Source organism: Electrona antarctica (genome assembly GCF_951216825.1).
Source record: "Electrona antarctica genome assembly, chromosome: 6".
NCBI classification, from domain to species: Eukaryota; Metazoa; Chordata; class Actinopteri; order Myctophiformes; family Myctophidae; genus Electrona; species Electrona antarctica.
Genome location: NC_136811.1, coordinates 53,808,488 through 53,880,576, shown reverse-complemented (window position 1 = coordinate 53,880,576; position 72,089 = coordinate 53,808,488). Strand labels below are relative to the sequence as shown.

General features: G+C 44.0%; 3 protein-coding genes across 4 annotated transcripts; all 3 read right to left on the bottom strand.

Moving 5' to 3' along the window:
* Positions 1-7,218: 7,218 nt before the first annotated feature.
* On the bottom strand, positions 7,219-11,792 carry LOC306925155 (E3 ubiquitin-protein ligase pellino homolog 1-like; the record flags this gene model as incomplete). Its single annotated transcript, XM_079503843.1, has 6 exons — positions 11,702-11,792; positions 10,726-10,828; positions 10,533-10,631; positions 9,485-9,670; positions 8,509-8,664; positions 7,219-7,353 (listed from the first exon to the last, which is right to left on the bottom strand). The coding sequence occupies exons 1-6, from the start codon at positions 11,743-11,745 to the stop codon at positions 7,219-7,221; spliced, it is 723 nt and encodes a 240-aa protein (XP_079359969.1). The 5' UTR covers positions 11,746-11,792.
* A 5,766-nt stretch (positions 11,793-17,558) lies between these two features.
* On the bottom strand, positions 17,559-20,785 carry riiad1 (regulatory subunit of type II PKA R-subunit domain containing 1). The gene is made up of 4 exons (XM_079503132.1): positions 20,505-20,785; positions 19,375-19,451; positions 18,075-18,124; positions 17,559-17,988 (listed from the first exon to the last, which is right to left on the bottom strand). Exons 1-4 carry the CDS (start codon positions 20,574-20,576, stop codon positions 17,918-17,920), a joined length of 270 nt encoding a protein of 89 aa, XP_079359258.1. The 5' UTR covers positions 20,577-20,785; the 3' UTR covers positions 17,559-17,917.
* A 3,869-nt stretch (positions 20,786-24,654) lies between these two features.
* Positions 24,655-63,292, bottom strand: il6r (interleukin 6 receptor). Of its 2 annotated transcripts, none has more exons than XM_079503451.1 (12): positions 63,067-63,292; positions 52,356-52,766; positions 50,021-50,151; positions 48,808-49,054; positions 47,983-48,106; positions 40,745-40,926; positions 38,900-39,075; positions 34,309-34,474; positions 31,696-31,733; positions 27,463-27,517; positions 25,721-25,814; positions 24,655-24,935 (listed from the first exon to the last, which is right to left on the bottom strand). In XM_079503451.1, the coding sequence occupies exons 1-12, from the start codon at positions 63,146-63,148 to the stop codon at positions 24,692-24,694; spliced, it is 1,950 nt and encodes a 649-aa protein (XP_079359577.1). In that variant the 5' UTR covers positions 63,149-63,292; the 3' UTR covers positions 24,655-24,691. The 2 variants fall into 2 exon arrangements, with proteins under 2 accessions (XP_079359577.1, XP_079359578.1); XM_079503452.1 differs by having other exon boundaries at positions 50,021-50,148.
* Positions 63,293-72,089: the final 8,797 nt, after the last annotated feature.

Here is a 72,089-nt window from a genome sequence, read left to right as displayed (position 1 = left end):
AGGCAACACTGCAGTGCAGCACTATCTCTCTCTCTCTCTCTCTGTTTCTGGCACAACAGCGCCCCTACTGGTACTCATGAGTCACACATAAGTCCCACAATTTACAATTTACAATGTAGGCATTTAGCAGACGCTCTTAATCCAGAGCGAGTTACATTAGGCAAGAACAAAAGCATGGGAATACATCACATATATAAAATGCATTTATCATGAAACATGCGTAAGCTAAGAACGTAACTACAACATATCTATATAATGACACTATACATATAAACTATACATATATACTATACTATGCTATACATATGTACTATGATGTGCTATGACTACATACAATGCAATTATTGTGCTGTCTACATGACATGCTATAAGTCTGTTTCAAATGCTATCTAAGTCTAAAAGTGCTATCTAAGGGGGTAACATAGTCACAAACATAGTCACAAACATAGGTTAACACGGAGTCACAAACAAAGGTTAACACGGAGTCACAAACATAGGTTAACACGGAGTCACAAACATAGGTTAACACGGAGTCACAAACATAGGTTAACACGGAGTCACAAACATAGGTTAACATCCTTGGAGTGGTTGCACCACTCAAAAAAACAAAGATCAATCAATCAAAAAGAGTGCATAGACTCTGTTGAGTGTTGACGATCACCAATCAGTGAGTCATTGTCCACAGCTGAGAAGAAACCACATCCTCTCTACAGCCAGTGTTGTTTTTGGCAGCACATTTCTATTTTCGTTTTAGTCATAGTCTCTTGAATAGTTTTCACTTAGTTTTAGTCACATTTTAGTCACCTGGAATGTGTTAGTGTTAGTTTTAGTCGACTAAATCTACAGGTGATTTAGTCGACTAAAATGTGTTTGGCGGGCTGATTTTACACTTGTAGTTGTTGAGCTTGTAGATCTGCTATTTTCAGCATGCAGACAAGTGTAAAATGACGTATACTGGTTCTCTTGTCCACTAGCCCCTTCCTAACATTTTAGTCTAGTTTTTATTTGTTGACGAAATTGTCAATAATATTTAGTCTTAGTTTTTCTCATCACACGCTTAGTTTTCATTTAGTTTTTGTCAGTGAAAAAAGGTAGTTGACGAACATTTTTCCTCTTAGTTTTAGTCGACGAAATCAACACTGCAGCCAATCATCAACAGGTCATCAGATTTTACTCTTATGAAAACCATGTGATGTCATGGTGGGCCGCATTGGACCGCGGGCCACGAGTTTGACACCCCGGATAGAGTGTATATTCAGACTTGTTATCCTCAACTGAAAACTTATTTTTATGTTTTATGATTAGCTGTCTTATACAGGGGCGGCTGTGGCTCAGGAGGTAGAGCACGCAGGTCGTCCAATGATCCCTGGGTCGGCGGTTCGAGTCCCGGCTACTCCTCCTGTCCACATGTCGAAGTGTCCTTGAGCAAGAGACTGAACCCTACGTACGTTGCCTCCAATGAGTCGGTCGGTGTGAGGTTGCCACCATTGGTGTGTGAATGTGGACAAGTGAGGACGCTGGCGTCGACTGTTCGCCGCTTCAAATAATCTAGTCCCTGATTATAATACGACCCCGTTTTTTAGGATATTCCCATTGAAAAAAAAAATACCTAGGGCTCCATTTTTGAATAGTTAAAATGGCCAGTCTACAAGCTCACAACGTGTCAATGTAGATTGGTAGTTGAACTATTCAAAAAGAAGTTTAGGGATAAGGGCTTTAGCGGTGACGAAAATGGAGCCCATAGTCTTATATTCAGGCCAATATAGGTACTTATTTCCATGCGGATTACAATCACACCCAAGGAGAGTTTGAAAACAATCATGATTAGATTACTGACCAAAAACGTCCATATCCGCCGGGTGACGTAGAACAATGTGCGAACAAAGCAGCAAGATGTGTGAGCTGTTGTGCAATGTCTACTGCAGTGGTTCCCAAACCTTTTCACGTCAAGGACCCCCAAATTGATACCAATTAACCCACGGACCCCCATTTGAAAAGACATACCATGCAGGGACCCCCTAAAAGAGAAGAGTTTTACGGCTCTAGCAGTGATTCTCAACCAGTTTAATTTCAAGGACCCCCAGTTTGACATGCATTAGTCTACGGACCCCCATTTAATGGCATTTCTGTCTCTGGGACCCCAATTTATATTGTATAATCAATGTTAATTTAACTCTGAGTGTTACAGACCCATAAGGGTCCATTTGGTTCCAAACTATGATTTAGCTGGGGACCCCCTGGAACTCCCTCAATGACCCCTGGGGTCCCCGGACCCCACTTTGGGAACCACTGGAATACATGAGATTTATTTAGCACAATATAATAACAATACAAAATAATACTCAAAATATAAAAGGGAAAGTGCCAAGAGGAGGCAAGAAGCCCATAAAGGGCTTATAATGTAAGCCCTCATATATGTATTTGTACAACACCATACAAACGTTATTTTAGAACACGATTTGCAAACAACAAGATACGTACATAGACTTTACTTTACAAACAACATGATTGCAGTATGAAAAAAAAATATATATACAAACATGACTGAAATAAGAATCAAGAATCAAGGCATCCATGATGAGGGTGAATCATGACCATAAAACCTTTGATTCTGTGAAGAAAAGAAAAGTTTGAATAATGAATTATACTATAATTGTTTAGTGGTTTTCATTTTTCTTTCTTCACAGAATCAAAGGTGCTATATATGGTCATGACTCACCAGCATCCTGGATGGATGTATTCTAGGCTTACACTAGCCTCGATACCCAGGCTTTCATTTCGTCTGCGCGAAAAATGAAAGCCTGGATTTACGCATGGGCTGCACTGGCCTAAACGTGGGAGTCAACCCTTCCGCGTAGGCGTCGCTTCAAATGATGTTACGTCAGGGCTCTGAGCGGTGTGCACCCCTCAAAATAACACCGTGAGGAAATCATTACCAGTGGAACTTCAAACGAGGCTATGCGAGGAAAATGAGGAAAATGGCTGAAGAACCCACCACACCGTCTAAGAAAAAAGACCAACGTGTGCCGACTCTGTGGAAATAACTGAATGTAATGTACTGGTGAATGTAATGCACAATCTATGTAAAGGTGTGTGAATGGGTGAATGTAATGTACAATCTATGTAAAGGTGTGTGAATGGGTGAATGTAATGTACAATCTATTTAAAGGTGTGTGAATGGGTGAATGTAATGCACAATCTATGTAAAGGTGTGTGAATGGGTGAATGTAATGTACAATCTATGTAAAGGTGTGTGAATGGGTGTAAAGCGCCTTGGATAAAGGCCCTATATAAATGCACCATTAAGGGGGCACGGTGGCACAGTTGGTAGTGCTGTCGCCTCACAGCTAGAAGGTCCTGGGTTCGATTCCCGCTCGGGACGCTGTGGGCGCTGGCGGTGTGTTTCCTCCTCCGCGTCATCAGTGCCCATACCCGAGGCGGGGTTGGCCTTTATGTGTGGAGTTTGCATGTTCTCCCCGTGTCGGTAGGTACCCTCACAAAAAACATGCAGTAATCCTGGTCTCTAAACTGCCTCCCCCTGCCCAGCCGGGGCGCCTGATGGAGGGGAAAGGAACTGGTTGGAATAACGTGTTCCTTCCACGCGCTACGTCCAACCAGGGAAACTCCCCCCTGTCAGGTGTAAAGGAGCAACTTGGACTACTCAGGCATGAAGGAAGCATGAGTTCAAGTCCGTTGCTCTCCCCATGTCCCCCATATATGGGGACTAGGTTGGCGGAGGGTGTGTAGAGCCCAGGATCACATTTGATTGACACAGGGGTGAAAAATGGGTTACAAAATCGTGGGATAAAAATTATTTAAAAAATAAATAAATGCACCATTAAAAAGAATGCAAATACATTTTAATGAAGTGTCATTTTAATACAGGCCTTTTGTTCCTAGCAGAGTATGTCTACATTGTGGTACATTGTGGCTATCGCTACATCTAAAACATAACAAATAATAAATCACCAATGTTTTCACAGAGAGGTGTTTGTGAAGAGGCCTGATGGTGACATTCCACAGTTTGCGGCAGGTGAGAAACAGTAACAGTACTGCCGTTTCCATGCCCGCTGCCATCCCATAATATACAGTTATTATGAGCATTGTGCTTTAATTTCAGAATACTTCACCAGAGCAGACCTGAGTTCCACCATCCAGTCCAGAGAGAAGACACACACAGACACACAATGACGCCCGTTCATATAATAGGACCACTGTGTCCCGCACCAAAACAATAGCAGATCTACAAGCTCACACAACATGCCCACATTGTGACATGTGAGTTTGTAGATCTGCTATTCTTTTTTGCTGACCCCTTAGATGAGAGGGAGATGAAGCTACATGTTGTATGAATTGTGTTGCCTATTCAACGCTTTTAGCTTCATAGACTCGTATAGTGTAATGTATGTATTTTCAGACAGTTAAGCATGCACGTAAACCCTCAATACTTGTACTTGCTTTTTTTTCTCCCCTTACACCAAACCTATATTCGCTGAAAATAGCCGATCTATGTGAGCTTAATTGTTGGTTAATTGAGCTTAATTGCTGGTGGAGCCTGCGTAACCATTGCAGCTCAAGAATCCGCCACTGAGTCCTGAATGATGTGCCTGGTGCTGGGAGTCTGGTGCAACGCACAGGTCCTGGTGCTGGGAGTCTGGTGCAACGCACAGGTCCTGGCTGCACCTGGTGAGAGCAGGAGTGGACCTGGTGAGACGTAGGAGGGGCCCGGACAGGAGTCAACCCACAGAGCCTAGTCCTTCCACGCGCCGGACCTCCCAGTCCCGGCAGAGTAGTTCGGCAGCAGCGGACTGTGTGGCCATGGTCTTTCCTTAATGGGACGCAAGTCGTGACTTTATCACCCCGGCTGGGTCACCTGAGTGAGGGGTATGATGTTGCGAGACCCGAAACCCTGATGACTTTGGGATACATCAGGGGTTCTCAACCCGTGGGTCGCGACCCCTCGGGGGGTCGCCACATTATTTTAGGGGGTCCCCAAATTATTTTCAAAAGAAAAAGAAAAAAAAAAGATTTTTTTTAAAATGTTTTTTTTACGATTTTTCAAAAATAGCAGACCTACAAGCTCGTAGCGCGCCACTCGGTGGCGCGCTATGAGCTTGTAGATCTGCTATTTGTCAATAGCTAAATTATAACATAATGCTTAAAACACCAAAAGGGGTTCCCGCCCAAAATGGGTTAAGGTTATTGTAGCAGTCAATTTATATTGGGGGTCGGGAGGGGGCGGGGCGGGGGTCCCGAGACATTGCCAAAGCATTTCCAGGGGTCCCCGGCCAAAAACGTTGAGAACCCCTGGGATAAATCACTGAGGATACGTCCCAGGTGCATACATGCAATGTTTTTTTGTTCTTATCGGCTATTTATTTATTTTTAATAGTTTTTTATTGTTCATACCAGCAGCAGTTGGACATACAATACAGTATCTCACATATAAGGGAGAAAATAAAAAAGAGAGGTTACAAACATTTTTCATTTATTTCCCTAGAGGACAACCTCCTACAACCCATGATATTTATTTTAAATATATTAACATATGCCAATATATGGCAAGTATATGCAGAATATAGCCTATGCTACATATATAATATATTATGCCATATTCAGGTTAATAGATACGGATACATTGTAAATGTATGTCTCTATATAGCTTATGCAATTTAAAGTTCCATGTGGGGGGGTGCGTCAGCTAGGTCAGGAGGTAACAGGCGGTGCATGGCCAAAAAGGTTTGGGAACCGCTGACTTCGAATATTCTTTCATGATTGTCTTGATCCACCTGAACTGAAGCCGCACCCACAGCTGTTGTTGTATGATGAGGGGAGAGGGGATTATATTGTGACACCACTAACGTGTTGTAGGCCCATAGGGTAGCAGCCTATCTCCTGTTTCTGTAGCGTGAGGCAGCTTGATGTACAAGTACACCCCCTGGACATGACGCTAGTATGTCACAGGGACTTACCCCCAATCCAACCCATGATGCTGAGTGTCAAGCAGGGAGGCATTGTCTTTGGTATGACCCGGCCGGGGATTGAACCCCAACCTCCCAGTCTCAGGGCGGACACTCTAACCACAAGGCCACTGAGCTGGTACTAAAGTGTTGTAGGCCTACTGCATTTCAATTGGGCCTTTTGACTCAAAGGCTTCCAGGAAGAAACCAAACATGCACAGGGAAGAATATTTCAATATCTAACCACCACATCTGGTCTGTTAGAGTAATGTTAACTCCATAGACTCCATTCAATTCAAAGGAGCTTTATTGGTGTATGAGAAAACATGTTTACATTGTTAAAGCAACTGTCAAAATATAATACAAACAGTTGAAAATGGGGAAAGTATATACAGTTGGAGAGGGTACAGCATTTTGTAAACAGAGCTATGTCACATTGTGTCGTTTATACGTGTTATACATGTCAGTAAGAAGTTATACATCCAAGTAGGAAAACTTAGCTTTAATAGGAGAAACAACAAATGGCATCAATATGTCAATGTTTTGCATTCACTTTGCGTTGTATAAAGCCTTTGGGACAAATATCAGCAACATTTTCATAACGTATAGAACAGTAGAGTTGCTCTGTTTGATTTGTTTGACTGTGGCACGTTTGCTTCATTTGAACAGATTGTTCGAAAGTATGAGATACCCAGAACCCACTTTTTCCGTTACTTGCAAGTCCGTGATTTTGTTTGCCAAAAATGTACTAGCTTCCCGACTATTCCACCTAATTCACCCATAGACTCAGCTCATAGCATCAGATCCTCTCAGTCTTAAGGTAAAGCCATCGTTACTCTATACCTCATCATTTGATCTTCATTGAATCTTTGGGCCCAGGACCTGGAGGAAGAATGTCTTGACAGAAAGTAGCCCATAACATGTCGGTGGATTTGTATGAAAAGAACGCTAAGAGGATCATTCGCTGCAATGTTGGTGAGTTTAACGTTGTTTAATTCAATCAGACTGGATGGGCTGTCACTGGTTGGGGTTGCAACTCTATATACAATGTAGTGTTGCTATTCATTTTTTTTAAATAGTTTTTTATTGTTCATACCAGCAGCAGTCGGTCACAACATACAATATATCACCTATATACAGGGAGAAAAGAAAAATGAGGGGGTACAATTTTTTTTTGTTTTTTCCCTAGAGGACAACCTCCTACCTAGGTTGCACCTCAACCTGCAGTTCTTTTGTCAATAATTCAGGGGTCTGTGGCCTAGTGCTTGTAAAGTTCGAGAGAGTCAGTCAACCCCCAGTTAGCCAGGCCCTCAGCTGTGCGCCATAGGAGGGTGACGCCACCCAGGTCGATCAGCGAGCCGTCCATCAGTTCCTGAGGCTCATAGCCGTCCACCTGGACGGAAAAACACGAGAAAGACATACAATTTGGTTGATGTTCTTTTTTTTGTCGACAGTAATGCATCTGTCAGTAGTTTAGCACAAAATTGTCAAAAAACAAAACAACGAGATCTGATCCTTGTGGATAGGGGGAGGGCTGTCTTACTGAGACAACATGTAGTCCAGGAAGTAAGTGAGCCCAGTGCCCATGGACACTTCTAATGTGTTCTATGTCATGAACACATTAGATGTGTTCCTGTTCTAAAAACACATAGGCCTATTATCCACATAAAGATCAACATATTATCCACATAAAGATCACCCTTATGGAAAGACCCCAGGACAGGTGTTTCTTGTCTTCCAAACATCATTAAAATAAGATCTTATAGAGCTCCGAAGTCTGACGTCACTTTCAGTAGAGGGTGTCAATCTCCAGGTTCATGTATTTGTTTATTTGCATTGAGATCCCCAAACGGCGATTTTAGGTCGCTTCATATAAGAACTGTGTTTGAAAAATAAACCGACCACCTCGGCGTTTCTGTCAGGGGAGTGGCTGTGCGTCGTTAATGATGTCCATTCATATTTGATACAGCCAGTTTCTAGAGAAAATGGAATTAATGTGACCGCAAAAGCCTTGAAACTACATATGAATGCAATGTCGCTGAGCATATACGTCACGCCCAGCTGTCAACATATTGCGTTCCTGAGATTCCTCGTTGGCGTAAGCTCAGCTGGTGGTGACTCGACTCGTACTAACCACGATACATTATATATCAATAAAATAAAAATAAAAATAAACGTAATTAACGTTCAGTTTCTGTTGTGCGACGGGCTGCGGGCAGAAGCAGCCTACCCGGAAATGTAGTCTCTGGGTTGTTTGGCTCGTTTCTAACGCTTATTTTGTTACTCTTTGGGTATATTTGTACATTTCCACCTGCCCTCTACTGGTAGTAGAGGGCAGTGACGTCAGGACTTCGGTGATCTATTGCAAAAAGGCTGAAGTGTCCCTTTAATTAAGCTGTGACTTAATGCCCCTGGGCTTCTGTTCAAAAAGCTTAAAATTAGAATAAAAAAGCAACTGTTTGTGTGACCCGCTGATTTCCGTACGCGTATCTCGCACAATCGTGTACTGTACAAGCTGCCACCTATTGAATATGTTTACAGTCCTCACCCTAATCCCCCGGTCGCCATGGTGCTCCCGTGGTGCGAAGGCGTGGCCGCGCACAGAGATCTCCCTCCACGCGCCGGACGGGCGCTTCACACGCACGCCGTTGGTGGTCAGTCCGTCCATCTGACCATCGTCGGTCTCCCATTTAACTGCATCCAACTGCGGGGGGCGGGGGGGCGGGTGGAAGAAGATTGTTTAAAGATCGAGTGACATAGTTTTGTACTTTTTCTGTTTTGTATGTGTCTATGTAGACCCCCAGGCGCGCTTCTAATATTCAAAATATGTCTTTCCTGTGTATTTTTGGTTTCTTCCTGAAAGCTGAAAGCAAACCAGGTATATGTGGGGTTAGCCACATAAATACATCATTTTAACACTTTCTGTACACTTTTTGGGAAAGAAAATCAATATGTACTGTACTTACTGGCCTACTTATAGCCTTTAAAGGAGCATTCAGTGATTTGGGTGATTTGGAGAAAAAAAACGGTCCACCCGGTAACAAGATGTGCACATGCACACGCTCTACAGTGGGGGAAGTGCAACAGGCCAACAGCATGTGCACCAAGGCCCGCCCCACTCGATCATGATTGGAGGAAGGCTCCTCTCATCCTGATTGGATGAAGGCTTTGCCACCCGCCACCAAAACTGAAACTAGGGTTTTTTGACCCCAGGGGCTCACTGGGGACAGGGAGGAACTCCTTATATGGTCAGCACACTCTATAGTAGGGAGGAATATCCAAAAAAAAAGAAAAAAAAAAGTGATATTTGAATGAAGTGAAATCACTGAATATACCTTTAACCAAAGTAAAAGTGCTAAACTGTTTGGTTTTTTTTGTAGCAGATTTAAATGTGTTTTTTACCATTACTTATACCAACACTTATACATGACAGGTACACTATATGCTGAGCATGATTTCTCACACGGACACAATTGTGTAGCCTTATAAACACATATTGTTCATCATGACATTTCATAACTTACACCCAGGAAGATGTTATTGGAGGAGTCGAAGCCGGCGGCGTAGATGTGTGCTTTGTGGGGCGGGCTCCTCTGGCAGATGATGCGGCAGGCGAACCGCGAGATTAAGCTGCGGCCGTCGGACTGTGCTACCGTGTCAGTCACCGGAAAGTCAATTTGGCTCTCTGTGCCGGGCCACAACCGCCCGATCTGTTAGAGACAAACATTCACGTTATTTACAGCTTGTTTACATACACTGTATTAACCCATTTTGGGCGGGAACCCCTTTTGGTGTTTTAAACATTATGTTATAATTTAGCTATTGAAAAATAGCAGATCTACGGTGGCGCGCTACGAGCTTGTAGGTCTGCTATTTTTAAAAAATCGTGAAAATGCGGCACAAATCTTTGAATGTATATCCTTTCAGAGCGAACGTTTTTAACTGAAATCTTTGCTTCTGAGGGGTTCCTGGAACAACATAGTTTGAGATGGGGGTCGGCGGCCAATTACATGTAGCCTAATTCTGGGGCTCCTTGACACGAAATAGTTTGAGAACCACTGACATGGAAACGTGGGTTTTTCAGAAAACTGTCATGATTTAGAAGACATTTTTAGAATCGTTTTCAGGTCTAAATGGGTTAAGCAATTTCATTATAATAGTGACCCTATGTCGTAGTCTGAAAACCCACCTCTTCAGACTCCACCATGGCCTGTAGCACTTGCCCTAGCCTAGCCCCTTAGATAGCACATTATGTAGACTTAGAGATAGTATTTTAAACAGACCTATAGCTTGTTACGTAGACAGCTCTAGAATTGCACTTTATGTAGTCATAGCACTTTATAGTACACATGTATAATATATTATATAGTATAGTATGTATAGTTAACATAGATACTCCACTGTTACGTTCTTAGTTTATGATTCATGATAACTACTTTTTATATATGTGATGTATGCCATGCTTTTGTTATTGCTTAATGTAAGTCGCTCTGGATTAAGAGCGTCTGCTAAATGCCTAAATTGTAAATTGTTCTAAATTGTAAGTAAATGAGTAATAAGTAAGCTACAGACCTGAAACATGTCCGTATGTTTGTCTCTACAGTACGCCACCACGATCGTGGTGACTGGGGTGGTGTAAGTTACCCTGTGCTGGTCCCCCATGCTGACAGACTATGGAACACAGAGAAGTTCACTGTTAGAAACATCCAGTTCTGAGAAAAAATACATCAACTCATTTGAGCACTTTGTCCACCACTGATCCCACCTGATTGACGCCCATGTGCCCAGCGCTTGGTTTCCAACCGTTGGCCGTAGGTCTCTCGCACAAATGGAAGTGGCTTTTGGTCCTGTCCTCGGCCCCGTTGGACCTGTGAAGAGAAGGCTGGTGTTAATAAAGCCAAGATTTGCCACAAGATTTAATTTCTGTTCAGATCTTTAGAACGGCAAGTAATATGTGACACTGATACAGTGGTTTTCAAGCCTTTTCATAGCAAGGCCACCCTGGCCAAGACCTACGCTGAAAAGACTATCAGCGGAAGTGGCGGAAGTGTTGCGTGTAAGATAACTACGTCACGCGGTGCGGCTGTGTTTACTAGTCCCCACCCAATGATCATTTCAGCGGGAATACATTTTCGGGAACACAACGCTGCGATTGGTCAAAAAACGTTAACTTCCGGGGGGGGGGGGGGGGGGGGGGGGGGGGGGGTTACACGGCGGAAGTCCCGCCTTTCGATAGCTTCTCTGCCTTAGGTTGTGACCAGGCTCTTCTTTTTCGCAGTTAAGTGAGCCTGGGACCGAGGCTATAGCAAGGCCCGTTTTTTGTTTGCCATTTGAGCCACGGACCACCACTTGATGAGATTTAGCTCAGACCCACAACTCTTTGTAGCATTGGAGAGATAACAGGCAAATGTTGATCAAAATAACAATTATTCTACATTCTCCTAATTGTGTAGACTTCTTGTAAATTATGTAATTCTGATGTTTAACAATAATTTAACTCTTGAGAGTGTAAAATTAAACCAAATTGGTTTCATTGCACCATCGTCACCTGCAACCAGCAGCATGATTGGAGTCCGTTCACTTTTAGTTTGATTCTACGCAAAACTGACAATCTAAATTTTGATAGCTTCATTAAGCGGAGGTTATTCTTTTATTTTTGTGTTTATATTTTGTTTTCTTTTTTTCTTTCCAAAAAAGGCTGCTGTGCATATAGAGTTTATTTTAAATGAATAATTTCATACCCCAGGACAATGAGCTTCCCATATTTGACAGCGGCGTGCGACATTGTTAGTCTAGTGGTTGTTGCTGTCCTTTACGCTCCACTTAACCTGAGGACAAAGAAAAACACACGTGAGGTTCCAAAATGTGACATCTTCCCTTTGACCGAAGACTTAAGCCCTGTATATTATAGCCAATAGAAAATAGCCAGTCTTCACAGCCACAATGTTTCACATCCCAAAGCTTGTGGAACATGTGAATCTAGATATTTTTCGAATATTTTAGACGTTTTTAGAAATCTCCCTCTAAAATGACATGCGCAAAATAGGGACGCCATGTTTAAAGTGGTTATTATTACATTATTACACTCATGGTTAAGTGTCACTAGTATCAAAGTCTGATGTAGGTCGAGGTAAGACCCAACTGTAGATACTGTAATGTTGCACTTATTGTTATTAAGGGTTGTTACTTAATATCAACATCACCGTAATTATTCTGCAATATAAGCACTCTGTGATATCTTGTCATCCCCACAAACACTAAACAATCTAAGCAATGTTGCAAATGCCAATGGATAACAGACTTATCTATGTCTTTTTTTCTCCAAAAGTTGTATTGGTCAAAATCTTTCAAAAGTAGCAGATCTACAGCAAGCTCACAGCTTGCTGAAGATATATGTAATAATAATAATACATCTAAATTGGCAAAGTAACTTTTATGAATAAAGTGTTCAAATAATCGTAGCTTGTTGAAATTGAGTAAAAAGTACAATATTGCCAAACCGGCGCGACACACAGATTTCAGACAAAAACAATCTTCAAAGCCTGCAGTGAAATGAAAACTATAAGTATAGGTTGACATTCATTCAGTACACATTGTAATAGAAATGAAAACAGTGATAAACAAAGACAATTTGCCTTACTTACTTGACTTATCTTCAGTAGGATATCCAACAAGGCTGGGTAGAAGAAAATAACTTCTTAAAAGTATGTTTTGTAGTAACAGCTCATCCGTTCGGTCAAGTCCTCAAGCCTCAATGTATGAACTGAGGTTCATGACGTGCTATTTATGTGCTGCTCTCTCTTTCTCCCTGATTCAATTATTTACACTTTGACATACAGTACAGCCTGATCACAAACCCTTTCAGCTGATTCAGCCATTCACTGACGATCAGCTTGATCAAAGCTGATTGTCAGCTGGTATGTTCTCTCTCTCTCTCACTCAATTCAAATCAATTCAATTCAATGTAAAGGGGCTTTATTGGCATGAGGAAAGTATATTGTCAAAGCCAAATTGGAACAAAACTATGATATTACAAAGAATAAATAAACGTGTAGAGCTGTGTTACAACATTGCAACTTATAGAAAACTATCAGTACAAAGTTATACATCCAAGTAGGAAAAGTTAGCTTGGGAAAAAAACATTTGAAACAAATGCAGGCATCAATATTTCAATGTTTTGCATTCACTTCCTCTTTGCATGATTGTGATAATGTATAACGGTAAAGTTGCTCTGTTTGTACAGTGTTTCTAATATATATAGGCCTTTAAACAAGAAATGGGTGAGTGGGGAAAAAAAGTTACCATAGCCCTATTTCTAAAATAGCAAAAATAGTGGATCTACAAGGTCTCAACGTGTCACTTGAGCTTGTAGATCAACTATTTTCACTATTTCTTTGGGGGCAAAAAGAGAAAATGTTTGCCTATAATGACATTTCAAAAATTGGGATGCCACTTTGAACGTGGTTAATAAATGAATGGTTGCATACAATAAAACACATCAAACACATAAATCATAACACGTGTCACATGGATGGACGGTCATCAGATGAATGTGCTAAAACAATTCAAAGTTGGGGACAATGCAGTGTTGTTTTTGTCAACTAAAACTAAGACGAAAAATGTTCGTCGACTACCCTTTTTCACTGAGGAAAACTAAGTGGAAAATAAATGAAAACTAAGCTATGATGGCTAAAACTGAGACGAAATATATTGACAATTTCGTCAACAAATAAAAACTAGACTAAAATGTTAGGAAGGGACTAGTGGACAAGAGATCCAGTATAAGTCATTTTACACTTGGTTGAATGCTGAAAATAGCAGATCTACAAGCTCACAACGCGTTGCGCTGCAATGTGTTGTGAGCTTGTAGATCTGCTATTTTCAGCAAGTGTAAAAACACTTGAACTAAATCAACTGTAGATTTAGTCGACTAACATCTTATGATATTTAGTCGACTAAAACTAGACTAACGCTAAAACATTCCAGGTGACTAAAATGTGACTGAAACTAAATGGAAACTATTGAAGAGACTACGACTAAAACTAAAATAAACATTTGCTGCCAAAAACAACACTGATTTAAAAAAGAAATCAGAGTCGGGGACAATGTATGAATAAAATAACTGAATTTAGTGATTTGGAAAAAAAACCCGGTCCACCCGGTAACAAGATGTGCACATGCACACGCTCTACAGTGGGGGAAGTACAACAGACCAACAGCACTAATATCAATTAGTGTAAGCCTAGCCTGAGCTAACGCTAGACATTTCTGGCCTAGATGGGAGGGCCGCGGCTCAGATTTGCGCACACCCCGGTCTCTCTCCCCCCCCCCCCAGTGCAGCACTGTTATTGTGTCGACCAGAAGCAGAAACCACTGGTTGCTGGAGTATACCATTCTAACGGACTGTCAAAAGTTATTTCCACACGTCGGCACACGTTGGTTTTTTTCTTAGATGGTGTGGTGGGTTCTTCAGCCATTTTCCTCATTTTCCTCGCATAGCCTCATTTGAAGTTCCACTGGTAATGATTTCCTCACGGTGTTATTTTGAGGGGTGCACACCGCTCAGAGCCCTGACGTAACATCATTTGAAGCGACGCCTACGCGGAAGGGTTGACTCCCACGTTTAGGCCAGTGCAGCCCATGCGTAAATCCAGGCTTTCATTTTCCGCGCAGACGAAATGAAAGCCTGGGTATCGAGGCTAGTGTAAGCCTAGAATACAGCCATCCAGGATGCTGGTGAGTCATGACCATATATAGCACCTTTGATTCTGTGAAGAAAGAAAAATGAAAACCACTAAACAATTATAGTATAATTCATTATTCAAACGTTTCTTTCTTCACAGAATCAAAGGTTTTGTGGTCATGATTCACCCTCATCATGGATGCCTTGATTCTTGATTCTTATTTCAGTCATGTTTGTATATTTTTATTTTTTTCATACTGCAATCATGTTGTTTGTAAAGTCTATGTACGTATCTTGTTGTTTGCAAATCGTGTTCTAAAATAACGTTTGTATGGTGTTGTACAAATACATATATGAGGGCTTACATTATAAGCCCTTTATGGGCTTCTTGCCTCCTCTTGGCACTTTCCCTTTTATATTTTGAGTATTATTTTGTATTGTTATTATATTGTGCTAAATAAATCTCATGTATTCCAGTGGTTCCCAAAGTGGGGTCCGGGGACCCCAGGGGTCCTTGAGGGAGTTCCAGGGGGTACCCAGCTAAATCATAGTTTGGAACCAAATGGACCCTTATGGGTCTGTAACACTCAGAGTTAAATTAACATTGATTATACAATATAAATTGGGGTCCCAGAGACATAAGTTCCATTAAGACTGAGAGGATCATACATGCTATGAGCTGAGTCTATGGGTGAATTAGGTGGAATAGTCGGGAAGCTAGTACATTTTTGGCAAACAAAATCACGGACTTGCAAGTAACGGAAAAAGTGGGTTCTGGGTATCTCATACTTTCGAACAATCTGTTCAAATGAAGCAAACGTGCCACAGTCAAACAAATCAAACAGAGCAACTCTACTGTTCTATACGTTATGAAAATGTTGCTGATATTTGTCCCAAAGGCTTTATACAACGCAAAGTGAATGCAAAACATTGACATATTGATGCCATTTGTTGTTTCTCCTATTAACCCATTTTGGACTGAGGTCGATGAAAAAAAAGGCTTCTAAATCCTAACATTTTTCTGAAAAACCCATGTTTCTGTGTCAGTGGTGCTCAACCTTTTTCATGTCAAGGACCCCCAGAATTATCTCTATTGGGCCATATGTAGTTCCAGGGACCCCCCAGAAGCCAATATTTCAGTCAAAAATGTTCGCTCTGAAATATATATATTTGCGGCACATTTTCACGACTTTTCAAAAATAGCAGACCTACAAGCTCGTAGCGCGCCACTCGGTGGCGCGCTACGAGCTTGTAGATCTGCTATTTTTCAATAGCTAAAGTATAACAGAATGCGTAAAACACCAAAAGGGGTTCCCGCCCGAAATGGGTTAAAGCTAAGTTTTCCTACTTGGATGTATAACTTCTTACTGACATGTATAACACGTATAAACGACACAATGTGACATAGCTCTGTTTACAAAATGCTGTACCCTCTCCAACTGTATATACTTTCCCCATTTTCAACTGTTTTTATTATATTTTGACAGTTGCTTTAACAATGTAAACATGTTTTCTCATATACCAATAAAGCTCCTTTGAATTGAATGGAGTCTATGGAGTTAACATTACTCTAACAGACCATATGTGGTGGTTAGATATTGAAATATGTCTTCCCTGTGCATGTTTGGTTTCTTCCTGGAAGCCTTTGAGTCAAAAGGCCCAATTGAAATGCAGTAGGCCTACAACACTTTAGTACCAGCTCAGTGGCCTTGTGGTTAGAGTGTCCGCTCTGAGACTGGGAGGTTGGGGTTCAATCCCCGGCCGGGTCATACCAAAGACAATGCCTCCCTGCTTGACACTCAGCATCATGGGTTGGATTGGGGGTAAGTCCCTGCGACATACTAGCGTCATGTCCAGGGGGTGTACTTGTACATCAAGCTGCCTCACGCTACAGAAACAGGAGATAGGCTGCTGCCCTATGGGCCTACAACACGTTAGTGGCGTCACAATATAATCCCCTCTCCCCTCATCATACAACAACAGCTGTGGGTGCGGCTTCAGTTCAGGTGGATCAAGACAATCATGAAAGAATATTCAAAGTCAGCGGTTCCCAAACCTTTTTGGCCATGCACCGCCTGTTACCTCCTGACCTAGCTGACGCACCCCCCCACATGGAACTTTAAATTGCATAAGCTATATAGAGACATACATTTACAATGTATCCGTATATATTAACCTGAATATGGCACAATATATTATATATGTAGCATAGGCTATATTCTGCATATACTTGCCATATATTGGCATATGTTAATATATTTAAAATAAATATCATGGGTTGTAGGAGGTTGTCCTCTAGGGAAATAAATGAAAAATGTTTGTAACCTCTCTTTTTTATTTTCTCCCTTATATGTGAGATACTGTATTGTATGTCCAACTGCTGCTGGTATGAACAATAAAAAACTATTAAAAATAAATAAATAGCCGATAAGAACAAAAAAACATTGCATGTATGCACCTGGGACGTATCCTCAGTGATGTATCCCAAAGTCATCAGGGTTTCGGGTCTCGCAACATCATACCCCTCACTCAGGTGACCCAGCCGGGGTGATAAAGTCACGACTTGCGTCCCATTAAGGAAAGACCATGGCCACACAGTCCGCTGCTGCCGAACTACTCTGCCGGGACTGGGAGGTCCGGCGCGTGGAAGGACTAGGCTCTGTGGGTTGACTCCTGTCCGGGCCCCTCCTACGTCTCACCAGGTCCACTCCTGCTCTCACCAGGTGCAGCCAGGACCTGTGCGTTGCACCAGACTCCCAGCACCAGGACCTGTGCGTTGCACCAGACTCCCAGCACCAGGCACATCATTCAGGACTCAGTGGCGGATTCTTGAGCTGCAATGGTTACGCAGGCTCCACCAGCAATTAAGCTCAATTAACCAACAATTAAGCTCACATAGATCGGCTATTTTCAGCGAATATAGGTTTGGTGTAAGGGGAGAAAAAAAAGCATTGAGGGTTTACGTGCATGCTTAACTGTCTGAAAAATTCAAATACACATTACACTATACGAGTCTATGAAGCTAAAAGCGTTTAATAAGCAACACAATTCATACAACATGTAGCTTCATCTCCCTCTCATCTAAGGGGTCATTGGCCTGACAAAAATAAAAAGCAAAAAAAGCATTGAAGACTCATGGTTTACTTAGGCTGATCTGCAAAAAAGAATAGCAGATCTACAAACTCACATGTCACAATGTGGGCATGTTGTGTGAGCTTGTGGATCTGCTATTGTTTTGGTGCGGGACACAGTGGTCCTATTATATGAACGGGCGTCATTGTGTGTCTGTGTGTGTCTTCTCTCTGGACTGGATGGTGGACCTCAGGTCTGCTCTGGTGAAGTATTCTGAAATTAAAGCACAATGCTCATAATAACTGTTTATTATGGGATGGCAGCGGGCATGGAAGCGGCAGTACTGTACTGTTTCTCACCTGCCGCAAACTGTGGAATGTCACCATCAGGCCTCTTCACAAACACCTCTCTGTGAAAACATTGGTGATTTATTATTTGTTATGTTTTAGATGTAGCGATAGCCACAATGTACCACAATGTAGACATACTCTGCTAGGAACAAAATGCCTGTATTAAAATGACACTTCATTAAAATGTATTCGCATTATTTTTAATGGTGCATTTATATAGGGCTTTTATCCAAGGCGCTTTACATAGATTGTGCATTACATTCACCCATTCACACACACATTCATACACCGATGGCGGCGGAAACCATGCAAGGTCCCAACCTGCACATCAGGAGCAATTAGGGGTTCAGTGTCTTGCTCAAGGACACTTCGACACTATTTGAAAGGTAATTATAGCACTAAAGCAGTGGTTCTCAACCAGGTCCTTGAGTGGGTTCCAAGGTGGTCCCTGCAGTTACACGATGGATAGTTAGGGAACCAAATAGACCCTAAGATCTCCAAGCGTAGCACCGAGTGCCGCGCTACGAGCTTTGTAGATCTGCTAATTTTTTTAAATCGTGAAAATGTGGCGCAAATCTTTGAATATATATTCTTTCACAGCGAACGTTTTTAACTCAAATCTTTGCTTCTGGGGGGTCCCTGGAACAACATATTTTCAGATGGGGGTCCGCAGCCAAATACAGATAATTCTGGGGGTCCTTGACATGAAAAAGGTTGATCACCACTGACATAGAAACATAGGATTTTCAGAAAACTGTTAGGATTTAGAAGACATTTGTAGAATCAAGCTCAGGTCTAAATGAGTGCATTGCTTAATTAAGAAGTTTATACAATTAGAGAATATAGAAGCTAGAATTGTGACTTTTGATCAATGTTTGCCTGTTATCTCTTTACCACATCAATACAGCATTGATGGGATTGTGGAGATAATTTTATCCAACAATAAAAAAACATTCTTTAGTTTAGATAGAGGCTAAATCTCGTCAAATGGTGGTCCGTGGCTCAAATGGCAACCCATTCCCCATGGAACCCCTTTTGGTGTTAACATTATGTTATGCTTTAGCTATTGAAAAATAGCAGATCTACAAGCTCGTAGCGCGCCACCGAGTGGCGCGCTACGAGCTTGTAGATCTGCTATTTTTGAAAAATCGAAGAACGACTGACACAGAAACATAGCTTTTTCAGAAAACTGTCAGGATGTAGAAGACATTTTTTTTAGAATCTGATCTCGGGCCTAAATGGGTTAATGGTCCTTGATATGAAGGTTGAAAACCAAGTAAAAACGCCCAAAAATATCAGATGTACGAACCTCAAAAAGTCGCTGATGAGCATCTCCACCTCGGGATGAGACCTCAGGTACTTCTCATTGTTCACACGGGTCTCTATCTGGACATGAATACACAATATTTACACAGTTGGACCACAAGGAAATATCCCCTTTAACCCATTTTGACCTGAGATCAGATTCTAAAAATGTCTTCTACATCCTGACAGTTTTCTGAAAAAGCTATGTTTCTGTCAGTCGTTCTTAGATTTTTCAAAAATAGCAGACCTACAAGCTCGTAGCGCGCCACTCGGTGGCGCGCTATGAGCTTGTAGATCTGCTATTTTTCAATAGCTAAAGCATAACATAATGCTAACACCAAAAGGAGTTCCCGCCCAAAATGGGTTAATTTGTTTCATCCCCCCCCCCCCCCCCCCCCTACATCAGTTATACATTTCATAAAATAAATATGGATATGCTTTAAAATGTAGCCTATAATGTCCTGCTGAATACGGCACAGTTCATTTCCCAGTTCAACATACAATTGTTTTAGCTGTGTGTGTGTGTGTGTGTGTGTGTGTGTGTGTGTGTGTGTGTGTGTGTGTGTGTGTGTGTGTGTGTGTGTGTGTGTGTGTGTGTGTGTGTGTGTGTGTGTGCATGACATAAGTGTATGTAAAAATGTAATATCACAGATTCAGTTATATAAGTATTTGGAACATTTTATTGACTGATATTTTGTATTGATGGAGAAGGGGTGGGAGCTATAATCTATGCTTCTTTCCACTCCTTTTTGAATATGCTTTTTTATTGTATTTTGTTACTGTAGTTATTATGAATTATTTCCATATATTTGTTTAAAAAAATGCTTTATATTCTAAATAAACATTTCAATCAATAGGCCTATAAGTCGTTGGTCATGGCATGCATTGTTTTGGAACAATATATACAAAACAGTGACCCCTGGGGTCACGAAATTCGACAGGTCACCAATCTCACTGTAGCAGATATTTTTTATTTATTTTGTATTAATATCGGTTTTATTTGTTGGAATGACTCAAACCAAGGCAACCTCGGTGGTAAACGTTGCATTTTTTTACACAGAATACACTTTGTTACCAAAATAGCGCCGAATTAAAGGACGCTCAATGAAACAACACAAAACTGTTAATGTTTACCTTAAACTGTCGCAGTTTGTGCTGCTGCTCAGGGCTCAGTGCTCCCACGTCCATTTGGTCTGCTGCTGCCATAATAATCACCTCTCTCTCAACCACAACAAAGACACATCAATGTGTTCTTACTTTGGGTTGATTTAGTGCTGAATTAGGCTACAAACATGGAGGGTTTCAAACGACGTGAGGAGCAACCTGCTGGAACATTATGGTCATCTGTTGTTGACAAGATACAGCTTGTTTGATGCGTTTCTATGTCAACGGCTTGCAACCGTGCAGAACTTCCAGATTTGTCCAGCTGGAGGCAGTGTTGCACAGCCTACAAAATGACATGACATGTACTGAAGTGAAGTAAAAACAATCTGTCTGTCTGTCTGTCTGTCTGTCTGTCTGTCTGTCATCCTAGGGGCTAGAAGATCCAGGGAAAGGCCTACATACTCTCCAAGAGTTGGGAAAGAACATATCAAGAGAGTGGTAGGCCCTTGGATTGACCATTGGATGTCTGTCTGTCTGTCTGTCTGTCTGTCTGTCTGCCTGCCTGCCTGCCTGCCTGCCTGAAACAATGCTACGAAGAACAGCAGACAAGACAAGTATTTATTATTTTATTTAAGCCTCATCGAAAAGACACACGATCAATTATCAAAGGAGGGAGGGCACAGACATTTTTAAACAAAAATATAGATTTATCTTTGAACATTAACTTCATAATACTGTATTTCACTGACAACTGGCCCCGAGTGAAGTAGCTAAAAGGAAAAAAAACATAACATGTCTTCTAAAACAGTAACAAACATTAGGTATTCAATATTTCCACATTTGATTGCATTTTTTAATTGCAAAAGTCCTACTTGTAAAGAGAACACAGACAATGAGAACGTTCGGTTCCAGAGGTTATTATTATTATTATTATTATTATTACACTTATACTAGTGGTACATACAATTGTAGATCTGCTATTTTTGCTATTATAATAATTATTTATTAGAGCTTTATAGACATTGGATGAATGAAAAGTATTAAGAGCTTGTGTGACTAAATAACTACATGGGATCCAATGGGACACATTCATGATTCACCAGTTTGACATTATCTTTTCTAATATTATAATAAAGTAGGCTACATTAACTTCTTTGGTACTCCCTATACCAACAGCCTACCCTAGCCTCCTTCAAAACCGCTCTCAAAGAGCACTCGCATTGGGCATCGATGGTTCTATACTGTACACGTTTTCCTTTTTTCCAACTGTGTATTTGATGATTGTTTTATTTATTTATTTTTGCATATATGTGTATATTTATGTCTTTAAATGTTTTTATGAATTGAAAATGGAGGACCCTGATGTAAACACGTCACTTTTTCTGGTTGTATCCTCTTAGCAGTTCTTGTATTGGACCTGCACTTTCATTCAACTGTATACACATTCTGCAATCTGTTTTTCAATCAATCAATCAATCAATCAATCAATCAATACTATATTTTTGATGCCAATACTTTTCTACTCTTACTTCAGTAACATTTTTAATACAGGATTGTACTTGTAACAGAGTATTTCTACATTGTAAGTATGTAGCTAAATTAATCTAATCTAATCTGAGTACTTCTTCAGGCCAGACTACAGGCAACACATTAAATTACCACAACAAATAACAAATAACTCAACATTTGAAAGTGCTTCTGTTGTTGTTGTTGTTGTTGTAGACTTTCTAAAGGGGAAACGGCCTGGGGAAGGAGATGCAGCCTCTTCCCCACAACAAGTAGCAAAGCAGTTAGTTTCACAAGAGCATCTTGAGAAACGAATAATGTCGCCACACAATCTGCATGGTATATTTCAACACACATTCTGTGTGAACAACAACACACAGCGCTTGGTTCAGACTGCAGCCACTAAGTCCCATTTCTTCTTGTTCAATAATGTGATATTTATAGTGACTGACTGTGTCAACACTGTGGGAGGATAAATGGAGCATTTATATAGCACCTTTATCCAAGGTGCTTTACACAGACTGTGCATTACATTCAGCCATTCACTCATACACCGATGGCGGAGGAAACCAACCTGCACATCGAGAGCAATCAGGGGTTCAGAACTTCAGAGTCTTGCTCAAGGACAATTCGACACTAACTCTGGGGGAGCCTGGGATCGAACTGAGAACCTTCCGGTCCTCCAATCAGCCGCTCTACCCCCTGAGCCACTGACGCCCCTGATCTTTATAGGACTGACTGTCCACACTGTCATTAAATGTGATCTTTAAGACCACACTGTTATTAAATCTGATCTTTAAGACCGACTGTCCACAGTGTTTTTTATCATTGATACTGTATCTGCATTGGTTTTTGGGGTGATGACACAACAACATAGGCTCTGCCAGACACCAAACATAGCCGATCCATAACCGACTAGTTAGAGAGAGTCTGGAAAAACCGACTGACCCAGGTTAGACTAGAGAGAGTCTGGAAAAACCGACTGACCCGCAGGTTAAATTCCAGGCCTCAGCAAGTGTCCGTGAGCAAGACACTCAACCCCTAACTGTCCCCTCCACACTGTCCCCTCCACACACAGCCCACAAGCCCAAAAGAAAAGGAAAAGCTTGCAGATCTGCATTATTATATCTGCCTAGGAGTTTGATTAGGTGGTTCGGGCAGCGTACGGATGCCTCCCAAGCGTCTCCCTATAGGGAGGTCCTGGCTGCACGCCCCACTGGGTGGAGACCCCGGGGCAGACCAAGGACCACGTCCCACTGGGAGGAGACCCCGGGGCAGACCAAGGACCACTGGGTGGAGACCCTGGGGCAGACCAAGGACCACGTCCCACTGGGTGGAGACCCTGGGGCAGACCAAGGACCACGTCCCACTGGGTGGAGACCCTAGCTGGGGCAGACCAAGGACCACGTCCCACTGGGAGAAGACCCCGGGGCAGACCAAGGACCACGTCCCACTGGGTGGAGACCCTGGGGCAGACCAAGGACCACTGGGTGGAGACCCTGCATGGGGCAGACCAAGGACCACGTCCCACTGGGAAGAGACCCTGGGGCAGACCACGTCCCACTGGGAGGAGACCCCGGGGCAGACCACGTCCCACTGGGAGGAGACAGACCAAGGACCAGATGGGGGGATTATATCTCCACACTGGCCTGGGAACGCCTTGGTTTTTCCCTATAGGAGGAAGTTGGTAATGTTTCGCTGGAGAGGGAAGTCTGGGGCTCTCTGCTGGAACCGTTTCCCCCGTGACCCGACTCCGGATAAGCGGTTGAAGATGGATGAATGAATAGGAGTTTGATCCGGGACAGTGTTTCAACGCATAGCGTACTGTGCATGTGTATAGCCTACGCATACATCACAGCGTGACACACATCTGCTACTGTGGAATCTGTGAGAACTTTTACTTTGGTACTGTAAGTATGTTCGCTGCCAATACTTACTAGTACTTTATGCAAAACCAAACGATACTTGGATTATCTATAACTGTACTATCACTGTTCTGGCAGTTGTAATTGGCTATGTTACACTGCGAGTCGCTGGGGAAAGTAATACTATATTTGAGTAAAGTGCATTCCATACTCATTCCGACGTTCGATCTTGTCTTCGGAAAGGGAGGTGATATAACTATAGTAGTAGGCATGTAACGACTCACCAAACTCACTCACCAATCTCGATATTATAGGTTCATCATACGATTTTCACATTTTTGTATGTGTTTTCTCTTATCCTCTTCAATACAGTAGCAAATTATTACTTCTCAATTCTCTTACAAAGATCCTGTATTTTCTTCTCAGCTGTTTGCAAGGCCATACATATTGTATTAAAACGATTTAAATAGTCACCAGTTTTAATTCTTTGATTCTCAGAATTCTCCAGATCATTGTGCTGACTCTCTGAGCTGTAGTTCTGGAAGCGTTTTCCACACTGGAATATTTTGCGAAGTCGTAAGGACTATGTATTGGTCTTTTGACCTGAGATCAGATTCTAAAAATGTCTTTTACATCCTGACAGTTTTCTGAAAAAGCTATGTTTCCATGTCAGTCGTTCTTAGATTTTTCAAAAATAGCAGACCTACAAGCTCATAGCGCGCCACTCGGTGGCGCGCTATGAGCTTGTAGATCTGCTATTTTTCAATAGCTAAAGCATAACATAATGCTAACACCAAAAGGGGTTCCCGTCCAAAATGGGTTAATAATATTATAGCATTAGTTAGCCTAGATGTGAACCAGGAAGTAGCTGCTGTTGTCAAAATGAAGAACTTTGGTCTCCTCCGTCACCTCCTCCTCCTCCTCCTCCTCCTCCTCTTCTCCTCCTCTCTCCTGCCGATCCTCCTCGCCGGGGAGGGTGTGCTTGTAGCGCGGGGGGAACATCGCCCCCTGTGGCCGGGAGGACGTGGCAGAGAATGTGGAGGAGGAGGAGGGCTTGTGGAAGAAACATGGCTGCACCAGACCTACATGCCTGATAGACACGATGAGAGAGGAAGATAAGACGTTAGTTTATAGGACTTGTGTATCAATGTTTTTTTTTCTTTTTAGCCCATTAAGACCTGAGGCCGATTCTACAAAAATAATGGCTTCTAAATCAGTAGTTCTTAAACTATTTTGTAAATGGTAAATGGTGCATTTATATAGCGCCTTTATCCAAGGCGCTTTACATAGATTGTGCATTACATTCACCCATTCACACACACATTCATACACTGATGGCGACGGAAGCCATGCAAGGTACCAGCCAGCACATCGGGAGCAATTTGGGGTTCAGTGTCTTGCCCTTAAGGACACTTCGACATGTAGACAGGAGGAGCCGGGATTCGAACCGCTGACCCACGGATCATTGGATGACCTGCTCTACCCCCTGAGCCACAGTCGCCCCCAAAATGATATTTGGAGGCCCCCCCCCCATCTGAATTATTTTTGGGTGCCAGCTAGGGACTCCACAGAAGAGAAGATTTGCGTTCAAAAAAGTATCATGTACAAGCTTGCAGCGCGGCACGAAGTGCAATCTGATTGATTGATCGAAAATTGTATTAACAGTTTGCAGAATAGGTACAGTTCAAGGAAAGTACAGGTCTATCGCCCGTCCTCTATCCTGTCCATCTGTCCGTCTACTATCTTGAGTCATACTGAATTACTATTTAAATTAAACAAAAAAATATTGTGGTAATAATAAACTTCCACTGCAATATGTATTTCACAATAACCGTTCCACATGAAAGTGAAATACAACGTTCTTCCAGCACTGACCTTACGGTGTAGGCAGCCAGCGCCACCAACAGGACGACACAGGAACTGGCGGCCAGCAGCACGTGATACCACACCACCTCGGTCCTGTCACCACCTAAACAATACGTGTTTCCCCCATAAGGGAAGGAAGGGGGTGGCAAGGAGATCATGGCAGGAAAAAAGAAAGTTTGAGCAAAGCTTCTACCACAAACTGTACAACTAAAGTTGTTTTACAAGGTAAAAAAAACAACATATTTACACATACAGTAGTACCTGAGATAATATATACCGGAATATATAATGCTGTGTGAGCGTAGCAGCTTATGTGTACCGTGCATTAGTTAAAGGAGCATGCAGTGGTGATTTGGGTGATTTGGAAAAAAACCCGGTCCACCCGGTAACAAGATGTGCACATGCACACGCTCTACAGTGGGGGAAGTACAACAGACCAACAGCACGTGCACCAAGGCCCGCCCCACTCGATCATGATTGGAGGAAGGCCCCTCTCATCCTGATTGGATGAAGGCTTTGCCACCCAAAGCCCAAACCGAAACTAGGGTTTTTTGACCCCAGGGGTTAACTGGGGACAGGGAGGAACTCCTTATATGGTCAGCACACTTTATAGTAGGGAGGATTATCCAAAAAATAAGAAAAAATAAGTGATATTTGAATTAAGTGAAATTACTGAATATACCTTTAAGGAGCTAGAATAAAAAAGATGAACACACAAAAGACAAAAGTCAGTGTGTCAGTACGAGTCAACCTCATAATCTACATGAGGCGACTGACAAGCGAGCGAGTGAGGCGGCCTGCCAGGTCCAACGTTTGCCTGTGGGGAATGGCTCCCTCCCTGCTACTCCTCATTCATCGATTCCTGCTTCCACGCCCCCGAGCCGTTGATCGAGGAATTATATTACACACCCGTTCAGTTACTGCATTTACATGTGGCCATTAACAAGCTTAGTGAATCATAGTGAATGATCTACAAGCTCACAAACGACAACTTTGAAAATATACTGTGCGTGCGTGCGTGCGTGCGTGCGTGCGTGCGTGCGTGCGTGCGTGCGAGCAGGTTCAGATTAATTTATTTGTTTGTCCCCGAGGGGCGATTTGGTTTACAGCAAGGCATAACACAGGCAGGTAACATGAAACACAAAAACAGTAAAAGTTGTTGTCCATTTGTACGGACAACTCCCATCCCTGAGGGGATGGGAGTTGTCCGTACAAATGGACTTGGCTTTCTTATAAAGCACCTGATTTTTAAATACTTGATCTAGACTACTGAAATTAACTCCGGCAATCTTTGAGGCCGTTCTCACAATCCTACCAAGGTGGTTTTGGTCCTTTATGTTTATGTTTCCAGACCAGCAAATGATGGAGAAGGAGATAACTGACTCAATAAAAGCACTGTAGAACAGTTTCATTAGGGATTTGTCAAACCTGAAATTTGGCGAGCTGTCTCAAGCAAAAGAGGCGTTGTTGGCCTTTCTTGCACAGCATTTCACAGTTCATCGAATTTCAGCTTGCTGTCAAATGTAGTACCCAAGTATTTGTAAGTGGTCACCAGGTCAACTTGCTCACCATGGACAACACTGCTCTGGGGAACTGGGGGGGGGGTCTCCTGAAGTCTACACACATTTCCTTGGTTTTCGAGACATTCAGTTGGAGAAAGGCATCCCCACACCAAGAGAGAAAAGAGAAAGAGTGCATGCGTGCATGCGTGTGTTTTGACCTAGTTCACACACACACACACTGGTCATTACCTTTGAAGACAGCCTCAGGGATTCCAGATCCTTCAGATTCGGGGTAGAATGGATACTGTGGACAACATGGAGACATCATTTATTACTCTACAACACGGCTTGGTTGAATGCTTGATTCTGATTGGTCAATCCCTGAATTCAGCTGTGTTATTCTTCAATAATGACCACTGATCAAAGCCTCAGAGCACCTGGCTGCGCTGCTTCATGCTCAGTCAGTCAGTCATGACAGACATCTAGAAGCAGGTGGTTTAACACCATATAATGTTGTTGATGACCAAACATCTGTGTCTGTCTGACTCATTTAATGATGAGGTGTGAACGGCACTGGTTTTGCATGTGACGATGTCACGAAGAAGAATCAATCAATTATGTGTGTGTGTGTGTGCGTGCGTGTGCATGCGTGCGTGCGTGCGTGCGTACATGCGTCATGCGTCATGCGTGCGTGTGTGGGTGGGAAGATATTGCCTGTGATGGAATGGTGTTACTGAGCTGCTTTTGCATGTCACTGCTGTCTGTCTGTCTGTCTGTCTGTCTGTCTGTCTGTCTGTCTGTCTGATCGACATGTATGGACAAAGGCTTATTAGACCCTCTTAATATAAAGGTGACATTGACGTGGCACATACGTCACCATGCATAGATGTATTCTGTGAGGCTATATAGCCTGCTCCAGACCAGGCTAACAGGCTAACAGGCTAACAGCCAGGCTTAACTCATCCTGGTACCTTAACTGTTCAGTCAACAGTCAATCTGGTAATACTGTAAATGAGTGTTGACTTAATTGTATTAGTCCAGGAAGTAAGTGAGAGCCGTGTCCATCCATGACATCATGGAGTCCATGGACACTTTCAAATCCTACTCAAAAATCTAAAAACACATATTACCCACATAAAAACCCCATGGGAAAGTGTTTCTTGTCTTCCAAACATCATTAAAATAAGATCTGGTTGCAAATGGGGTGAAGTGGCCCTTTAACCCATTCTGGGTGGGAACCCCTTTTGGTGTTTTAAGCATTACGTTATGGTTTAGCTGTTGAAAAATAGCAGATCTACAACGTTGTAGGTCTGCTATTTGTTTTAAATCGTGAAAATGTGGCTCAAATCTTTGAATATATATTCTTTCAGAGCAAACGTTTTTAACTCAATTTTTTGCTTCTGGGGGAGTCCCCCTGGAACAACATATTTTCAGATGGGAGTCGGCGGCCAAATACATATAATTCTAGGGGTCCTTGACATGAAATAGTTTGAGAACCTGCACTGACATATAGAAACATCGATTTTTCAAGAAAACTATCAGGATTTAGAAGACATTTGTAGAATCGGCCTCTGTCCAAAATGGGTTACCAGTCACATTATTATTGCGTCATCAATATCGGTAATCTGTATTATTTTGAGACCGATCCGATACCAATATGGTATTTTTATTATATGGCCGATTCCGATACGCTACAGATTGTATCGTGCATGTCTACAATCAACACTGAACATTACACTGGAACAATTAATGATGAGTCTTTCAACTGGTGAGATGTTTTTTCTCTCAATTTTGCAGCTCAGCTGTGGTTTATTCATTTGTTGTTGCATTATTGACTGTATTATGTGAATTATACATTTTAGGTTATTATTCTAATTCTATGCCGAGTAGTTATTGGGCTAAAAGGGCTTTCCAACTGGATATAAGTTTTAATTATCATGTCTAATTGTATATAATGGTTTCATTATGACATTAACCAAAAAGTCAATTCAGATTTTCAATGATTCTTCGCTCCTCTTACCACCATCATGGCAGGAAGCTTAGAGTAGGGCATTCACTTCTAGTCATTTTTACTAGTTGACTAGTCGACTAGTTGTTTAACTGGTCTATTGTGTAAAAAATACATATGGAAATAAATATTTGTACATTGAAAAACTGTGTACATGGTGACTATAACTATAATCTACCTGATCTTGAGGCCTACAAAATCGGGGGGAAAAAATAAAAAAAATAAAAATAAACCTTTTTTTTTTTTTATCAACTAGTCAACTAGTACCAACAAGGTCGACTAGTGGATGTACTAGTCGACTAGTAAACTAGTCGACTAGTTGCTTAATGCCCTAGCTTAGAGCACCATTAGCCCCCCCCCAAAAAAGGGTTACAAGAGTTAGTTTGTGACAACTTACCACCTATAAACTCTACAGCCCATGATCACTGTTTCTGTGTTATGGGAATTAATTGTATATCATTTTAATGCATTTGTGTATTATGTAATGTTTTTTTACTGACTGCCAGGGTGCCAAAGGCACATTTAGATGTCAAATGTTATGGACAATACAGTTTTCTCTATCTTCATCATTTCATTTCAAAGCATATAGTACATTTAAATCGTTAGATTTCTTACACATTATATCCGCTATTGTCTGCCAATTAAGTCATTTCTCACCGTTTTATTATTACAGCAGTTCCCCTTTTTTTGTGTATGCTTTAACTTCCCCATAGAGCCAGTCTTATCCATTTCAGGACGAGTAAAATCTGTAATCTCGTGGTCTGTTGAAGAAATCTCCACTTGACCTCATGGCCTTTTTTTTTTAAGGAAGCTGTGATTCTGAATGTGAATTAATGTGAATAATTTCAACCTGCCGTCACTTACAGCAGGGGTTCTCAACCCGTGGGTCGCGACCCCTCGGGGGGTCGCCAAATTATTTTAGGGGGTCCCCAAATTATTAAAAAAAAAAAAAAAAAAAAAGGTTTTTTTTTTTTTTTTTTAATTCACGATTTTTCAAAAATAGCAGACCTACAAGCTCGTAGCGCGCCACTCGGTGGCGCGCTATGAGCTTGTAGATCTGCTATTTTTAAATAGCTAAATTATAACAATGCTTAAAACACCAAAAGGGGTTCCCGCCCAAAATGGTTTAAGGTTATTGTAGCAGTCAATTTATATTGGGGGTCGGGAGGGGGCGGGGCGGGGGTCCCGAGACGTTGCCAAAGCATTTTCGGGGGTCCCCGGCCAAAAACGTTGAGAACCCCTGACTTACAGTATAGTCACACTGACTACATTAAGGTCGAAGCTGGCTTTGCCGTAAATACTGCATTAACCCATTCAGGGTGTAATTTTGGTGTTTTAAGCATTATGTTATACTTTAGCTATTGAAAAAATAGCAGATCTACAACCTCGTAGCGTGGCACTGGGTGCCGCGCTACGAGCTTGTAGATCTGCTATTTCTTTTTAAATCGTGAAAATGTGGCGCAAATATTTCAATATATATTATTTCAGAGCGAACGTTTTTAACTCAAATCTTTGCTTCTGGGGAGTCACTGGAACAACATATTTTCAGATGGGGGTCTGCGGCCAATTACATACTTTCGTGGGTCCTTGACATGAAAAAGGTTGAGCACCACTGACAGAAACATTTAGGAACCTTTAGAAACGTTTAGGATTTAGAAGACCTTTTCTTTTTTAACGGTCTCAGACTGCATTAGGCCACTAAGACCTGAGGCCGCTACAAGAGCTTGTTGCACCTGGCAGTTATACAGTATGACTGAGTAATGTTCTTGTTTTCATGTCAAGGAACCCAAGAAACCTCAAGGAAATGATATGTATTTGGCCGCGGACTCCTATCTCAAAATATGTCGTGCCAGGAAGTCAGGGACGCCCCAGAAGCACATTTTAAGTTTAGAAATGTTTTAAATATTTGAAATGTATTCAAATATTTGCACAACATACAAAAAAAATCACACCCGTGTGAACTGAGTGGTGTAAGGATCAGCTGTGGTCTGACGTAATGTCTGACGTAATGAAATAAGGTAAGGTATTATGTAGCCTGATCAGCTCTGATCTGACGTAATGAAATCACACATGGATGTGATTTCACAACTGGCTTTTTTTGCGCAGAGAAAATGACCACGGTTGCTACGGTCATCCAGTTCACCCGGGTGTGATTTAATTACGTCAGAAATTATTTTGAACATAGCAACCATGGTCATTTTTTTATGCACACAAAAGCCAGTTGTAGGAGTGGTTTACACCACTCAAAAAAGCCAGTTGTAGGAGTGGTTTACACCACTCAAAAAGCATATCTACAAACTATGAGCTTGTATATCTGCTATTTTTGAATTGCCAAATATATTGGTTATCACAATAATCGTGTCACACACAGAGGACGGACAGACAGACAGACAGACAGACAGACAGACAGACAGACAGACAGACAGACAGACAGACAGACAGACAGACAGACAGACAGACAGACAGACCATTACCATGGTGATGGGCAGGTCATCAGTGTTGGAGGTCTGAGCTGGGTGTTGGGGACACACAGAGAAACAACAGGATCACACTCTGAAGATGATGATAAAGACATTGTTTCAACGTCACACAACGCTCCTCAAAGGAGTATGGTTTAAACCCATTTAGACCTGAGAACTGATTCTACATCATGATACATCATGATGTATGATACATCATGATATATATATACATATATATATTTATATATAATATATATATATATATATATAAGGTGTTCCCGTCCTAAATGGGTTTAACCCAATCTGGGCAGGAACCCCTTTTGGTGTTTTAACTTTTAAACATTATGTTATAATTTAGCTATTGAAAAATAGCAGATCTACAAGCTCATAGCGCGCCACCGAGTGGCGCGCTACGAGCTTGTAGGTCTGCTATTTTTGAAAAATCTTGAAAGTGTAGCGCAAATCTTTGAATATTCTTTCAGAGCGAACATTTTTAACTCAAATCTTTGCTACTGGGGAGGCCCCTGGAAAAGAATATTTAGAGACAATGACATATAGAAACATTAGAAGACATTTGTAGAATCATCCCCAGGTCAAAATGGGTTAAAACAGACTCTCACTGCATGTGTAGCATTACGCGGAAGTGGGGATTGAACCCGGGCCTCCCACTCGCCAGACCAACGCGCAACCTACCGTGCCAACAGGGCTGAGCCCGATTGGCAGGGCTGTTGCGGGCTGGGTCTTGGCTGGGGGCTACAATCACCCCCCCCCCCCCAGTCTTTGAAGCACATCCTCGTGCTTCTCACTTCACACCGCGGAGCGCCGCACACGATGTCCCTCATGTCAGGGAGGACCCTTTTGTGTAATGTTCTTTGCCATGCCTTGAAGCTTACAATAACACGCACGCACGCACGCACGCACGCACGCACGCACGCACGCACGCACGCACGCACGCACGCACGCACGCACGCACGCACGCACGCAACTAACAAACAGTGGCTTCAAGTTCATCATTCCACCCCACTAGACAGGAAACAAGGAAGGAAACCCCCCTGCCCCACCCCCGGGTGTCATGGCAACTTGTGTGTGTGTGTACACTGTGTGTGTACACTGTGTGTGTACACTGTGTGTGTGTGTGTGTGTGTGTGTGTGTGTGTGTGTGTGTGTGCGTGCGTGCGTGCGTGCGTGCGTGCGTGCGTGCGTGCGTGCGTGCGTGCGTGCGTGCGTGCGTGCGTGACCTGTTGTGGGTGGGTGACCTGTTGTGCGTGCGTGCGTGGCTGACTTGTTGTGCGTGCGTGCGTGGCTGACTTGTTGTGCGTGCGTGCGTGGCTGACTTGTTGTTGGTGCGTGCGTGGCTGACTTGTTGTGCGTGCGTGCGTGGGTGACTTGTTGTGCGTGCGTGCGTGGGTGACTTGTTGTGCGTGCGTGCGTGGGTGACCTGTTGTGGGTGGGTGACCTGTTGTGGGTGCGTGCGTGGCTGACTTGTTGTGGGTGCGTGCGTGGGTGACTTGTTGTGGGTGCGTGCGTGGGTGACTTGTTGTGGGTGCGTGCGTGGGTGACTTGTTGTGGGTGCGTGCGTGGGTGACTTGTTGTGGGTGCGTGCGTGGGTGACTTGTTGTGGGTGCGTGCGTGGGTGACTTGTTGTGGGTGACTTGTTGTGGGTGACTTGTTGTGGGTGACTTGTTGTGGGTGCGTGCGTGGGTGACTTGTTGTGGGTGACTTGTTGTGGGTGACGCGGTGAAGGTTGTTGATGTTCACTCAGGACACCCAGACCCTGACTCTGATTATCTGTTCCTTTCTCAGCCAACAGCACCCTGATCGTCTGCTGGTGGGATTATCTGTTCCTTTCTCAGCCAACAGCACCCTGATCGTCTGCTGGTGGGATTATCTGTTCTCATATACTGTCCTTTCAGAACCCAACGCCTCCACAACACATGCTCTAATGTTTCCTGTTATACAACAGGTCGTTTTCGAGGAAGCAATTTCAACTGATTGGTTGAAATGGCCCTCTAGCCGAAACGAGCACGATGGAACGCCTCATCGAAACGAGTCTCGCTGCTCTCGCTGCCCAGAGCAGCGTAGAGGGCGGCGCTCCAGTCATCTTTGTGTGCGTGCGTGCGTGCGTGCGTGCGTGCGTGCGTGCGTGCGTGCGCGCGTGCGTGCGTTGGTTAGACATACTAACAGTTTGACAGGCATTAGTCCGACAACACCGTCGCTCCTGACATGTGTGGTCGGTTACAACTAACCTGTGTCTAGGTTTAAACAAATATGTGGCAGGTTAAAACTAACCCGTTGCTCCCGACATGCGTGGCAGGTTACAACTTCCTGTGAGGTTAGGATTTAGGGTTTGGGTCTTGGGTAGGGTGACTAATACCTGTCGGACTGTTAGTACGTCGGACCAAACACATGCACCCGCGCACGTGCTAACCTGTCCAGGTGTGTGCGTAGAGCGCAGGACTCCAGTCGCTCCAGTCGCTCCAGTGTGTGTGTGTGTGTGTGTGTGTGTGTGCACTGTGCATGCATGTACTAACTAACCTGTCCAGGTGTGTGCGTAGAGCGCGGGGCTCCAGTGTGTGTGTGTGTGTGTGTGTGTGTGTGTGTGTGTGTTTGTGTGCATGTACTAACCTGTCCAGGTATGTGCGTAGAGCGTGGGGCTCCAGTCGCTCCAGTGACCGTCCCAGTCGTCCTTGGCTCTCAGCTGGACAGCGTACTCCTCACCGGGCATGGCGTCAGTGATGGAGTAACAGACGTTCTTCTTCAGTATCTGCCAGTACACCGTCTCTCCACCAATCTGTGCACGCACGCACACACACACACACACACACACACACACACACACACACACACACACACACACACACACACACACACACACACACACACACACACACACACACACACACACACACACACACGTATGTTTGGTTGTCGTTGGTCAAAAATCATTTACAGTAACACAGGAAAACACTGTATATGGGGTCAGCACACAATGTCCATGTGTATACAGTCTTGCCTTGCGAAATGGCAACACTGATGTTGCAGTGTGCATGTTGAGATTTCGCAGTGATATTTCTCGACCTCAGTGAGACTTCCTGGTATAAGATATATATTTCACAACAAGAACTCCAGGATGCAGAAGCACAGTAGGCTACACATACCTGTATCACAGTGTCCTCCAGGGTGGACTACAGGAGTACAGTACACATACCTGTATCACAGTGTCCTCCAGGGTGGACTACAGGAGTACAGTACACATACCGGTATCACAGTGTCCTCCAGGGTGGACTACAGGAGTACAGTACACATACCGGTATCACAGTGTCCTCCAGGGTGGACTACAGGAGTACAGTACACATACCTGTATCACAGTGTCCTCCAGGGTGGACTACAGGAGTACAGTACACATACCTGTACCACAGTGTCCTCCAGGGTGGACTACAGGAGTACAGTACACATCCCTGTATCACAGTGTCCTCCAGGGTGGACTACAGGAGTACAGTACACATACCTGTATCACAGTGTCCTCCAGGGTGGACTACAGGAGTACAGTACACATACCTGTATCACAGTGTCCTCCAGGGTGGACTACAGGAGTACAGTACACATACCTGTACCACAGTGTCCTCCATGGTGGACTACAGGAGTACAGTACACATACCTGTATCACAGTGTCCTCCAGGGTGGACTACAGGAGTACAGTACACACATACCTGTATCACAGTGTCCTCCAGGGTGGACTACAGGAGTACAGTACACACATACCTGTATCACAGTGTCCTCCAGGGTGGACTACAGGAGTACAGTACACATACCGGTATCACAGTGTCCTCCATGGTGGACTACAGGAGTACAGTACACACATACCTGTATTACAGTGTCCTCCAGGGTGGACTACAGGAGTACAGTACACATACCTGTACCACAGTGTCCTCCAGGGTGGACTACAGGAGTACAGTACACACATACCGGTATCACAGTGTCCTCCAGGGTGGACTATACAGGAGTACAGTACACATACCTGTACCACAGTGTCCTCCAGGGTGGACTACAGGAGTACAGTACACATACCTGTATCACAGTGTCCTCCAGGGTGGACTACAGGAGTACAGTACACACATACCTGTATCACAGTGTCCTCCATGGTGGACTACAGGAGTACAGTACACATACCTGTATCACAGTGTCCTCCAGGGTGGACTACAGGAGTACAGTACACTGTACACATACCTGTATCACAGTGTCCTCCAGGGTGGACTACAGGAGTACAGTACACATACCTGTATCACAGTGTCCTCCAGGGTGGACTACAGGAGTACAGTACACATACCTGTACCACAGTGTCCTCCAGGGTGGACTACAGGAGTACAGTACACATACCGGTATCACAGTGTCCTCCAGGGTGGACTACAGGAGTACAGTACACATACCTGTATCACAGTGTCCTCCAGGGTGGACTATAGTACAGTACACATACCTGTATCACAGTGTCCTCCAGGGTGGACTACAGGAGTACAGTACACATACCGGTACCACAGTGTCCTCCAGGGTGGACTACAGGAGTACAGTACACACATACCGGTACCACAGTGTCCTCCAGGGTGGACTACAGGAGTACAGTACACACATACCGGTATCACAGTGTCCTCCAGGGTGGACTACAGGAGTACAGTACACATACCGGTATCACAGTGTCCTCCAGGGTGGACTACAGGAGTACAGTACACATACCTGTACCACAGTGTCCTCCAGGGTGGACTACAGGAGTACAGTACACATACCTGTACCACAGTGTCCTCCAGGGTGGACTACAGGAGTACAGTACACACACCTGTATCACAGTGTCCTCCAGGGTGGACTACAGGAGTACAGTACACATACCTGTATCACAGTGTCCTCCAGGGTGGACTACAGGAGTACAGTACACATACCTGTACCACAGTGTCCTCCATGGTGGACTACAGGAGTACAGTACACATACCTGTATCACAGTGTCCTCCAGGGTTGACTACAGGAGTACAGTACACATACCTGTATCACAGTGTCCTCCAGGGTGGACTACAGGAGTACAGTACACATACCTGTACCACAGTGTCCTCCAGGGTGGACTACAGGAGTACAGTACACATACCGGTATCACAGTGTCCTCCAGGGTGGACTACAGGAGTACAGTACACATACCTGTACCACAGTGTCCTCCAGGGTGGACTACAGGAGTACAGTACACATACCTGTATCACAGTGTCCTCCAGGGTGGACTATACAGGAGTACAGTACACATACCTGTACCACAGTGTCCTCCAGGGTGGACTACAGGAGTACAGTACACATACCTGTACCACAGTGTCCTCCAGGGTGGACTACAGGAGTACAGTACACATACCTGTATCACAGTGTCCTCCAGGGTGGACTACAGGAGTACAGTACACATACCTGTATCACAGTGTCCTCCAGGGTGGACTACAGGAGTACAGTACACATACCTGTACCACAGTGTCCTCCAGGGTGGACTACAGGAGTACAGTACACATACCGGTATCACAGTGTCCTCCAGGGTGGACTACAGGAGTACAGTACACATACCTGTACCACAGTGTCCAGGGTGGACTACAGGAGTACAGTACACATACCGGTATCACAGTGTCCTCCAGGGTGGACTACAGGAGTACAGTACACATACCGGTATCACAGTGTCCTCCAGGGTGGACTACAGGAGTACAGTACACATACCTGTATCACAGTGTCCTCCAGGGTGGACTACAGGAGTACAGTACACATACCTGTATCACAGTGTCCTCCAGGGTGGACTACAGGAGTACAGTACACATACCTGTACCACAGTGTCCTCCAGGGTGGACTACAGGAGTACAGTACACATACCGGTATCACAGTGTCCTCCAGGGTGGACTACAGGAGTACAGTACACATACCTGTATCACAGTGTCCTCCATGGTGGACTACAGGAGTACAGTACACATACCTGTATCACAGTGTCCTCCAGGGTGGACTACAGGAGTACAGTACACATACCTGTACCACAGTGTCCAGGGTGGACTACAGGAGTACAGTACACATACCTGTATCACAGTGTCCTCCAGGGTGGACTACAGGAGTACAGTACACATACCGGTACCACAGTGTCCTCCAGGGTGGACTACAGGAGTACAGTACACATACCGGTATCACAGTGTCCTCCAGGGTGGACTACAGGAGTACAGTACACATACCTGTACCACAGTGTCCTCCAGGGTGGACTACAGGAGTACAGTACACATACCTGTACCACAGTGTCCAGGGTGGACTACAGGAGTACAGTACACATCCCTGTATCACAGTGTCCTCCAGGGTGGACTACAGGAGTACAGTACACATACCGGTATCACAGTGTCCTCCAGGGTGGACTACAGGAGTACAGTACACATACCTGTACCACAGTGTCCTCCAGGGTGGACTACAGGAGTACAGTACACATACCGGTATCACAGTGTCCTCCAGGGTGGACTACAGGAGTACAGTACACATACCGGTATCACAGTGTCCAGGGTGGACTACAGGAGTACAGCACACATACCTGTATCACAGTGTCCTCCAGGGTGGACTACAGGAGTACAGTACACATACCTGTACCACAGTGTCCTCCAGGGTGGACTACAGGAGTACAGTACACATACCTGTATCACAGTGTCCTCCAGGGTGGACTACAGGAGTACAGTACACATACCTGTATCACAGTGTCTATGGTGGACTACAGGAGTACAGTACACATACCTGTACCACAGTGTCCAGGGTGGACTACAGGAGTACAGTACACACATACCTGTACCACAGTGTCCTCCAGGGTGGACTACAGGAGTACAGTACACATACCGGTATCACAGTGTCCTCCAGGGTGGACTACAGGAGTACAGTACACATACCGGTATCACAGTGTCCTCCAGGGTGGACTACAGGAGTACAGTACACATACCGGTATCACAGTGTCCTCCAGGGTGGACTACAGGAGTACAGTACACATACCTGTACCACAGTGTCCTCCAGGGTGGACTACAGGAGTACAGTACACATACCTGTATCACAGTGTCCTCCAGGGTGGACTACAGGAGTACAGTACACATACCGGTATCACAGTGTCCTCCAGGGTGGACTATACAGGAGTACAGTACACATACCGGTATCACAGTGTCCTCCAGGGTGGACTACAGGAGTACAGTACACATACCTGTACCACAGTGTCCTCCAGGGTGGACTGCAGCGGCCGGTACATCAGCTCGTACTGCAGGATGTAGAAGTGGTCCTTGCTCTTCCAGGACAGCGGGGGACCCCAGGTGACCTTCAGCCTTCTCTCCTGACCCTCCACCTGGGTCACGCTCACCGCCGACGGGGGGTCCGGCTTCACTGGGGGGGGGGGGGGGAAGAGAGAGAGAGGATGAAGAATGCTTGCTAACTTTCCCTTGAAATAAGGCCTTTCGCTATAAGGCCCTCCCCAAACCGTCCTTGTCTAATATGCACGTTATCACTGTTGGAGACGGGACGGGGTTAGCAACTTATTACTTAAGGCGAGACATGGTAGGTGAAATCATGATTTTTCCTTTTTTTTTTTTGCTATTTTGCTTTCTAAACATAGGGTTAGGGTTAGGGTTAGGGTTAGGGTTAGGTTTTTTTTTGTTTTCTTCCAAACTAAAGCAAAATAAACATTCAAAACACAGATTTAGATGTTTATTTTAGTAGTTTATTTCAGCTCGTTTTGCTGGGTGAAAATCCACCCTCTCAATTTTCATGATCGGTTGTTGGTACAAAGGAAGTGACCATATTTGGATCAAACCACAGTCAGCTCGAGGTCCAGACCTTTCCAATGATATATGGCATTATATGTTGTTGCCAAGATTTGGATGAGATATTTTGTCTCAAAATAGTGGCTTCAAATAAAACGTTTTACAACTCAAAATGAGTTTTCCTCATACCTGGGACAAAGAATCTCCACTTCAGTTGCACTCACATACACCAAACTTTCCAGTCTTATTCATAACTATATTCTGCAGATATTTACAGATGGGTTTGTTGATATATCATTCACAGCCTGATTTACATCACATCTTATACCTAAAAACATGCCGAAAATTGGTTTTTTTTTATGCCTGTTGACACTATTTTCTGATTTGTGGAGTGATAATTAGAGATATCTAAAATCCCTTCTGTAATTTTCTTTGTCTCTAATATGTCAACAAAATTAAACAATCATTTTGAACCTGGCTTTATCCGATCTCATCGTCCCGAAATGTATGCAAATTAGCGCATATAATGCCTAATTTGCATATTTAAAGTTTCATTGTGATAGCTAATAGTTAACTTTTTTTCCCTATTCACCTACCATGTCTCACCTTTAATGCCTTGATGTCATATTCGGCCATAGGCCTAATCTTGTCTATCATTTTGTTATTAACTCTGGTGTCTCGCATTTTGTTTTCAAATACTAATTTTGGTCATGGGTGGTATGGCCGACTTGGTACTATATCAAGAATGCAAAGAACTCTGCACACCATTTTCTGCTCTCAGAAATATCTTTACGAAGCCCCGAAACGTTACCACCGTAAAGTAAAGATATTTCTGGGAGCAGAAAATGGTGTGCGGAGTCTTTGTATTCCTTATCTATTACTTTGTTTGATCCACCCAGCCTATATTAGTTAGTTAGTTAGTTAGTTAGTTAGTTAGATGTGTGTGTCTTTTCAGCTGTTTTTCAGCCTCCTCTGCCACTGTAGCCTATTTGTAGATATTTCTCGTCACACATCTTGCAGGAAAAGAGAATGAGAGAGCTTTACAACAGAACTATTAGGGGCCAAACTATTAGAGCATTTGAACACTGAATGATGCCTGCTTTGCAGTCACACTGTGGTACAGACAGGGTCTCCATTTGTGGGACGCCTGAAATGTCTTGGGAATGAGGGACTGTCCCACGCAAAGGGGGTCATCTGGTCAGCCTAATACACACACACACGCACATGCACACACACGCACACACAGGCACGCACGCACACACACACACACACACACACGCGCAGTGACTTACGGATGCCCAGAGGGCTGAACTCCAGCATGGGGCTGAGCCTGCTGCCCGTCAGGCTGGACACACACATCACAGCCCTGTGTGTGGCCCTGTGCTCGTCCTCGGTGTGCTCCGCGGCACACCACCACCGGGACAGACGCGACGAGTACGAGCACTCTGTCCTCCACGGCGGGTCACCCTCCTGTCTAGAGGGGAGGGGAGGGGAGAGGTGGTTAGTCCTCCTGTCTAGAGGGGAGGGGAGGGGAGAGGTGGTTAGTCCTCCTGTCTAGAGGGGAGGGGAGGGGAGGGGAGAGGTGGTTAGTCCTCCTGTCTAGAGGGGAGGGGAGGGGAGGGGAGAGGTGGTTAGTCCTCCTGTCTAGAGGGGAGGGGAGGGGAGAGGTGGTTAGTCCTCCTGTCTAGAGGGGAGGGGAGGGGAGAGGTGGTTGGTCCTCCTGTCTAGAGGGGAGGGGAGGGGAGAGGTGGTTAGTCCTCCTGTCTAAATGGTAAATGGTGCATTTATATAGCGCCTTTATCCAAGGCGCTTTACATACGTAGATTGTGCATTACATTCACCCATTCATACACCGATTGCAGCGGAAGCCATGCAAGGTACCAACCAGCACATCGGGAGCAATTTGGGGTTCAACGTCTTGCCCAAGGACACTTCGACATGTAGACAGGAGGAGCCGGGATTCGAACCGCCGACCCATGGATCATTGGATGACCTGCTCTACCTCCTGAGCCACAGTCACACAGTCGTGTAAGATGAAGTGTACTGATTTACGTAGATTGGAAAGATCTGTAGCTGTAGTGGCAAAAACAAAAACAATCTGTACACTGTATAGCTATCAAAACGTTATTTGTGTTTGTTTAGAAGTTGAATCTTCTCAAATAGATTTTTTCCAAATTGATTCTCTTCTCTTCTCTTCTCTTCTCTTCTCTTCTCTTCTCTTCTCTTCTCTTCTCTTCTCTTCTCTCCTCTCCTCTCCTCTCCTCTCCTCTCCTCTCCTCTTCTTTTCAAAAATACTGCATGGTCAACACATCAGTGGTGTAGCACTATCTAAAATGAGGATTGGCATTCATCGACCCAAAAATGTGGCACATCATAGGAAACAGGAAGTTGATGCAAGCAGGACCTTGTGCACGCAAGGAGTCGTTTCCTACACTGCCACGTTCATGATAGATAGCAAGAACACATTCTTGGCCTGGCGTGTAGCCAGGACAAGAATGTGTTCTTGGCCTGGCGTGTAGCCAGGACAAGAATGTGTTCTTGCCAGTGAAATGTCCTGCAGCGAAAGTGCAACAGGAAATAGGGTCCCATGTTGGAAAGGAGGCGCGTCTGATTATGTCTATTGTGTGAATGGTGATTCATTTCCCATCATCATCATCATCATCATCATCATCATCATCATCATCATCATCATCATCATCATCGGTTTAAAGTCCGTTTTCCAGGCACCGCTGGGTTGGACTGGACTCTCGATATGGCTTTCTTCCACCGGGAACAGTCCATGACCATGGTCGATGCCGAGTGCTTTCATGTCAGCCGACATCTTCCGGCTACTGGGTCTTGTCCCCTATAGGTTAATCGACATTACTTTCTTCACCCAATCGTTCTCTTCCTTCCTTACTACAGTCTGCCTCTCCTCACCACATCCACTATGGCCTCCAGTCTGCCTCTCCTCACCACATCCACTATGGCCTCCAGTCTGCCTCTCCTCACCACATCCACTATGGCCTCCAGTCTGCCTCTCCTCACCACATCCACTATGGCCTCCAGTCTGCCTCTCCTCACCACATCCACTATGGCCTCCACTCCCATCCTCCTTACTACAGTCTGCCTCTCCTCACCACACCCACTATGGCCTCCACTCCCATCCTCCTTACTACAGTCTGCCTCTCCTCACCACACCCACTATGGCCTCCACTCCCATCCTCCTTACTACAGTCTGCCTCTCCTCACCACACCCACTATGGCCTCCACTCCCATCCTCCTTACTACAGTCTGCCTCTCCTCACCACACCCACTATGGCCTCCAGTCTGCCTCTCCTCACCACACCCACTATGGCCTCCACTCCCATCCTCCGTTCTCTTCCTTCCTTACTACAGTCTGCCTCTCCTCACCACATCCACTATGGCCTCCAGTCTGCCTCTCCTCACCACATCCACTATGGCCTCCAGTCTGCCTCTCCTCACCACATCCACTATGGCCTCCAGTCTGCCTCTCCTCACCACATCCACTATGGCCTCCAGTCTGCCTCTCCTCACCACACCCACTATGGCCTCCAGTCTGCCTCTCCTCACCACATCCACTATGGCCTCCAGTCTGCCTCTCCTCACCACACCCACTATGGCCTCCAGTCTGCCTCTCCTCACCACACCCACTATGGCCTCCAGTCTGCCTCTCCTCACCACATCCACTATGGCCTCCAGTCTGCCTCTCCTCACCACATCCACTATGGCCTCCAGTCTGCCTCTCCTCACCACACCCACTATGGCCTCCAGTCTGCCTCTCCTCACCACATCCACTATGGCCTCCAGTCTGCCTCTCCTCACCACATCCACTATGGCCTCCAGTCTGCCTCTCCTCACCACACCCACTATGGCCTCCAGTCTGCCTCTCCTCACCACACCCACTATGGCCTCCACACCCATCCTCCGTCTCAACTCTGCACTGGTCTTTCTGTCCCTCAGTGACACATCTATCTGATCATCGTCATCACATCCCAGGAAAGCTGGGAAGCTGGAAGTACCCTCACTAAAAACGCCGGGACAACGCTCCACACGTCCCAAACTCTTCTCCCTTCTGGCCCCAAAACTGTGGAATGCACTTCCCGTTGCAATCAGAACTGCAGCATCACTCCCGATCTTCCGCCGTAGTCTGAAAACCCACCTTTTCAGACTCAATCATGGCCCATAGCACTTACCCTACCCCCTTAGACAGCACTTTTTAGACTTAGATAGCATTTGAAACAGACTTATAGCATGTCATGTAGACAGCACAATAATTGCATTGTATGTAGTCATAGCACGTCATATATGTACAGCATAGTATAGCATATGTATAGTTTATATGTATAGTGTCATTATATAGATATGTTCTAGTTACGTTCTTAGCTTACGCATGTTTCTTGATAAATGCATTTTACATATGTGATGTATTCCCATGTTTTTGTTCTTGCTTAATGTAAATCGCTCTGGATAAAGAGCGTCTGCTAAATGCCTAAAATGTAAATTGTAATCCCATAAAATTGAGAATGTAACAATAATTTACAGTAGGGTCCTCTGGAGAGGACATTGTTTTTATTGCATCTACAGTATATTGTAGGTATTGTATATAATAATAATACCTGATGATCATGTTTTAGGGTGGAAAATAATCACGGCACTCCATCATTAACCAAAACCCCTTCCTTACAACAGTGGTTCTCAAAGTGTGGTATGGGGACTCCCAGGGGTCCAGTGGGTCCCCAGTGGGGTCTGGGGACTCCCAGGGGTCCAGTGGGTCCCCAGTGGGGTCTGGGGACTCCCAGGGGTCCAGTGGGTCCCCAGTGGGGTCTGGGGACTCCCAGGGGTCCAGTGGGTCCCCAGCCAAATTAATGTGAATCAATACTTCAGGCTAAACAAGCTATACAGCTCACAAGGTGATGCGATGTGACACGTTGTGACCTTCTAGATCGGCTATTTTCCATAAAAATCTCAAAAAGATGTGAAATTGTTTAGATGTCGTTGAAACAACAGCACACGTCTTGTATCTTGTCCCTGGCACAGAATAACCGCGGCAAAATATTAATTTGAGGTCCATGACATAATCAGATAATGTCTGAGAACCAGTGACTATAATGTCCTTACAGACGGGCAGCGACTGACGCGTCTAGTAATTCATTTTCGATGAGAGGTGCGTTTATTTTTGGACGCGCAGAGAAGTTGAGAGGTCGCAGGCGACAACGCCAGCGACTTTATTTTTTATGCTTGCGTTGTCTCGCCCCTCATGAGCAGACCTGAGCAGATGTTTTAGTGTTAGTCTAGTTTTAGTCAAAAATGTATTTTGGCAGGCCTCGATGCCGTCGTAATGACTGATTTTACATTTGCTGAATTGAAAATAGCCGATCTACAATCTCACAATGTGTCGCGCTGCGATGCATTGTGAGCTTGTAGATCGGATATTTTCAACATGCAACCAAGTGTAAAATGACTCACTGGATCTCTTGTCCACTAGTCCCTTCCTAACATTTTACTAGTTTTTATTTGTTTGACGAAATTGTCAATATATTTAGTCTTAGTTGTAGTCGTCATAGCTTAGTTTTCATTTATTTTCAATTTAGTTTGTCAGTGAAAAAAGCTAGTCGACGAACATTTTTCGCCTTAGTTTTAGTGGACGGAATCGACACTGGTGTAGGTCAAACCCTTGTGAGTCACATTGTTTTGTGTCATTCATGTCATCGCTGGAACATGTCACTGGATTGCGAGCCACCCGAAACCTCTAGTGGCTCAGACCGTCGCCGTGGATACGGGATGCCTCAGACCATCGTCATGGACACCAGAGGCTTGTGTATTGAGCGTGAATGATGATGTCCATGATCAGTGGCGTGCACAGACATTTAGAGGGGCAGGTGCTCAAGTTAAAAAAGGGCACCTTGTGCAGCGCGTGGAACCGGCCGGTTGCCTTAATCCATTTTGGGCGGGAACCCCTTTTGGTGTTAGCATTATGTTATGCTTTAGCTATTGAAAAATAGCAGATCTACAAGCTCATAGCGCGCCACCGAGTGGCGCGCTACGAGCTTGTAGGTCTGCTATTTTTGAAAAATCAAAAAAAGAAAAAGAAAAAAAACGTTGTTTTTTTTTCAAAAGGGCACATTGCCAAAAGGGCAGGGGGTGCTCTAGCACCCCCTAGTGTCTATCTGTGCACGCCACTGTATAGGGCTATATCTTGCGCCACCCCTTAACCTTTATCCTATCCCTAAACTAATTTGTCACTATTTAAAAAAACCTTTTAAAATAGTTCAAACAGCCGATTTACAAGCTCACAATGTCTAGATGTAGATCGGCTAGTTGAACTATTTTAAAATGTTTTTCAAAATAGTAAAAAATACGTTTAGGGATAAGGGTGGCACAAGATGGAGCCCAGAGGGTAGAAACTACACTTTAATGATGGAGTGCCGTGGTTTTTTTCCACCCTAAAACATGATCATCAGGTATTATTAGTATTATTAACATTAACATTAATATTAATATTATTAGAATTATTATTATTATTATTATTATTATTATTATTATTATTAGTATTATTATTATTATTGATATTATATAAGGAGGACGTTTTGTTTTAGTTTTTAGTTTTTTTCAAAAAAAAAGTGTACAGTAATGGTTAAAATGTCGTTTTTATGTGGACACGCCCACCAGTATATGCTGGTTTGCCTGGTGGGTGGTGATCCACCTGAACTGAAGCCACACCCACAGCTGTTGTTGTATGATAAAGGGGGAGGGGTTAGGAGATATGATGATGTCACTATAGCACTGTTTCTGGCACGCAGGGCCGGCCCTCCCATCAGGCAGAACAGGCCTAGGGCATCATGAGGGGAGGGGGGGCATCCACCAAGCAAAAACACAGTGCTTTAGAACACAAGGGGGCCATGGTCATTTTTCAAGGGGGCATCACGGAAGATCCTGCCTAGGGCACCAAATTGCTCAGGGCCGGCACTGCCGGCACGTTTGACTGTCACGGTCTCAGCTTCCAGGAAGAAACCCAAAATTCAAAGGGAAGACATCATTGCACATAACAACCACACCAAGGGGTCTAATGAAGTACTGTCACCTCATGAACACATACAAAACTGCCAGTGCTGGAATAAAGTAAACAAGTACCTTTAAAAGCCAACGTGACTTCAGTCACACCCAAACCCAAGTCCCCAGAAGCCAGAGGGAGATGTGAAGCGCGGTTGGCATGGTGGCCAATTAGCCCTTCGCTATAAGTCCCTCCCCAACCCGTCCTTGTCCAATAGGCACGTTAGCAACGGTTACTAAGAGAGGGGAGATGGCAAGCTTTCTTTCTCACCCATTGAGATGCAAGTTAAATGACAGGATTTCTCCATATAAATAATCGATCATTTCAGTAGCAAGAGCTTCAAAATGTCTTAAAAATCTAGTCAACCAGGGCCTGCAGTAGGCTATGCACTGGGACATTATTTAAATATACTAGAAATACGAGGACATGTTACATTGAGAAACAGCTACCAATTAACTCAATCAACTTACGACCGCCTGACAGGGGTTTTCGTGAAATGCACTGTGGTGATTAGTATTATCGCCATCACCTTGGTCGATCAATCGTGCAACTTTCCGGACGTCAAGCTGTGTATGTGTTCAACAACACAGCCATGCAAAAATAACACTGACAGCTATACTGTTTTCGATGACGAAAGCTTCCCATCCTTTAGCAACGGTTGCGGAGCTTCGAGCCAGATCAGTCTCTATCCTTTTATATACTCTATGGGCCAGACGCATGAGCGGAAAGGTTTTTGACCAATACGGGCTGGACTCACGAGCTTGCGTACGCGGGGTTGCGCACGGAGCGTGACACTATACACGGCATTAACAACTTGAACCCTTAAACATTCTGAGGGGAACATTGGCCGAAGATAGCCGATCTACAAGCTCACATGCTTGTAGATTGGCTTGTAGTTGTGAGCTTGTAGATCGTCTATCTTCGGTAAAGGGGTTTTTGAGTGGTGTAAACCACTCCTACAACTGGCTTTTTTGTGCAGAAAAAATTAGCATGGTTGCTATGTTCACCCTGTTGTAATGACGTAATGAAATCACACTCGGGTGAACAGGGTGAACATAGCAACCATGCTCATTTTTTCTGCACAAACAAAGCCAGGTAATGAAATCACACCCGGGTGTGATTTCATTACGTCAGACATGATTTCATTACGTCAGACAGACCTTACACCACTCAGTTCACACGGGTGTGATTTTTATCCTTACAACAAGGACATGTAAGGATAGAGTATTGTATATTTGTATGCCATTAATTGTTTTGATGAATTGAGTACCAAAGGACCTCAATGGAAACAAGCCATAGGCTTTCTTCGGGTTTAAATCTTCTTAGCAGCAGACCTTGTACTGTACTGTTTTTTCTTTTGCAAACCGCTAAAGTATTCAAATCAATCAATCAATCAATCAATCAATCAATCAATCAATCAACCAATCAATCAACCAATCATAAAAAGGAAAGGACAAGATGCCGGACGGTTCTCACCCCTTATAGAGCAGCAGGGAACAGGACGTGTGGGCGGAGACCGGCCGCTGTGGCGTCCAATCACAGCGGATCTTACTGCTGGGCGATCGCTTGTAACACTGCAGGATTGGCTGCTCTGGAGGACCTGCAGGGCCAACATAGACGGGTAACATCTACATCACTCTGGATGATGATGTCACGATGAGAGAAACATCTGTCTGTCTGTCTGTCTGTCTGTCTGTCTGTCTGTCTGTCTGTCTGTCTGTCTGTCTGTCTGTCTGTCTGTCTGTCTGTCTGTCTGTCTGTCTGTCTGTCTGTCTCTCTCTCTCTCTCACGCAAACGTTGCAAAAACAGCTGATCTACAAGCGTATAGCTCGGCTATTTTTAAGTGTGTAATGGTGGGGTGGTCCCCAGTTCAACTATGATTATTTTGGGAGGTCCCCAGTTCAACTATGATTATTTTGGGAGGTCCCCAGTTCAACTATGATTATTTTGCGAGGTCCCCAGTTCAACTATGATTATTTTGCGAGGTCCCCAGTTCAACTATGATTATTTTGCGAGGTCCCCAGTTCAACTATGATTATTTTGCGAGGTCCCCAGTTCAACTATGATTATTTTGGGAGGTCCCCAGTTCAACTATGATTATTTTGGGAGGTCCCCATGTTCAACTATGATTATTTTGGGAGGTCCCCAGTTCAACTATGATTATTTTGGGAGGTCCCCAGTTCAAATATGATTATTTTGGGGGGAGTCCGCAGTTCAAATATGATTATTTAAGCGGGCTGAAATAGGATTTATATTTGCATCTGCAGCGTTCCATCGTGGTCTGGGGACTCGTACGCGTACCTTCCACGTGTATCTTGACAGAGAAGTTGTGTCCGTGTTGGTGACATGTGTACGCCCCGGTGTCTGTCACTGTCACCGCGGTCAGTGCCAGGATGCTGCCGTGCCTTCCAAACTGCACCCGTGCTCCTCCTCCTCCTCCTCCTCCTCCTCCTCGTCCAACTCCTCCTCCTCCGGTCACCAGCCTGCCGTTCCTCCTCCACTGAGCTCTGATCCTCCTCACAGCCCTGGTCACCCTGAGGGCCTCGCCCTGGAAACAGAGGAGAACAGAACCATTTAGATATAGAAACGTAGAAACGTCATTGGGTTGCAGTTCATTGGAGCGACCTGTATCTCGGCCGCCATATTTGGGGAAGGCACGATGCCACTCAAAGTGAAGATTGCAGCGCGTCCACGCCGGACATGCTTGCAGAGACTCTTGGGTAATGAAGTCAAAGACGATGGCTGCCATGTTATTTGGGGTCCAAAGTGGCCACTGATACACCATTAAGCTACATAGTTCTGCTTTAACCCAAGAGGGGTTCCCATCTAGGAGGGTTAGAACACCAAAAGGGGTTCCCGCCCAGAATGCATGGGTATTATATCAGTGGTCTTCAACATTTTTCAAACTAAGGAGCCCTTAGCTTATAGAGAGATGAAGTTAGAGACCCCCCACTGCATATTGTACAAAATTGTGTTGCAGATTAAACCTTTTCATAGATTTTCTTTTTTCATAGACAGTTAACCACTTTAATTTTTAGAAAACGTATACTTGGTCTGTTCTTTTCCCCCTACACCAAATGTCTGAACTACAAGCTTGTAGATCTGCCATTTTTCTAACATTATCCTTATACATTAACTATTATTATCCTCAGAAAGATACAATACAAGATACAATACAAGCTCACAACGCGTCGCGTTGAGAGCTTGTAGATCAGCTATTTTCGGGGCGCAACCCAGCACTGTTTAGCTATAGAGATGCGGTGTAACGACATGGATTTCTAAACACATTTGTTCAACGTAAAATACTGTGTTCACGTTCAGGAGACTTCGGGGAAAAAAACAATTCTCCTGAATGCTGCCTTCCGGCATGGCATGGAAAGGAGAGGAGAGGAGGGCATTTGCATTTCTTTCACCATAGTAGGCTAAATGCCTAGTTGTTTTACAGACGGGTAAAAGGGCAGGGGCTGAATTAAGCCCCCTTTGATGTCTATGTGGACACGTCCCTGGCCTGTACCTTTTCCTCCTCGTGTTCATCGTGGTCATCATCATCGTCGTCGTCGTCCCCAGCTGTCCAGTCATACTCATCGGAAGGAGGCAGTGTTTGATGCTGCTCCAGCTTCTCGTCTCTCACTGTGTTGTCTGCTGCTGCGTAAATGGTAAATGGTAAATGGTGCATTTATATAGCGCCTTTATCCAAGGCGCTTTACATAGATTGTGCATTACATTCACCCATTCATACACCGATTGCGGCGGAAGCCATGCAAGGTACCAACCAGCACATCGGGAGCAATTTGGGGTTCAGTGTCTTGCCCAAGGACACTTCGACATGTAGACAGGAGGAGCCGGGATTCGAACCGCCGACCCATGGATCATTGGATGACCTGCTCTACCTCCTGAGCCACAGTCGCTGCGTAGAGTCAGTCCCATCATTATGGCACATGTACAATGTTATTATGAATAGAGATCACTGTGTTGTCTGCTGCTGCGTAGAGTCAGTCACATCATTATGGAACATGTACAATGTTATTATGAATAGAGATCAGTCTCACTGTGTTGTCTGCTGCTGCGTAGAGTCAGTCACATCATTATGTACAATGTTATTATGAATAGAGATCACTGTGTTGTCTGCTGCTGCGTAGAGTCAGTCACATCATTATGGCACATGTACAATGTTATTATGAATAGAGATCACTGTGTTGTCTGCTGCTGCGTAGAGTCAGTCACATCATTATGTTATTATGAATAGAGATCACTGTGTTGTCTGCTGCTGCGTAGAGTCAGTCACATCATTATGTTATTATGAATAGAGATCAGTCTGGGAAACCATCGGCAAAACAAAAGTAAAAGGATATAGGAACTAGAATGATGCAATACTGCGGAATAGAGGGTATGCGTGTGACATCATCATACCCGGAAGTTATGCAGGAACGCCTACTGAGTGGAAAACACTACTTTCTGGCCCCTACATCCAAAAGGAAATGTCCTATGTGATTGCATTAGATGACCTTAAACAACATTAAATTCACTTTGTCACTCACTTTGCCACTCGATTTGCCAGTCGATTTGCCAGTCGATCTGCGATTCACTTTATGCATGCGCATACCATATCTATTGAGAGTGTGGTTGCCTATATCTCTATATGAATAAGAGTTGAGTTGGGTATGACACAGTATACTGTCCAATCAGATGAGGGCAAAGCGCACAAATGCCTTGGGAAGAGTTCCGAATCTCTGGCCCACAGTTTACTGAGGTTATGTTTTGGAATAAGGTTAGGTTTAACCGTTTAGGCATAGTTTAGTGAGGTTACGTTTAAGAATAAGGTTAGGTTTAACCGTTTAGGCATAGTTTACTGAGGTTACGTTTAAGAATAAGGTTAGGTTTAACCGTTTAGGCATAGTTTACTGAGGTTACGTTTAAGAATAGGGTTAGGTTTAACCGTTTAGGCATAGTTTACTGAGGTTACGTTTAAGAATAGGGTAGGTTTAACCGTTTAGGCATAGTTTAGTGAGGTTACGTTTAGGAATAAGGTAGGTTTAACCGTTTAGGCATAGTTTACTGAGGTTACGTTTAAGAATAAGGTGGTTTAACCGTTTAGGCATAGTTTAGTGAGGTTACGTTTAAGAATAGGGTTAGGTTTAACCGTTTAGGCATAGTTTAGTGAGGTTACGTTTAGGAATAAGGTTAGTTTAACCGTTTAGGCATAGTTTACTGAGGTTACGTTTAAGAATAAGGTTAGGTTTAACCGTTTAGGCATAGTTTACTGAGGTTACGTTTAAGAATAGGGTTAGGTTTAACCGTTTAGGCATAGTTTACTGAGGTTACGTTTAAGAATAGGGTAGGTTTAACCGTTTAGGCATAGTTTAGTGAGGTTACGTTTAGGAATAAGGTAGGTTTAACCGTTTAGGCATAGTTTACTGAGGTTACGTTTAAGAATAAGGTGGTTTAACCGTTTAGGCATAGTTTAGTGAGGTTACGTTTAAGAATAGGGTTAGGTTTAACCGTTTAGGCATAGTTTAGTGAGGTTACGTTTAGGAATAAGGTTAGTTTAACCGTTTAGGCATAGTTTACTGAGGTTACGTTTAAGAATAAGGTTAGGTTTAACCGTTTAGGCATAGTTTACTGAGGTTACGTTTAAGAATAAGGTTAGGTTTAACCGTTTAGGCATAGTTTACTGAGGTTACGTTTAAGAATAAGGTTAGGTTTAACCGTTTAGGCACAGTTTACTGAGGTTACATTTAGGAATAGCAGGCAGAGATTGTTCTACCGCTCCGCCAGATTTACGCCCGAGGAGGCGACTGTGTTTTGTGGTGAGCGTTATGGTATACATTCACACTGCTATACGTACTTACCATGGAGTGTGCCGGTCACTCCGGTGTTGTCGTCCACAGTGTGCGTGACCGTGGGGAGCAGAGTGCCGTCGCTGCGCTGCACCGCGGTGGCCGGACTCTCTCCGGTGGCGGTGATGTCGTTGTGGTGCGTTGTGCCGGTGGCCGGACTCTCTCCGATGGCGGAGACATCGTTGTGATGTGTTGTGGGGGTGGCCGGACTCTCTCCGGTGGCGGAGACGTCGTTGTGGTGCGTTGTGGGGGTGGCCGGACTCTCTCCGGTGGCGGTGACGTCGTTGTGATGCGTTGTGGGCGTGGCCGGACTTCCCTCTCTGGTGGTGACGTTGACCCGGACCCCGTCCACCATCACCCACCCACTGCAGCTCAACACCACGCTGCTGCCTGGGTGGAGGACCACCACGCCGGGAGGGGGGTCTGCAGATAAACAAGAAGAATGACACGCGTATCATTAATGGCCAGATGAAACATTAAGCGTTCTCCGTTGTGCATCTGTCCTCCCTTTTCCGCGGCGTTACAGACTCTGGGTTGAGACCATAGAGTTATAACAATATCTAGAGAGTTACAGACTCTGGGTTGAGAGTTATAATTATATCTAGAGAGCGGATGTGGAGCGACAGGACCCGCCATATTTATGACCCATGCACTGTGCTGGTACTGTACATGCACAGTATGCAGACACACAGTCTGACCATGTTGGTTGGTGTTTTTAGTTATCTTGACACGCTTTCAATGTCAGTTTTTGTTCAACTTCCTATACTTCCTAAATATAGCACGTGTTGACATATGTAGCCTCACACATTATTACACATAATTCTGGCCATTTCTGAAACCCGCTTAGAGGACACAGTTGGGGATGATTCCGTTTTAATAGACATAAATTATCTACAGAAGGGACGGCAATATACCTTATGGGGGAGGAGAACTTTTCATTTCATATTGTTGTGGTCGGGTAGAAACCTTGCATGTCCAATTCGGTTATTTATTTCTCATTGGGAAGCTTGCCATAACTCCACTGCAAGCGTTTTATAGGCTAAAAGTACCTGACCTGAGACTAAAACCTAGCTGTTTTCTATAAGTATTGTGGTATGAAAACCGTTTTTAGTACATAAAAAAAAAACTGAGAAAATTGCAGATTTATAAAGCTCACACTGCATTACATTGCTACTCATTGTGAGCTTGTAAATCTGATATTATTGCTACTTTAATGCGAACCCGGCATAAAAACAAAGGCTAATAGGCCGTTGATTTTTGAAAAGAATATACAATTAAAAAAAAACATGAAATGTGGAGATACACGGTTTCTGTCTGACAATTGAGACAATATATTCAAAGTCACATTCCTGTCCAGCACTACACAGAGAGGGTTTGATGTCAAGTGCCGTTGAGACACTGTGGTTGCATTTTCACCTTCCTCATTTAAAAGCCTGTCACTCTGTCGCTGCTGTTTAGCTTTGGACCAAGACGTTAGTCTTTCTTTAATTATAATTAAATAGACACTAAAACATATTTCAATAGAGGGAATGTGGCTCTGTGTGCAGAGATGGTCGGTGGGTAAACGATTCAATTACGATTCTACGATGCGTCTCGCTTTTCTGTATTACTGCACAACATGGCATGTTTTGCGCCAGTTAATAGTCAGATTCATTACAGATGCCTAAGGCCTGACTCACACGTGCACAACAGATTGATGTATAGCTGATGCATGAGACTTGTTTACTGATGCAAGCTCGCAATTCATTTCCAATGGGAGTCACATGGTTTGACACATTTTTGTTGTATGAGGGGGAGGGGGGCAGTCGAAACACAGCCGAAAGCCGTACAACTAAAATGTTGTGTCAAACCATGTGACTTCCATTGGAAATGCATTGGGGCAAGATGTAAACAAACCCTTTGTTTACATCTAGCATCCAACAATGTTGTATGCTAGATGCGAAGGTGTGAGTGAGGCCTTACCTCACTCACAACATGACATCTGCCACCCTCCCCCTCATACAACAAAAATGTTGTGTCAAACCATGTGATTTCAATTGGAAATGCATTGCGAGCTTGCATCAGTCAACAAGTCTCATGCATCAGCTATACAACAATCTGGGGGAGAGGGGGGAGGGGGGGGGGGGGAAGTGGAGACATGTTGACTAGAGGGGATGTGAGTTACGGTTCTGTCCCCATCGGGACATTAACTCAAACAGCGCCGCCGCTGAGTCGGCTGAACTTTAGACAGCACGCCTTTGTCGTTGTAACTGTTTTTAGTGAACTCACTTCCACATTCCTAAAGTGCACTTCAGCATTCCTGGAGTGCGGATCAAGTGTCCGGGTTATGGCACCATATGACTGGAAGAAACATTTGATGTTTGGTCACATTTGTACCCATTAGATAGCATTTTATGAGAGCAGTTTGCAGAATTACACAACTCAACACAAAAACTGTTAACTGTGAGTGGACGACACCATAAAGCATTACACTCGTTTACAATAGGGCCCACCCATTTTCAATTCATCAAAACGTACGAATATACACAACTATATAGTCAAAAACAGGAAATCATCATAGGAGGTAAAAAGGGAAAAGAAACATAATAGTGAGGGGCAAAAGGGGTGGGTGGGGGATTCAGATTTTACGGGGCCAGTTTCGCCGTCCGTAGGTGCCCTTTAAGAGCGGTTTTGAAGGAGGCAAGGGCTTTGCATGTCTTAATGACTGTTGGTAGGGCGTTCCACATTTTGGTGGCATAGGAGCGAAATTAATTTAGTCCCTTGTTTGTTCCGAATCTGGGTTGCACATGGTTTGTTGAACTCCCAACAGCTCTAACGTATATTAATGAGTGGAATTCCCCTTTAATAGTATATAGTTCACCCCCCAAAACATAACTTATTTTGGGACCTTGAGACTGACATCACATTAAGCAGTGTGGACTGACAAGGAAACTGCTGGAAAAGAAGGCCCAGGATCGAGGACTCTGGCAGACTGTATAGTCAACCGCCTATAGGGGGTAAACACGTGTATGTCACCAAGAGGGGGGCCGTGTCTGAAAAGCTAGCGGCGCCATTTTTGTGGGATTTAAACTCTAGCCCACATCACTCAGAATAGAGTGACGGACGGTGGTCTGTTTTTGTAAACATTGATTCCTTTGATTCCTTTCCTGGAATGGAATGGAAAGCAAAAAGGTCGGGCTCGACATACCTTACAAGCACCATTGTGAGATGTCAGTTTAGAATGGTTGCATGTCGTTTGTTGAACTCACGCTGGTGTTTAAAAAAAGAACGCACACGGATGGTCACTCACTGTGTAAACAAACCTGACAATCCCAGAAGTATGGCGGCCGCTACCACGTGACACATAATATGTTGACGCCCCCTCAAGGAGATTTTGGTACGCTCTATATGCTCCATGAAAAGGAGTGACGATGGGCATAAGTAAGTAAATAAGTATGCTGGGGTGTGTAGAAAATAAGTAGTTTTTTGAGGGTGAACTATACTCCTGTAAGTGGTAAGAGTATGTTGTACAACGGCGTGTTGTGGTGGTGGTTGACTGGACAGTGCAGATGGGATGTTGTGTAAAATCCACTTGGTTCATACTTCCTTTTTTTGCAACAACCTGTCATGTTCCCTGTTCTGTTGTTGTTCTGTTCTGCTCTCTCTCTCTCTGTCTCTCTCTGTCTCTCTCTGTCTCTCTCTCTCTGTCTCTCTCTCTGTCTCTCTCTCTCTCTCTCTCTCTCTCTCTCTCTCTCTCTCTCTCTGTCTCTCTCTCTGTCTGTCTCTCTCTCTCTCTCTCTCTCTGTCTCTCTCTCTGTCTCTCTCTCTCTCTCTCTCTCTCTCTCTCTCTCTATCCCATTCTACAAACTCTGAATAAATGTTTCAATCAATCAATGAATCAACCAGGTGTGATAAGGTGACACTTTAAATAAATAAATATCTTGGGTTTTTTTTCCCGCATCTTGAGAATGGGACACACAAGGAATCCTTATGCATTCTACTGAGAAATAGCCAAGGTTCTTTCCAAAACGCTCAGATGTGTGTATAGAGTGAGAAAAAGGAGGGGGCAGAGTATAGATCCCTGACCTCGGTCAATGACACGACATGCATTTATAGTAGTATTTCACCACCTTAAAAACACTGTGTAGCAAAGTATTGCAAAGACCAGCACACACACACGCACACGCACGCACACACACACACACACACGCACGCATGCACGCACGCACGCACGCACGCACGCACGCACGCACGCACGCACGCACGCACGCACGCACACACACACACACACACACACACACACACACACACACACACACACACACACACACACACACACACATGCACACACACACACACACACACACACTAACTGTCATTCCCTGTGACGGTACACAGCGAGGGATACTTTGGGAGAGAATACAGTAGAGATGAATTGGTTGGTGAAATGTTCCTTTAAATGTGCACAGCGCGGCTCATTGAACTCATGGAGCCTCAATAAACAAACACAGGGATTTACAGGACAAAGTGTTAACGTGCACGGGCGCACACGTCACATGCACGCATGCACGCACCCACACACACACGCACGCACGCACGCACGCACGCGCACACACACACACACACACACACACACACACACACACACACACACGTCACACACACGACACACACACACACACACACGCGGTATTATTAATGCCATTTAAACCCATTAAGACCAGGGAAGCATCTGTGTTAGTTTATCTACACTTTAACCACTTTTAAGTTTTAACCATTATTTGTACCTTGGCTATTCAAAAATAGCAGATATACAAGCTCATAGCACGTCTATATATTTGAACAGTTACTGCGTAACCCGTGTTCCCCGCTATTTAACCCATGTGTCGGTGCTGCGTAATACGCTAAACGCGCTATTTGTTTAATGTGTTTAATTCGCCGTTTTTTAAATAATTAAAAAGAAAGAGCGGATTTGTCGCGGACCTGGTGACGAGGCCCTCGCGTTATGATGATGAAACCTGGAAATCAAGCCATGCTCTGGGCTGCTAGGGCTTCTGGGAAAATGAGTTCAATGCAAGTGAACGGGCGGTTTGTTTGGACTACAACATGCTGTGCAGGCTAGCTGTTTTCGTTTTGCATTCTATATAACTCCCTTTTTGGGGGAATTTCTTAACCTGCAGACTTCCCAGTAAACTGACAACATTGACGCACTTCCACGGAACAGTGCCACGAAAGTTTTAGTGCACTGGAAGAAAATACAAAATCTTCACGTTGCTACATTTACTAAATGCACAATCCGAGAACCCATCGGCCAATGAAGGAGAAACAGCGCCCCCTTTTACTTAACGGAGTCAACAGTTCAATGAAAGTAGTTCAATATATCTACGTGAGCAGGGCCGGATCTACCATATGGGCACTTTGGGCACGTGCCCAGGGGGCCTTGGGCACCAGGGTCCCCTAAAAAAAAGGAAAAAAAGATTTTTTTTTGTAAATTTTTTTTTAGCTCCACAGAAAATGTCCCTGCTAATCCGAATGAAATAAATGTTGTCTAAAAAGATTAGTGTTTTATTGTTGGTGAGAAGGCAGCTGAAAAGTGCAATTGTGTGTAAAGCAGCAACAGTGCGCTAGATTGGCTATCACTCTGGGGGGGGGAGGGGGGGCGACTGGAAATAGGCCAATATAACGGCATAAAACCGCCTCAAAACGGCCCCAAAACAGCAAAAATGTTGCGTGCGGGTGAAGGGGGGCCCTTCGAGCTACAGTGCCCAGGGGCCCTCAGAGGTGATAATCCGGCACTGTACGTGAGAGAGAGAGAGAGAGAGAGAGAGAGAGAGTATTAAATGCATGGTCAGGGACCACATGCAATACCTTCACGGACCACCTGTTGAAAACCATGGCTTTAGGCTATTTGAACCCATTCAGGACGGAAACCCATTTTGCGGTTCTTGTTGCTATACACAGTATATCAAGATTCAATACTTTATTGCCATGTCAACAGAGTTTATTGGAATTTGTTTCAGTGGCATTCATTGCAGTAACCGGGGATAGAGACAACAATTAGAACTACACAGCTGCAGCCATATTTCGGCGCTGCCCTCAGCTTTCTTGCATCTCGAGATATGCGACCGCCTCCAGTGAGTAGCAAGAAAGAATATAGAATATAGCAGTGCGGTTCCCAAACTTTTTCATCTCAAGGACCCCCAAATTGACACTAATTAGCTCACGGACCCCCATTCGAAAATATATTATGCCAGGGAGTCTGCAGGGACCCCCCATAATAGGAGATTTTTACGGCTCTAGCAGTGATTCTCAACCCGTTTAATTTCAAGGACCCCCCTTTTGATATGCATTAGTCTACTGACCCCCATATAATGGCATTTCTATCTCTGGGACCCCCAATTAATATTGTAAAATCAATGTTAATTTAACTGAGATAAATTAGAGACGGGTCCATTTGGTTAGTTGGTTTGTTTGGAGAGTGTACAAACTAGTGTACACATGAGTGTACAAGAGTGTACAAATGGAACCAAATGGACCCGTCTGACCGATTTGGTTCCTAACTATCATTTAGCTGGGGACCCCCTGGAACTCCCTCAAGGACCCCTGGGGGTCCCCAGACCCCACTTTGGATACTGGTATATATAGCAACATAACATTTCAGTCATAAATGGGTTAAAACAGCTTTAAAAAACAACACATTGCATCGTTGTGAGCTTGTAGATCTGCTATTTCACAAGACAATCTTATATGGAATATTAATTTAGACATTTTAACAACACATCTTGTATAGGGGGAGGGTGGGGTATTTTACCATATGCACGTTAATTTGGGGGTCCTTGACACGAGCATGTTCGGGAAGCAACGATGTAGGCCTCGGCGACCTTACAGGCGTATTCAAAGGCTAAACGTAATTTAGATTATATATCTCTATATCTCTATCTCTATCTCTCTCTCTCTCTCTCTCTCTCTATATATATATATATATATATATATATATATAATGTAGACATTGCACTGTATACTCATAGTTGCATTGTACAGATATTCGATAGACGGAGGTTGCTTGTGATTCTTCTTGACTATTGTTATGTATTTGATGTACTATATGTGTTGTTCTCGCTTACTGCAAGTCGCTTGTACAGTACAGGGGATGAACAGGAATTAAAGTGACATTATTTACACAAACAGTGTGCCTGGTGGTGGTGGTGTGAACAACCACAGTGAGGTCACAACAGTGTGCCTGGTGGTGGTGGTGTGAACAACCACAGTGAGGTCACAACAGTGTGCCTGGTGGTGGTGGTGTGAACAACCACAGTGAGGTCACAACAGTGTGCCTGGTGGTGGTGGTGTGCGCTGCAGTAACCACAGTGAGGTCACAACAGTGTGCCTGGTGGTGGTGGTGTGAACAACCACAGTGAGGTCACAACAGTGTGCCTGGTGGTGGTGGTGTGCGCTGCAGTAACCACAGTGAGGTCACAACAGTGTGCCTGGTGGTGGTGGTGTGAACAACCACAGTGAGGTCACAACAGTGTGCCTGGTGGTGGTGGTGTGCGCTGCAGTAACCACAGTGAGGTCACAACAGTGTGCCTGGTGGTGGTGGTGTGAACAACCACAGTGAGGTCACAACAGTGTGCCTGGTGGTGGTGGTGTGAACAACCACAGTGAGGTCACAACAGTGTGCCTGGTGGTGGTGGTGTGCGCTGCAGTAATGCAACAGTATGTGTCATACATTGGGAGCTTTGTGCAAGCACGTGTGAATCACTTGAAATTGTAATAATAATCATAATCATCAATCATCACTCGAATGCCCGCGAGATCTGCGACACAAGCTGCTTCCACTGGTCTCTGTTGCCACACCAAGTTCATTCACATGTCCCTATATATACTCAGAACAGAATATGAATGGGCTAAAATAGCCTAAAGCCAGGCTCTGCCAGTGGGCCCAATGAGGCCAACTCCTTTCACCTTTCCAGCCTCTGCCTCAGCCAATTGAGGCTCACACAATCAGGCTCTGCCAGTGGGCCTAATGAGGCCAACTTCTTTCATCTGGGCCAGGCGCTGCCAGTGGGCCCAATGAGGCCAACTCCTTTCACCTTTCCAGCCTCTGCCTCAGCCAATTGAGGCTCACGCAATCAGGCTCTGCCAGTGGGCCCAATTGATTGCCAAGTACACTTTTCAGTTTGCAGTGTCCATGTGGGACACCGGCTGCCAGTTAAAACGGGTGCTATGACAACGTATATCATTAGGTTCCCAAGTTGCATCGTTCCCAAGTAGGCCGGTGGCCGACTGCGACGGGCACGTACAGGCCTAGTTTAGTAAATGTAGCAAAGTGAATATTTTGTATTTTCTTCCAGTGCACTAAAACTTCCGTGGCACTGTTCCGTGGAAGTGCGTCAATGTTATCTGCAGGTTAAGAAATTCCACAGAAAATTGAGTTATAGAATCTCAAGAAGGGTACATGTTCCAGCTTGCCTAATTACTAGGAAATGTGTCCATATAATCATGTCACCATGTGTCTGGATGTCTGCAGGCCTACTGTTTATTTAGGCCTGACGTCGAAATTTCAGAAAAATGTCCTGACAGTTTTCTGAAATACCTATGTTTCTATATCAGTGGTGCTCAATATTTCATGTTAAGGACCCCAAAAATGATATGTAATTGGCCCCCATCTGAAAATGTGTTATTCCAGGAACCCCTCAGAAGCAAAGATTTGAGTTAAAAACGTTCGCTCTGAAAGAATATATTCAAAGATTTGCGCCACATTTTCGCGATCTTTCAAAAATAACAGACCTGCACTGTACTGTACTGTACAAGCTCGTTTAGCGCGGCACCAAATGCCGCACTATGAGCTTGTAGATCTGCTAAGTAGGCTATAACATAAAACTTAAAACACCAAAAGGGGTTCCCGTCCTGAATGGGTTTTAAACTGATTTTAAATGTTGTTGGGGACCCCCGAGGTTCCCCGCACCCCACTTTGAGAACCACGTGTATCTAAATAAATAAACTCAAAGGGATAGTTACAGTATCCCTATCGATTCCTCGCCCTGAGACTCGAATTCATGCATATTTTGTAGTATTTGTCCCGTTCCTATACGAGCAGCAGCGGTTATGTACACACAAAGGAGACTCCGAGTAATCACACTCACACTGCTGCAGTCTGCTCATCTAATTATTGGCTTAGGGATAAGACAAAAAAACAAACAAACAATACAAAAATCTATTAGGAATGCGACTAAAAACAAACACAAAAATCTATCGAGTAACCGATAGAAGAAAAGGACTTATTTGGGGGGGTGAACTGTATCTGTATCTTCCTATAGGTTATACTGTACCAGTGGTTTTCAACCCATTTCATACCAAGGTCCATTCATTATTTGACATTTGAGCCACGGACCACCATTTGATGACATTTAGCCTCTCAGACCCATTTGAGCCACGGACCACCATTTGATGACATTTAGCCTCTCAGACCCATTTGAGCCACGGACCACCATTTGATGACATTTAGCCTCTCAGACCCATTTGAGCCACGGACCACCATTTGATGACATTTAGCCTCTCAGACCCATTTGAGCCACGGACCACCATTTGATGACATTTAGCCTCTCAGACCCAAAACTAAAGAATATTTTGTTGTCGTTGGATTAGATTCTGTCCACAATTCCATGCTGTATTGATGTTGGTACCATTAGGAGAGATAACAGGCAGACGATCAAAATAACAATTCTTCTACATTCTCTAATAGTGTAGACGTCTTGTGAATTAAGCAATGCAGATGTTTAACAATAATGTAACTCCTGAGAGCGTAAAATGAAACCATTCATGAAACCATTCATTTTGCGCTCTCAAGAGTTAAATATCTATAAGGGTCCATTTGGTTACAACCTCTCCATCATTTAGCTGATGGGAACCACCTGGAACCCCCGCAAGGACCACTGGTGGTCCCTGGACCACTGGTTGTTGAGAACCACCATAGGCTATACGGTAAATCAGACTATACATTGTTGTTATGTTTGTAGTTAACAGAGAATAATGCAGTTATGATAAGCATTTATGCAACAGGTTAGAGGCAGCGGTTCTCAAGGTGGGTATTAAACCAGCACTTTAACTATTCATTCGCTATTCGGAAATATAGACGATCTACAAGCTCACAATGTGTCACATGATCCAAATCGGAACGCATTGTGATCTTGTAGATCTGCCTTTTTTTTGCAATGTATTTCTTATTTTATAGAATATTTCTGCCTTAATACACAGTAAACATATTACATTATAGTTATTATGGGTCCATTTGGTTCCATTTTCATTTTGCTCTCAGAGTTAGATTATTTGGTAATTTCACAGTTAGAAAAATAAAATAAAAAACACTTAACACAGACTGGTCACCAGTGTTGATTTTGTCGACTAAAACTATGACCTTTTTTCACTGACGAAAATCTATGATGACTAAAACTATATAAGCACGTAGCGTGCATAGATCGGCTATTTTCAGCATGCAAAGTGCAAACCAAGTGTAAAGTCAGTCACGACGACGCCACCAAAGCCTGCCAAAATACATTATGTCGACTAAAATCATACGATATTTAGTCGCCAAAAGGACTGAAACTAAAACATCTCAGATGACTATAACATGTGACTAAAACTAAACGGAAATGTTATTCAAAACACTATATATGACTAAAACTAAATCAATAGTGCTGTCAAAATAAACATCATTGCTTAGTAACAGACTTAATCAACTCACCTTTCCGTGGACAGCTTCCCAGTAGAAACCCACGCGCGGGGAGCGCACACACGCCAGCACACAGGAGCAAACACAGCAACATTCTCTCTCTCTCCCTCTCTATCTCTCTTTCCACGCCGTCAAGATCAGCCTAGCTTTCTTTTGTTGTTGTTGTTGATATAATGTCTCCTCTGCCCGCAAGACATCGTCTTTACACACTTTACATATTTGACAGGAGTCAAACTTCCCCCCCCTTGTGTGTGTGTGTGTGTGTGTGTGTGTCTGTGTATCTGTGTGTGTGCCTCTGCCATGGCCACAGGGTTCACACAAACACACACGCACGCACGCACGCACGCACGCACACACACACACACACACACACACACACACACACACACACACACACACACACACACACACACACACACACACACACACACACACACACACACTGCTGTGCTCTCCTCTCCGCAGCTCCGTTATTGTGAAATCCTCCCCCCCTTCCTCTCTAACAGAGGGAAGCCCTCAGCCCTGTGACAGCGAAAACACTGTAGCTAGCCAAACAGTGGCCCGGGGTCCATTTTGAGGCCACGCAATTATTTTAAAATATACCCATTTTTGTGTAAAACCAAAAAAGGACAAAAAAACACAAATACATAAAATAAAAAACAATATTCAAAATTAGGGATCAATGAAAAGAACAAAAAACATTGCATGGATGCACCTGGGAACGTATCCTCAGTGATGTATCCCAACGTCTTCCGGGTTTCGGGTCTCGCAAAACATCATACCCCTCACTCAGGTGAACCAGCCCGGGGGATCAAGTCCCGACTTACATCCCAGTAGCTAAGTAGTAGAAAGTAGTAGAAAGACAGGGTCACACAGCAGACCGTCGCACCCAAACTACTCTGCCGGGATTGGGAGGTCCGGCGCGTGGAAGGACTAGGCTCTGTGGGTTGACTCCTGTCCGGGCCCCTCCCACGTCTCACCAGGTCCACTCCTGCTCTCACCAGGTCCAGCCCCTGTGCGTTGCACCAGACTCCCAGCACTGCTGCACTTCATTCAGGAGTGGCGGATTCTTGAGCTGCAATGGTTCCGCAGGCTCCACCAGCAGGGGAACGGAGGTGAATGGCCCTCCTAAAGGCCTTACCGCGGGCTGCTGGGCCTCCTCCTCACGGAAGACACAGTCTGGGCCGGGGGCGCCAACCCATACTTCTGCCGAGTGCCGTCTACTAAAAACATAATCAAATTAATTAGAGCTTTGTAATTAATTCATCAAAATTAATCACACGTTTGATCGCATATCAATATTTGTGTCCGGGTAGCTCAGTTGGTATGTCTCAGCTTGGGGTGTAGCACATTACATTACATTACATTACAGTCATTTAGCAGACGCTTTTATCCAAAGCGACTTACAATAAGTGTATTCAACATAGGTAGGGAACAAAAACTACTAATCACCAGAAGTCTTTAGTGCATTTTCTGCAAAAACAAGCAACCAAGAGTATACCTAGCGCTAAGGTAAAAGTGCAATATATCAGCTACCTATTTCCTTAACCGGATGAGACAAAATAGCTAAATCAAATGAGCATGAGCTAAAACAATTAAGTGTATCGACTAAACAAGATCCAATAAACAATACAACAATAGAAAACAAACGTTCGTACAACTAGTTAACAACAAGTAGGTCAGGCAGAGAGGAAGGGTAGTGTTTCCTGAAGAGGTGGGTTTTCAACCTGCGGCGAAATATGGGCAGTGACTCTGCTGTCCTAACATCAGTGGGGAGTTCATTCCACCACTGTGGGGCCAGAACAGAAAAGAGTCGTGACCGTGTGGATCGGCCAGAAGGACCCTTGAGTGACGAGGCAATCAGTCGCCCCGAGGTGGCAGACCGAAGTGGTCGGGCAGGGGTGTAGGCATCGTGTAATGTAATGGAGACAGACTCCCGCGTGTTACCGGCTGAAGCCACTCCCGACCTACTTACTTAATATTTGACCGGAGAAGCGATGAAGTGAATCAATGAGTGTGTATTTTTTTCCCCCATCATCCACTGGGCCAAGCAAAGCGGTCTGATATCGGCTTCTTCTCCCGTTGCGTGTAGTGGTTTGTTGTCTGTTGGTTGGTGCACCGGTATGATCGCTGTGCCTCTGAGATGCAGTGGGTTGTTGTCTGTTGGTTGATGCACCGGTATGATCGCTGCGCCTCTGAGATGCAGTGGTTTGTTGTCTGTTGGTTGGTGCACCGGTATGATCGCTGCGCCTCTGAGATGCAGTGGTTTGTTGTCTGTTGGTTGGTGCACCGGTATGATCGCTGCGCCTCTGAGATGCAGTGGTTTGTTGTCTGTTGGTTGGTATGATCGCTGCGCCTCTGAGATGCAGTGGTTTGTTGTCTGTTGGTTGGTATGATCGCTACGCCTGAATATTTCACCATATTTGCCTCTGAGATGCAGTGGAATGGAAATACTCAAGTGAAGTCAAATATCTCAAAGTTGTTCTGATTTATTTATTTAACCAGTGAAAACACATTGAGACTCTTTTTACATTTTACATTTTACATTTGCTACATCTTACAATGTTCAATTCCAGAACAGCCAATAATACATCCATGATACCCCATAAAGTACCTAATAAAATATAATACAAACAAATCTTCAAAGTGATACTCTGTAAGCCTGAGAGAAAATACACAAGTACAACATTAGCAATAATATATATGGAGGCCAATACTAAGGCTACTACACATCCACACATGTGCAGATGTTTGACTGTACATCAGAAATGATCCCCTTGAAACTTTACTTGTACAGTTTGTGGTAAAGGCTGTAGTCAACAGCCTGATCTAAAAACACACATGATGACTCATACAGGTGAAAGGCCATTTGCGTGTAGTCAATGCTTTCACATTACAGCAATCCGTATCCGAGTACACTTCAATTGGTCCCAAGACTACCTCCATGTGGTCCCTGATGCCTCATGCTGGGAACGGTTGGCTGATCCGCTCCTGGGAACGTTACGCAGCATTCACACGACCACAACATCTTCCAAGTGGTCCCGTGTGCGCATCCGTGACCATAGTGTGAATCTGCCATTAGACAATTTATAAGGAATAATATAGGAAATGTAAGGTGGCAGATCGCCAAGAATGGCTTTATAGATGAAAATATACCAATGATGCAGCCTGCGAGATGTCAATGAGAACCAACCAACTGCAGCACACATGCAGCGTGTAGTGATGTGTTCTGAAAGGAGAGTTAGTTTTATATACTTGAGTAAATGCACCATAGTTACATTCCTGCAAATGAGGGAAACGATACAGCTTGATAGCAGAACATAAACAGTAGCCTTTCACCCTTTTTAGCCTTTTTTTAAATCCTTCTACAAATATAATCCTGTCATCAACTTCTGGTTTCGGTATGGAAACTATAGTTGGAAAAAAAAGAAAAGAAAAGAAAATCCTCTGAATATTTAAAATAAAAAAAAGGTCATTAGATTTCAGATGTGTATGTTTTTTTATTTCATTTCAACCTTTATTTAGTTCTCGGAGAACACACTGAGGGCTGAGACCCTCTTTTTCAGTGGTGCCGAGATTACAACACATCAACAATGTACAATGGGGGGGAGGGGGGGGGGACAAAGAAAACAAAACATAGATGAATAAAGTAAATGACTGGTAATAATAACATAGTAATAATAACACATTACATAGTGATCAACTCAATTAAAACAGGTACAGTTGATATTTACCAACGTTGATATATCAAGTTGAAAGCGATATAATGTAAACAGCTCCAACAAATATCTTATCTTGCGGTTGGAATGCACGTTAAGGGTGTAAGTTGAAAAAGAAAGAAAGAAAGATCCTTTAAAATTTGTGCAATTTTATATGTTCAAATTCGAGGAATTTGCAAGGTCTTGACTCTTGAGGCAATCAGATAAACAGTATATTTATGAATCAGTAAAGTTGCAAATCAGTCGGTTTCGACCTGAACACTGGAGGGACGTTAAACTACATTTCTGAGGTGCGACCCAAAGGATTGTTAGGATTGTTTTGCCTACTTGCATATATCCATATATATATTTGTAGTGCAGATGTTGGCTTCCCTCCCCATCGTTGTGAGAAGCCACTCTGCACAATGCATTGATACATTGATACAATATTTGAACATCTTTGAATAGGGCTTAACCCACTTCAACCCAATGATGTAATATGTATTTAAGGTGGTGTGTTCCATTTGATATCCTTCTCCTATCACAGCAGCTCACGAATCTTGCTGCTGTGTTTGCACATTTACACGGCCACTGTTTCTAGGGAAAACGACAAAATTAAATGTCAGATGTGCCTTCCGCTTTAGACGGCAACAGCGTCATCGGAGGTTACAAACGCAACAAAGTGAAAACCCCTTCCAGGGTGGAAATCTTTGAACACGCCTCCGGTCTCCATGTAAAAACGATGATTCCGCAAAACGTGTGACATCATCGATTCATGGCTCACGTCACTTATGTTTATTACATTGGTGCAGAGCCCTATAGGCGATATTTGAGTGTACCTATATGAGAAAAGTGCTCCCTCACCACGCTCATCCTACGAATCACTGCTGCTAGTTTATTGTAGGATATAAAGACAGGCCATGTCTCTGCATGGATCACAGCTGTGGGTGTTGGCTCACAGCCTGTGAGATGTTCCTTGCTGTGTGTGAGTCCACAAGCCAACACACACATCTTGTCTTATGCAACAAGAGTTCAAGAGACCATTGAAGGAGCATGTCAAAATGTTTGTCTCGGGAGTTTGTAAACAAAACAATATATCATTTTATGAAAAACAACAACATCTTTAACCCTTAATTTCAAATAATGATTTCAGTGGACTTAATTCAATGCCAGGCCTGGTCCCATGCAACAGAACCCATAGGTTGAACTGTATCATGGATATATACTAGGGAAGGCGTTTAGGGACAACAACACATGACAACATACACACATGTTGTGACATGTGGTCACAATCGATTATTTTCATTTCAAAACAATTTGTACCGGGGGCACGGTGGCACAGTTGGCGGTGCTGTCGCCTCACAGCTAGAATGTCCTGGGTTCGATTCCTGCGGTGGACGCTGTGGGCGCTGGCCGCTGGGGGCATGCTCCCTGCTCCGCGCCATCAGTGCCCATACCCGAGGTGGGGTTGGTGAAAGGGCCCTTCTGTGTGGAGTTTGCATGTTCTCCCCATGTCCCCTAGGGTAGGTACCCCCACAAACAAACATGCATCACACTTTATGTTACTGTACAACATCTAAAAATGTCATCAGTCAATACAAGCAGTCAGATATACAGGTACTGCACTACATACTTTATTTAGAAGTATAGTATACATAATATATACAGCAATATACTTATATATTATGTAAGGGATAATATCTGGCTAGGTGGTCATTGTCGGGAGATAATTCACAGACAGGGAGTTTAACCATCGAGGCGAAGCCGAGGTGGTGTCATGTGATTGTCATGTGATTGTCATGTTCGAAACAGCAGTAAATCAATCGGGGCGCAGCTGGTGCTCAGAGGGTTTGATTAGGCAGCGGTCTGTTATACAGCGGAGCGGTCATTATCAAGACATAACTCACCGCTGGATTCAGCGACTGACCAATCAGAATCAAGCAATCAACCAAGCCATGTAATACATATCATTATATTTAGCTTTGATTATCGATTATGTCACATTGCTGTCGCATTCCACCAACGTAAAGCCCTTACACTTTGGAACAGCATTCCCCTTTACTGTTAGGACTGCTCCCTCCGTTGAGTCTTTTAAATCACGGCGTAAAACCTTTTTATATTCACATGCCTTTGAATCCCCCTCATGATCCTGCACTTTTATATTTTATATTATGTTGCTTTAGTTGTTTCATATTGACTGTCTTATATTTTGCATTGTATTTTACTGTATTGTATTGTATTGTATTGTATTGTATTGTATTCGTATTCGTATTGTATTGTATTGTATGTGAAGCAATTTTATACAATGCGAGTTGTTTTTAAATGTGCTATATAATGTGAGTCCAATCACACTGCATTGCTGAATCGATTATTTTTCACACCACTATAGCATCGATTCAGTTGCTGTATCGTTGCAGCCCTACCTAGAAGTGAACTTACTTACATGTTCATCATGCTCTTTTTATTCTGTACTATCTATCTATCTATCTATCTATCTATCTACCCCAGGCCAGTGGCAGTTTGACTTCAGTGTGTGTACTGTACAGACTGGGTGTAATTTTTGACACCACTATAGCATCGATGCAGTTGCTGTATCGTTGCAGCCCTATACCTAGAAGTGAACCCCAGGCCAGTGGCAGTTTGACTTCAGTGTGTGTACTGTACAGACTGGGTGTAATGGCCTGAATGACAACGTCACACTGTGTCAATATTTGTTGGTTACAGGCAGAGCATGATGGTCACATACAGTGCTGTGAGTGTCTGTCTGTCAAGGTCACAGCCGAACACGACCTCAAATGTTTGCATTTCATTGACCCCAATAAGTAATGAGTGTACAGTACCAAATGGACAGTGGTGTCACAACACATGCATGCTGCATATGCATCTGTCCCTTGCATGTGCATAAAGTGCGAAATTTTTTGCGGTTATTTGCCTCTTTTTTTGCCCTATGTTCCTCAATTTTTGCCTTCATTTCCTTAAAAAATATTATGCCAGGCGACTTTGTGACTTTTTTTTCCTCCACTGGAGCCAATTAAGGTATGGCCAGCTGCCATACTCAATGAATGCCTCCGCAAATAAAACTAAATGCATTTGTTTCCATTTGTGCACTCTCAGAGTTACACGGCTGTGTAAGGGTTCCTTTAAAACTCTCAAGGAACCCTAAGGCCAAAATTCCAATACCCAAAATCTCGGCCACTCGCTCACTCACACTCACTCACTCCAGCATGGAGGTGTTACTGTGAAATTGGTGACCTGCTGAAATGTGACAATCGCATAACATCAGTGTCCAAATGTAAATCATTTGCCATGCTGGAGTGAGCGAGTGTGAGTGAGCTATTATTTGGCAGAGATTTTGGGTATGGGAATTTGGCTTTTGGACCCCACTTTGAGACCTGTTGATCTACGACTAGGTCATAGTTGTATAGGGGTGCACGATTATGAAATTATAACCGATATGTCATATCTGCAGAGGACCACAATGGAAACAAGCCGAGGCCCTATAGGGGCTTGGCCCAAAGCCTGTTAAGAACGAAAACACTTTGCATGGATGCACCTGGGATGTATCCTCAGTGATGTATCCCACGGTCATCAGGGTTTCGGGTCTCGCAACATCATACCCCTCACTCAGGTGACCCAGCCAGGGTGATCAAGTCCGCCGTTCCCGAACTACTCTGCCGGGACTGGGAGGTCTGGTGCGTGGAAGGACTAGGCTCTGTGGGTTGACTCCCGTCTGGGCACCTCCTACGACTCACCAGGTTCACTCCTGCTCTCACCAGGTGCAGTGCAGGACCTGTGCTTTGCGCCAGACTCCCAGCACCAGGCACTTCATTCAGGAGTGGCGGATTCTTGAGCCGCAATGGTTCCGCAGGCTCCACCGGGGCCAACGGTGGTACCGCAGGCTCCGCTTGCGGTTTGAATGGCCCTCCTAAAGGCCTTACCGTGGGCTGTTGGGCCTCCTCCTCATGGAAGACACAGGCTGGGGCACCAACCCATATTGCTCACCTGGGTGCCGTCTACATTCCGGGCTGCCACTCTCCGGTGGTCACTACTACTTAATAAAGTATTCAATCAATCAATAAATAAATATACTCTTTTACCAAGTGTCTGTTTTCACTACTGAATGAGATGAGTACACACATTAAATGTAGAAAAATGGAAAGTTTATTTTCACTTAAGATTTTACATTGTATTTGATTTGGCATTTGTTCTAGACTAGAGGTAGACACTTTGATGGTCACATTATTATTGCATCATCAATATCTACAGATCTTGTATATCTGCTATTGTATTTTTATTATTTTTGTTAGGTTTCACCTTAACAAAAGGTGGTTAACCTTAACCTAGTGGTTATGTCTGTGTCTATCATTTTATAAACCAATGATAAGTATCAACAAGAGCTTGTGACTAAATAATAACTGCATTGGATCCATTGGAACACTTTCACCTTTTATCCCATTGAAAAGTAACTGTGTTGGACACAGTAAAAGGTTTCCTGGATGTGGACCACACACACGCACACACACCTAGTCTAACACTGCCCTCTAGTGGTCGGTTTTTTAATCAACGTCATTGTGATAATGTCAGTCTGGGTGTGGAAATACTCAATTACTCTGGAAATTAATAAATACTCCATTTCCCTGCAGCCGCTAAGGCCCAATTTACACAGTCATATCCAGTCAAATCTGATTCTAATCTGAATTATTTCTCAAATCTGTTTTTTTTGGCCTGACCGTTCATACTGCCGTTTGCAAGTGACCAGATCTGATCTGCGTGTTCAGACTGGCAGCCAAATCCAGCCTGAATCAGATCTGTGCCACATCCAGATTGGAATCCGATTTGTTTAAAATAAGACTAAACACAAACAAGTCACATATGATACAAGTCACATGGAATCTGGTTTAGATCAGCTTGTTGCATTCAGACAGAGACAGATCTCCTCAAATCAGATTTGAAACCACCTCTGAATGTGGCTCAAGTCACATGCAAAAAAACAGATTCAATGTGACCTCAATTGTGTGTGACCTGCATTTAGACTTATTTAATCAAATCAGATTCATATCTTGATGTGACAGATCTGATTCAAGCTGGATTTGGCTGCCAGTGTAAATGGGGCTTATGTCTAAGGCATGGATGTACAATGTAGTCAGTCCTTACAATAGAGGTTCTACAATTACAGTGAGAACAAAATGGACCCTTACAGGTCTGTAAACTCAGAGTGTAAAAAATGAACTAAATGGATGACGATAATAAAACTGTTTATTTACAAGAAATGTAAACAAATCACAGCAAAACCAAGGCAAATCACAACACATAGAGTGCAAATCACAGCAAATCCTG

Bases quoted from the DNA above. Each gene is read 5' to 3' on its own strand.
- riiad1 (XM_079503132.1), bottom strand. From the start codon at position 20,576: ATGGCAGCAGCAGACCAAATGGACGTGGGAGCACTGAGCCCTGAGCAG. The intron at 19,452-20,504 runs GTAAACATTAAC...ATTCATGTCCAG, and splicing joins ACAAACTGCGACAGTTTAAG to ATAGAGACCCGTGTGAACAA. The intron at 17,989-18,074 runs GTGAGAAACAGT...CTTTAATTTCAG, and splicing joins CATTCCACAGTTTGCGGCAG to AATACTTCACCAGAGCAGAC.
- il6r (XM_079503451.1), bottom strand. From the start codon at position 63,148: ATGTTGCTGTGTTTGCTCCTGTGTGCTGGCGTGTGTGCGCTCCCCGCG. The intron at 31,734-34,308 runs GTTAGTACATGC...CCCAACACCCAG, and splicing joins CTACGCACATACCTGGACAG to CTCAGACCTCCAACACTGAT. The intron at 24,936-25,720 runs GTCAGTGCTGGA...CGTGTCTATCAG, and splicing joins CTGGCTGCCTACACCGTAAG to GCATGTAGGTCTGGTGCAGC.